We start from the raw sequence: 71,066 nt of genomic DNA, 5'->3' as shown, positions 1-71,066 counted from the left end.
GAGGGCGTTACATTGCTCCCCTCAAGTTAGGGGTGTTTGCGGTGCGGTTTGGTTCGGTTTTGAGGCTAAAAGTCATCCGAACCGCAAGGTAAAAAAGCATGTGGTTTGGTTTTGTTCGATTGACTTTTAAAATAAAATCCAAACCAATGCGGTTTGGTTTAGATCGGTTGGTGCGGTTTTTAGGCTAAAAGTCATCCGAACCGCAAGGTAAAAAAGCATGTGGTTTGGTTTTGTTTGGTTGACTTTTAAAATAAAATCCAAACCAATGTGGTTTGGTTTAGATCGGTTGGTGCGGTTTTTTTCGAGACAATACAATTTTTTGTTTCCAACATTAAAATCAAGTTAAAAAGGTAAAAAACGACATATTTTCAGCAATGTTTTCGACAATGTTTTTAATTCATTCCACATTACAATTTCATTTCCACCAAACAACATAAACCAAATTAAAAACGTGGACAAAACGTAATTCTATTATGTAAGAAATGTAAAAGATTAAAATTTTATTATTCTCTAAAAGTTCAAGTAGCACATAAATACCATTTTGAAATAAAAAGCAAAGAAGAAACTTAACAAGAGAAAAAATATGTCATTTATAAAAGTTTCCATTGAGTTTCTATGAGTATTTGTCTAGGTGACATAGATTTAATTAGTGTTTTTCTTATGTTGCGGTTTGGTTTGGTTGGTAAAAAGAAAACCGCAAACCAAACCAAACCATGCTGTTGAGGAAAAAAGTGATCCGAACACATCCAAATCAAATGCAGTTTTTTGCGGTTTTTCTATTGGATTGGTTCGGTTTTGAACACCCCTACCTCAAGTATCACATTTGTTAAACTTTTGCCGCAACCCAAAATTTTCGCTCTAAAAATGCTGATTTTTTATATCCAAAAGTGGTATTTTATCTTCATATTCAAAAGGGTTAATAGGTCTTTTCCCCCTGTAATATAAGTCACTTTTGATTTTGCCCCTGTAAATATAAAAAAAAATTGGATTCGGTCCTTGTAATTTTTTTTTGTTTTGGCAAACCCCCTAGACCAGCTGACTGTGCATTTTTGCTGATTTGGCAGCGTCACTTTTTTCGGACGACGTGGCGCGCTGATTCTATAATTTTTTTATTTTTTAATGCGGTACACGTGGCATTTATGATTTTTTTTTAAAAAATAAAATAAATTTTGGAAAAATGAAAATATAACGGAAAAATTAATAAAAATGATTAAAAAAACAAACTTTTTAATTTTGAAAGAAAAATCTAAACTTTAATTTTTAATTCTATTCTTATTATATTCATAAATTTTGAAATATTTTAAGTTCCTGAATTTTTCATTTTTTTATAAAATAAAACTTCTTACTTTCGAAAAAAAAAATGAATTTTTTTCATCTTTTCAGATTTTTTTAATTTTTTCGCTATTGAAAATAATATGGTAATATGAATTTTTTGAAATATATTAATTTTTTCATTTTTTCCAGATTTTTTTTTACTAAATTTTTTCAAATTTACAGATTTTTATTAATTTTTCCATAATTATTTCCCTTTTTTAATCATTTTTATTTTTCCAGAATTTATTTCATTTTTTATAATATTTTAAGAATTTTTTTAAAAAAAATCATAAATTCCACGTGTATCCCATTAAAAAATAAAAATAATTATACAGTCTGTGCGACACGTCATCCGAAAAAAGTGACACAGCATGCCACATCTACAAAAATGCACAGTCAGCTGACCTAGGGGGGTTTTCCAAAACCAAAAAAATTTACAAGAACCAAATCCAATTTTAATTTTTTTTTTTAACAGAGGGCAAAACCAAAAGTGACATATATTATAGGGGGTAAATGTAGGGATGGCAATGGGTACCCAATGGGTAGGGTACTACAGTGCCCGTCCCCATACCCACATTTATAAAAAATACCCGTACCCGTGTCCGTACCTCAAGGGCAACAACTTTAGTCCCCTTCCCCATACCCTATGGGTACCTAAGTGCCCATACCCGCACCCATTACCCGCACTTTAAATATAAAAAAACAAAAAAACACATCACAAATGATATAAAACTACGATCTCAATTTTTTAAAATTAACTCATAAAATAGTATGAATCGTGGTATTTAGTCAAGTAGAAAACATCCAAAATATCCCTAAAAAATTATACACCGGCATGATGGAGTTGTTATTGTATTAAGCAGTTGTTTGATTTAAGTTTAGGTTTAGGCTTAAATAGTTAAATTAATTAATTAATTATACATAAAAAATAAAAAAATAATTTATGATATTATATAAATATGTATATGCGGGGTTGCGGGTCTGGGCAGTATAGTACCATTACCCGTGCCCATACCCATTTAATTTTGTGGGTATTACCCGTACCCGTGCCCAGACCCATAAAAGCGGGATTTTACCCTACCCATTGTGAATATTTTTTGCGGGTACCCATTGGGTCTGGGTCCAATTGCCATCCCTAGGTAAATGCCTATTAACCCGATTCAAAATCAGGGGTAATAATTGAGATTTTGGGGCCAAAAAACACCAGGAAGCACAATTTTGAAGGCAAAAATACGAGATGGTAATAAAATTACAACAAAAGTGATGGACCGAAAAGTAGGAACCGTATACTGCTCGCAGGTGAAAAAACCCCAAATTAAAGAAATGAATAAACACATAAATGGAGAGGATCCTAACCCATATAAAGCATATGAATGAGGCACTATAAATTAGTGGGGGAAGGGGCTCCAGGCCATGGGGTGCCCCTCTGTGCATCGGACGCTAACTTTCATGCATCTCTTTCAAATTGTGAGATTTTACAAATATGTCAAGATTATATTCATCAAGTACATAAAACGTACATCTTAAATTTCTACTCATGCATTTATTTGAAAATTTGAATTGATTCCTCAAACACTTCCTCGGTAAAAAAAGACCTCGCTAACACAAACACACACGATATTTCCTTGGAAAACATCGATCAATAAGCTCTATAGTCTAGTTACTATCCTTAGTAGCTAATATAATGAGATTTATTGATTCAAAAGTAAAAAAGAACTTGTATATGACTCAACATCATTTTACTTGCAAACAATAGAATTATCGTTTAACAATGTATATATAAGAAGAAGAAAAATGTTTATTATTCACAATAAACACAAGAATCTTATATGATAACATACTATCCCATATATGAACATCCAAAGCCAAAATCTAGTTGATCAAATCTTCTATTTATATGAATTTTTCACTTTATTTTTACAAATGATTCCCACCAAATAAGATTGGTCTAAAAAGAATTGTTAATTGGTGGGTAGCAAAGGAAAAGGCAGGCAAGTAGGGGCAGGACCAAACTAGTATGTCCACTACAAAAACCACAATCATTCTTATTATTACATCATCCATGACCTCATTTTCCCGACAAATCCCCTTATAATCCAACCATTAAAACCCATACACGTGTCAACATCTCCATCCATATGGTTCCCTCATACCCCTTCACCAAATATATCACCAAAACCATCTTCTAAACGCACAAAAAAACTCTTCGCAAATTCTCACATATTTCTCTTTCATCTTTCACCAAAAAAAGAAAAAGAAAAACATTCTTCTGTGTAGCAAGAAAAGAGAAAATGACTAACGTTGGGGATGCAGAGAGAGACAAGTACAGCTTGATAAATTTTGAGGAGACCGAGTTACGACTCGGTCTTCCAGGTGCAGGTGATCACGGAGAATCACCTGTTAAAAATAGTTGTGGAAAGAGAGGTTTCTCAGAAACTGCTAATGTTGATTTGAAGCTTAATCTTTCTCCTATAAATGATTCTGCTTCATCTTCTTCAACTATAGCTTCTGTAGCTGAAAACAAAGGCAAAGACACAACAACTTCTGCTACTGTTTCTCCTCCTCCTCGTGCTAAGTAAGTTTTTCTTACTTTCATGCTTAACTTTTTTTTTGTTTTACAACCGTTCTTAATTAGTTTAATGATAGATGAATTAGTTTTGTTGTTTTAATTTGTGTTGATTAAGTGAATAGTTTAATTATATCTAGGTTTTGTTTGAGACTGAGCTAGGTATTAGAAAATTTTGTTCAATTTGTGTGCAACACTATTCAGGGAAATCTTATTAGAAAGAGGATGCAGTTTTATCACCCTGTTCATGGAGTATAGATAATTAAAGATGAAAATTACTAAAACGAAAAATCATAGATCCATTGAATTGAAAAGATTATATAAATGTTGTAACAAGTTTTAATTATTTATTTTGAATAAGTTTTAATTAGGTTGCTTATAAAAATGTTTTAATTAGGTTAGAAGGTTGTTTGTGATTAAAGATCACACGGTTACAATTAGGTTTCTTGTTCCATAATTTTTGGCTGAATTTGCTCTTACAACTTGATTTAGTTTTTTTTGAACTTGATTTAGTTTATTGTTCGAATTTGTTTGTGAAAAAACTATTAGCAATTTGAGTTTGATTGGAATAAAATTCAACTTGGAATTGTAAATTTGTTTGTATATCATATTCAGTGTGATTACTTTTGAACATCTTCTTAGTTTGTAATGATTTTTTAGTCTTAATTCTAATATGATATTATCGCAGCACAATATTGAATGAGAGTGTACATGTTCACATTTAAATGGCGTCAAATTAAAATTAAATTCTATTTTTAAACATGTTTTTGTTAAAAAATAATATTAAACTTGACTACAATTGCTTATAAGATTTCTTCCATAAACACTAACATTAAATTTTCTACTGCATTCCTTCAAAAAAAATAAAAATTTCTACTGCATGTTTAGTTCAACTTTTAAAAGATGCAAAATTGATTATAAAATTAGAATTGATTTTAAAATGTTAGATGTTTTTGAATAAAATTAAACTTGCTGTCAAATTTGATTCTAAATTAAAGATAGAATTTCGAATTGTTGTAATTTGAACCTCAAATTTATTGTTTAATCTATTTTGACATAAATTTCAATCTTAAATCACTTTTCATTCAACTAAACTAAATTCATATAAAAATTTTGTTCAAAATCAATTATATTGTTGCAAAATTAAACTGAATTTAATTATAAAAAGTGTACACTTGATTCTAAGATAAATTAACATCACATTTTTTTAAAAGAATAAACATGGACAACGTATAGTAATCAACCAGGGCATGGTATGGTGGAGGAGAAAAGAAATCCTGAAAATGTCATCCAGATTATGTGCAAGAAAAATAAAAAATTCAAATTAAAAATAAAGTATTGGATGGTGGCTGAAGGAATAGGTTGGCAAGCAATAATAATAGTATTATTTTAGTTGGATTTTTTCTGCGGATAGCATGGTTGGTTGGTTGTCGGGTAGACAAAAGAAAAAGACAAGACACTTGGAATCTTTACTTTTTCTATCCACTCATATAATATTGTTAATTCCCCCAAACAAAGTTGAAAACGATAGTCCACACGCCCTTGTCTTGTGTGCGTGTCACATATCACATTGTTACATAGTCTCACTCCAATAATTCATCCATAAATTGGATTCTTTGCCGTCGAATTCATGCAATCAGATCACTGATCGCATGAATGCGTGCGGTAAGTGATAGTTAATATTGATTTGGTGCTAATGGATTAATGAATATTGAATTTGTAGGGCACAAGTTGTGGGATGGCCACCAGTTAGATCCTTTAGAAAGAACATAGTAAATGTTCATCAAAAGAGCAATAGTGAAACAGAAGTAGATAAGAGCATAAGTGGTGGTGGTGGGAATGGAGCATTTGTTAAGGTGAGTATGGATGGTGCACCATATCTACGTAAGGTGGACCTTAAATTGTACAAGAGTTACCAAGAGCTGTCAGATGCGCTGGCTAAAATGTTTAGTTCCTTCACAATTGACAATTGTGGGTCCCAAGTTACCAAAGACTTCATGAATGAAAGCAAATTGATTGACCTTTTGAACGGTTCTGATTATGTACCAACATATGAAGACAAAGATGGTGATTGGATGCTTGTTGGTGATGTTCCTTGGGAGTGAGTACCCCTCTTTTTTCACCTCACATTTCATTGTTTAATTTTTTTTTTTTTTTTTTTTTAAATTTCATGCATTATCCATTGATCTGACCCGAACCAATCCGTTCGTCATCAGATTAAGTTGAAACCAATAAAAATTTATTACGTCGTGTAACAAATTTAGTCGAAACCAATTCAACCCAACTCATAACACTTTGATCGTAGTCATAGTCTTATTAATTTGATGCTCATCATCTACACAATTTTTGCAGAATGTTCGTTCAATCGTGCAAGCGTCTTCGCATAATGAAAGGTTCTGAGGCAATTGGGCTAGGTAAATGATCATATACTTAATTACTCGTATTATACTCAAATGCATTTAACAAATTAGGTTTAAAACATTATGGTACATTTTATCTTATCTTTAATATATTGTTAATTACAGCGCCAAGGGCAGTGGAAAAATGCAAGAACAGAAGCTGAAATCCTTGTTGTGTTCCGACAAAAATCCACTTCTGGTTGATAAATCTGCATCCCAAGGAAGCAAGTTGGCTCGAGTAAGGTCGAGGCTAATATAGGAATAAGAGTTCTCGATTATATTATTATTGCTATGTGTCTGCTATTTCTTTTGTATTTTTTTCTCTCTTAATATGTGTATTATATATGAATGAGAAATTAGGTGGAAATTCATTAGGGACAAGAAATAATATAGAAGATGTTTATATGACCCAGTTTTTGTTTTATAAGGGGAAAAAAAATATGACTCTGTCTATTGCCAGCGTGTGCTTGACTTATAATAATGCAAATGTTTCCAGTTATCATTGCTGGATTTGTCCCCCCATTATTTGTATTTTGTACAGTATGTGACAGAGTATGTGCATACATACCTACCTTATACGTATCATATTTATTGTGTAATGTATATAGTTTTGTGAATGATATGCAAGATCCTTTGTAATATTAGGTACACAACATGCACTTGTCTGTCAAGTTGTAAATGGAGCTGATTTGTTGAGGTGTGATTGCCTCTAGATCCGTGAACATGGTGGACCCATACCATGTGCTTGTTGTTACGGCCTTCAATGGAGGGATCCACTACTTTATTTCACATGTTCCCTCTTATTCTTATTTTGTGATTTATATTTATTGTTGATGGCTCACTTTCTAAGATGGAGTGGATGGCTATCCTAAAGAATTATTGGTGGTGGGAATATAAGATTTTTTTTTTTTTTGGTCCTGTTAACGAATATTTTTAAGCTTAAATATGTAAATCGTTTCTATAAGTTTGCGTGTTTTTTGTTTTTGTTCCTGTATTTTTTTTGTTTTTCTCTTCTAAAATAACTCCCGTAAGTTATAAACGTTTTGGTTTTGGTCATTGCCGTCACCATCTGTTACAAAAACGTCTATGTGGCAAACGGAGGCTGACGTGGCAACGTGTGACGTGGCAGACGACGTTGATGTGTCGTTCCATAAGCCGAGTCACAAAGTTGGAGGGACAAAAGACAAAAAAACAAAATTCGCAGAGGGACTAAACCCTAAAATTCATAGAAAACTTCATCTTCTTCCTTCCTTTCCTCTTCTTCATCATCTTCAACACATCTTCATCAAACTTCATAGAAAACCTAAAAAAACCATAAATTCATCAACAAACATTAACATTCGGTCGCTACATTAGTTTAATATATGTTTAATATCACTTAACTACTACACTAATTGCAACGAGAAATGATATTTGTTCAACCATTTTGTGACAACTTTTGTACAACTTTCTCTCTCATACAAACATGATATTCTTATCTTCTCTCTTCATTTTTCTCTCTCCATTGTTTTTTATCAATAAGAAGAGAAAAAAGCAAAGTTGTCATGAAATGGATGAACAAATATCATTGCTCAATTGCAACTAACATGAGTATTTTAAAAATAAAACTAATTTTACCACAAAATTCAAGTATGTGTTCACATGGGAAGGTATAAAGCTTTCCCACCATGGGAAAGCTTACTTTTAACCTCCAAATGTAGGTCAACAAGTTGCAAAAGTTTTTTTTGGTTTGATGGTTTTGACAAAAAAAAAAGTGTTTGGAATATTAAATTAAACTTTGAAATACACCTCCCATCTAAAACAACACTACAATCTACACCTACCATGCATGGTTTTTAAAATAATGATCTGTTGAGTTGATTTTTATGATAAAATTTAATAAAATATCTTTATTAATTAATTAGCGGAGTAGTTAATTGAAGTGGTATTCAATATATTCTATAATGTTGATATATTTAAAGAAATTAAAAATATATATATATTTTAAGACATTAAAGAAAATTGACAAAATGCATCAAAAAAATGACTATTAGAATGAGACGGAAGTAAGGAGTGGCTTATTTTATTAAGATAACAAATTATTCTAAACTGACATTATATTAAGGTAAAAAATATAAATTATTTTAGAACATCTATACAATAATTTTCTCGGTGTCAATTTTAATGAGCTAATTTTTCTTTTTTAATAAAAATAGTACTCATTAGTTACTAGTAGTTTAATAAAAAAAAAAAAAAACTATATACAAATACAAAAATTAACAAAATCAACCTTTTTTTCCCATTTAACTGTCAAATTTTGATATTTTATTTTCCATTTTATAAAACTGGGATTAAAAAAAAAAAAGCCGAAAAAATTGGAATTAAAATGTTATGTTTCAATTTGTTACAGAATTAAAAACAATGACGCTGGCCCATTACCACTACACTTAACAAATACAGATAAAGTGATGAACAGCTATTGTGGGGCCTGTTTTTTGTTTTTGTTTTAAGTGTATGAACAAAAAGTTAATATCAAGTAACCAGTCTATCATCAGAAACGTCAAATATATTTAATAATATATCAATGGTTTTAAAGCAACATGCACCATCATGAAAAGGTTTCTCCATTCCTATGTTAAACTCCACCCAAAATTCAACCCAACTAATAATTTCCTTGGAAATTATTCACACCCCTAAAACGACAACTAAAATTATACGGGGTGGTATGAGTACTTTAATATCCATTCTGTCGTGTATTAATCACTTCAGAATTACTTGGTTTTTTTTTTTAAGTAAACTCTAGTGTGCCCTTCATATTTTTTAGTTGTGTGGTTTTAGTCTACAACTCAAAAGATAATAAGTTGCATATATTTGATTTGTTGGGGTGTAGGTACAAACCTACAATTTCTCACTTCTCAACAATTAGTTTATGTGAATTTTACTCCTAAGTTCTCTAGAGAAATAAAAATGTGGGTTTTTTTTATTTTATTTTAATTTGATTGAGTTTTTTTTTCAAGATACATAATGAATCAATAAGTGTATGCTCCCACAAAAACATAATTTAACAGCCACTAAATGTCACTCATAGCTATGTAATATACATATAAGGCATATCAACGAATGAGATTTATATGTGAAAATGATAAGAATGATTTTCGATCATTTGATTAAAATAAGTGGTTGAGATTAAAACATTTTATTAAGTGATTCACATGCCTTCTCCAAAACCTAAACTTATTACTTTTCGGTTTTTCAAGGAGAAAGGGATCCTGATAATTCAAAATTTGGTTGTAAGATAAGTAAAGCTTGATGAAGAATTTCAAATTTCAATTGTTAATCTATAAAAAATTTCATCAAGTTTTGGCATCCAAAATATTTTCCGACATGACTTTTAATTTTTTTTTTTTTTGTGTCAACTCTCCGATACTCAGGAGAAAGAGGTCTTGATAATATGAAGTTTGGTCGTGAAGTAAGTAAAGTCTGATCAATAATTGTTTTTTTAAGAATCGAACTCATGTTCTCTTGAACAATTGGTCATTAGTGGAGTCCATTACTCACTTCCCTATTGCTTAATTTTTTTTTAAGTCAACTATAATGTACCCTTCGTATTTTTGAATAATTAATTTTTTATAGAGATGTCTATTTCTCACACCAAAATTTAATTTTTTTTTTTAACAAAACATGAATTAAATATGAACTTTTAAGCGTTAATAATTTAAAAAATCATATTTAATTCAATTCTTGTTATAAAAATTAAGCTTTCACAAAGAGATTTCTATAATGTACTAGACATGATTGTAAAAAATAATTTAAAATTTTGAACAATACAAATAAGTTTACTTAAAATATGAACTAAAAGTGATGATGTAAAATTTTTAGGGGATTAAAACTTGATAATTTTTTTAAAGGGACTAAAAAGTAAAATTTGAAAATTTATAGAGACTAAACACTAATTTAACTTAGTTTTTTTTTTTTTTTGGTACGTTCAAGTGTTCAAGTGTTTATAGCTAAACTTCACAAAAATCAAACAACCTAGTGTTGTGTTTGATTCCTTGAACAATGTTATTCAACATTCTGTTTTTCTATATTCTGGAGCATTGCTATTTGCTTGTTTGAAATTGATGATACTTTGCTCAGCTTGTCTGATAATGTTGTTTGCCTCTATCTTTGTCCTCATAATAAATTTGAAAGGTTTTTAGCCATCCATATTCCATATTCAATAACTGCAAAATATTGTAAATCTTCTTTGTTTATGATAATAATCATGTATATATCTCATCCAATCTACACAGTTTATGCCCAATTTAGAGCCAAACCAAACTTAAGAATCTTAAGAGAGAAGAGTTTAGAACATCAGTACTAAATATATCCCAATGGTTTTGGAAGAAAAGAGCACTTAACCTTTTAGTGCGAATGTTGTTGCCCTAACCTCCTCCACAGTGAACTCAGCTGCTAAATGTAGGGAGTAACTTTATCTTTGACCACACTAATAATGTTGTGCATATTATTAGGATTAGATGACATGAATATAATCAAGAAAGATATTATGGATTCTGTTGATATTATTCTCCAAACAACTTCTTGTGGGTCAATTATGTGTCTGATAGTGTTTTTTCTTTTTTCTTTGAAAAGCTTTAATGTGAAAAAACTTTGTATTTCAGTCACCATGCACCAGCCACTTAGCCTTTGCTCTCTAAGCCCAAATTTCCTCATTCTTGAGGATTTTCTCTAATTCATTTTCCTTGATTCTAATAGAGTCAATATTAATTAGAAATAGTAGGTGTTATATGCTTGAGTCTTTTCAGGTCTTCCTCATGAGCTTTAATTTGGTTAATAATGTTGCCAAACTTTTTCTAACCCCACTGGTGTAAGGTGTTATATCATAAAAGAAAACTCTAGCATAATAGTGTTATGATCAGAATTGGTGCTCCATCGCTTAATCTTCCATATTTATGTTTGCCATCATGTCCAAAAGATATATCCTTTCGAATAGGACTATGTAAATTTCTACTCATTGTTTTCCTATGATTACTGTTGAATCTTTTATCACTTTTGTCATTAATCCTTTTTCCAAATATATTGAACCTTAACTAAGGTCCCTCTAGATTGATTTCTTCATCTCCCATATGCATTTGAGGCTTCAGTTCACAATTTTCCTCAGAGTGACCCACTATACTACGATGAAAGCAAAACATAGGGATGTTTTCATAGCGAAAATCCAGCCAAGTGCTACCATATTCTTTGTTCCCTATATACATGTAAGCTAGAATAGGAGTATTAATGTTGTGTAGCATTTTGATTTAACAATTTTTGACTTCTCAGGATACTTACAAATGGCTGATTCCATCACAAAAATCAATTAGGAAACTGTGATGAACAAGAAGTAGGTAGGGTAAGATTTTTGAACTCAATCATTATGGCCTGCATAATTATTAAATGCTCTTTTGGTCCCTTAAAGTATTTAATTGGTATCGCTTTGGTTATAAAAAAGATTGTTTGAGTATTTTAAGTTTATTTTTTAATCTCGTTTTGGTCCTTTCTGTTAGGTTTCCGTTAGAGTTTAAAAAAAAGTTAACTCCTGGACACGTGTCACCTTGTCATTGGCTCTGAGTTTTTTTTTTTTTTACAATTTTTTTTTAATAATTTTTTTTAATATATGTATTTTATTTTTTTGTAAAAAATTTCCAGAACCAATAACAAGGTGACACGTGTTAACTCTGGGACACGTGTCACATTGTCATTGGCTTTGAGTTTTTTTTTTAAATATATATATATATATTTTTTAAAAAAATATATATTTTTTTGTAAAAAAAAAAACTCAGAGCCAATGACAAGGTGACACGTGTCCAGGAGTTAATTTTTTTTTTAAACCCTAACGGAAACTAACAGAAGGGACCAAAACGAGACTAAAAAAAAAAACTTAAAGTACTCAAACAATCTTTTTTTTAGTTAAGGGATCAAAGCAATATCAATTAAATACTTAAGGGACCAAAAGAGCATTTATATTTATTATTTATTTTTGAATCAAAAATGGGTTAGATTGCCATTTGAGATGACAGTTTAAAAAGATCATCCAGATTGCTTGTTAATTAATGAATATATTTTGAAGATATCAAGTTACACCCATGTATCACTTGAGTAATATCACGTAAATCACTCTATAAGACTTCCATAAATCTAACACTACTTGATTTGTCACTAAGACATATATAGATTAATGATTTTTAACAGATATGACTTAATAAGTTAATCCTTATATATCTCAATAACATCCTAAAATAAAAATTTCAAAAATGATGTTTTTGATATAATTTTTAATTTAGCACTTAACAAGTTAAAAATATATTTTGAGCTCAAATAGTATACTGGGGCAATTAAATCTGTGTTTGATCGAAATCTATTGATAAGCAATGTTTGTCTACTTCAATTGGGAAAAATATCACGTTTACAAGTTGTCAAATTGTCTTAGTATGTGTTTGTTTTCACGTCAATCTTACAAAAAAATGTGTCCACTTTAATGCTACATTTGTAGCTTCTTAATATTCACCGTCTAGTTGTTTACTCTTTTAAAAATTGTCATCAGTGCGTGCCGAATTAATCTTTGATTTGGGTTGTGGTCAAGTAAGACTTACTCTTTTTTTTTTGTTGAAAAACAAGGAAAGCAGAGATAAATGAATGAAATACTAATACTAATCAACTTGAGTTCAAATCAAATGACGGATATATCTGCTTTTTGTTTCATTAATGGTCGAACCAACATGTAAAAAATCCCATATACATGTCTTACTATTACAAGTCAGCATCTGCTAAGAAAAAGGTGAGAAAGAAAAACAGAAAAAAAAAAAAAAAAAAAACTATAATTTGAGTTTTTACAAGGGAAAGAGGAAAAAAGGGGAGGGTGGTTTGAGTTAAATAAATTTCTAGACATCCTTGTACAGTAATTGGTATTTTGGTATCCTTTCAGGCGGGAGAGGACAATTCACTATGAGCTTTCCATTCATTGCTCCTCTAAATATTGTCTATCGAAATGTAAAAACAGATTCATCAATATTCTTAACAAATACTTGGAAGAAAACATTTCCAGATATCTAACTTCTTAAATTAAATCTTAAAATAATATAACAGAAACAAAAGAAATCTACTAGAATACTAACTTGGTGATGCCAAAGAAAAATGCACTCAAAATTCATCAAGTATGGATTTGGGAATCAACACCAGGAGTGGACAAACTTAAATTTGATATATTCAAGTAAAATGACAGAGTAACACTCCCTTTGTCTATTTGTTGAGAGAACAAACCACTTTCTCCTATCCTATTCTAGTGGATTTTTTGGGTCGAAAACACAAAGAACTACTCTTTATTATTCATAATTGTTAGAAATGGTGTACAGTCCGTCATTCGCTAATTCTAGAGTCTTTTTATATGTATTTTGATCACAAATTGGAGTTCACAAGGCAACTTATGCAGCAAAAGAGTAGAAAACTGAAGAAAATATAAAGAAGAGAATCGTGTCACGATTTGGTAAAAACGTGACACGATTTTAGAAGATCAAAATCAAGCTTCGACATTGAAGAAATCGTGTCACGATGGCATAATCGTGGCACGATCTGAGGAAACCCTAATTCAGTGATTTGCGATTCAAAGAGAATCGTGTCACGATTTACTTAAATCGTGGCACGATTTTAGGCGAAATTCTGTGCCTATTTAAGCTGAAGTCTATTCCAAAGACAAGGGTTACGATTTGGAGAGAGCAAAGTGCAATTTTGAGACCTAAAGACAGCTAGGAGGGCGATTTCTTCAACCTTCTATCGGTTCGTGTATGTTTTGATTCCACTATTGATTATGCTATTTGTAAACTCAATTATGAGTAGCTAAATCTCTTAGAGATTAGGTCTGAGATGATTCTTTGTAACCCTAATTGAACCATGTTGCTGTGAAACTCTATTTATTGTGAATGACAATCTAGTTTTTATTCAATTCAATTGTTCTTAATGCTTTTTATATCCTGATCAAATATAAACATGATTTAGTGAGAATGAATGACTACTGACCATAGCTTTCTACTTAGACAGAATTGAATTGTTCTAATAAACAGGGTTAGTCTAGGAATGGATAATCGTTTGTTAGTGATATTAGGTTAACGTTTTTAAAACCTTCAAAGATTATTAGACCACCTAAGGAATTAGGGGCTGTAGTTTGAGAAGAGGGTCCTAACTCAAAGGATTGATTAGGACTATTTTGTTAACTATCGTGGAACTAGAAAATCATTTATAAGAATAGGTGCAGTATACCAATTAGGGGAACATAGATGATTCGAAAGACCTGATCTCATCTCTCTCTTATTCTTTCCAAACTATCTTTATATTTTGTTATTTAATTTTATGCAAACCAAAACTACTGCCTCAGGCATTAAAATAATTTACACATCCTAAATATTAACCTTATTGCTAAATTGAGATTAACACAGTCCTCGTGGGAACGATATTTTTACTACTTCGATAGTATTTAGTACACTTGCTAAAATATCTATCATGTACCAAAAAAAATTAATCATTAGAAATGAAGCACAAGGGCGACTCGGGTCCATCCTTGTTAAGCACTCCCATATAAAAGATTTAAGAATAGAACAGAAACTCGAAAAGGGGACATGTGGCTGCGCTAAATCAAGCCAATAAGCCAGCATTCTTCATTTTCCCCACCATTCAAATGGGAAGTGCTTTTTGTGTCCTCTCAGGAATTACAAATTACAACTAGCCATCAGAAAAAGACCCTCTTTCTCAGTAAAATACTTTACAAACACATGATGATTTTATTTATGAACTATGAAGTGGCTCTCACCATAGAATAGATTATGGAATCTCTTCGAAGGTAATTTGGACATATGTGGAGAAACTCCATAAAAACAGCGGTAAAGAGGGTTGACTAGATGAATGAAAGTCCAATACTTAGAGGTAGAAGAATCGGGAGCACCCTGGAGTTTTTGTTTTGCACCTCAGATGCAAGAGACCCAAACCACTCTAAATTCCTAAGATTCACATTACACTCTTCTCTCTAAACTTCTAAACTCACTCAAATTCTCTGATGGTGGAAGCCTTCCAAAGTGCCACCAGTGCATGACTGCCCTTCTCTTCTCCCATTGGTGCGTCACAAGACCCTCTCCGCAGTTCTCTCTCACGCAGTCACGCGAAACTGCAAACCCCTCTGGTACGACCCTCCTCAGGTCATGCCGCACAATCCAAGCCGCCAACCAACAGTTACCAACCCCAGCAACTGACACAAAATAACTCAACACTGTTTCACTTTGCTTATGATAAGCATTACATAATGTTCTTAAAGCAAACTATGTATCTGCAGTTATCAAACATACTCACTCTCTGTGATGTTCCAAATATTTGGCACATTCCTTTGCTGTAAGTAACTCTGATATTTCTAATATCTTTCTGCTTAGATAGTTGAATTGCGTTATTTTTCTGTTATGTTATGTGATTCATATATTAACCAGAAGTTTTTCTTTTGATATTGTCTGGTTGCGAAAAGGACCAGAAGGCACATGAGTCAATCCTGAAAACATTCAACCTTCAAGGGTTTGTTTGACAAAATCATTCTTGTTTTGGTGTAACCTTCACCCCTACCCCCCAGAAAGAATCCTTATCATGTTGTGTAATTGCATTAGCTTTATGAGAATTTATCGATAGTTGCGGAAGGTTACGTTTATATGGTTTTGAAGCTTGTATAGCAGTTGGTGCTAAAGAAGTAGCTATTTCTAGATCAACTTCTGAATCAAACATTAATTGTAGTGTTGAAGAGAGTCTTGCTCATTATAAAGAGTTGCTTGTGCTGCTAAAGAACTCTCTACTCTACTCCAAAAAAATAATAAAAGGAACTCTCTACTCTTTTAAGTTGTAGGGGGGTATGTCTTGTTTTTCTTTTGAACTATTCTTAAGATTCCGTCATATTACGATCTACTGCCTCCAGTCTCAAATATAAACAAAAATTTGTAAAAGAAAGTTGATGTATGCCAAATTTTTGACCAAATACATCAAATTTCTTTCACCAATTTTTGCTATAGTAAGATCTTATATGTTCTATTCTAGATTATCTATATTTCAGCAGTATGCGCATGCCTGTGAAGCACGGACTCAGAAACGGGGACATCGCTAATTAAAAAACATAGGTCACGGGCACTGCTACATATATTAATAAAATAAAGCAATTTATGAGCACAGTTTATAAAGAGTAAAATGAGAAGCAAAATTTATGTTTATTTAAACTCAGTACTTTCAATCAACCAAAAGAAGACATAAATCAAGCAAAACAAACTAAGTACTTTCATTTACGAAAAAATATTCTACAACAAAATGATCAAATCATATCCTAGTCACTCCACATTCAGAAAATCAGCCTGGCTCATCTGAAGACAAGTCAACGACTACAAGAAATCCACTATCAATCAAACTCATCTCCAACGGCATCCCACATTTCTTGATGATATTGAGGAGTGTTCCGTGATAGAAGTCGAAGGTTACTATGCACATATACTAAAGTTTCCGCTCTATGTGGTGTCATCTTGTTTCTCTTCAAAGAATGAATAAATGAATATGTGCTCCAATTGCTTTCACAACATGAAGATAAACAAGGTTGCGCAAGTAGCTTAAGTGCAACCTTTTCAACTAATGGAACTCGAGCACCATGAACCAACCACCATGCTTATGGATCCATCTTATCTCTATCATCAAGATTGTCAAATCCTTCTCTTCCATTTGAGAAGTTGGCAAACTCTATGTTCACTTTTTTTCCTTTCATTTACATCAGGAAACAACCTTTTAAAACATTTTTCTCTTTCCTCAGTAAGCTCAATGGCTTGATGTGGAGGGACTCTATTAGTATCTTCACTTATCCATTGAGCTCACTGAGGAAAGAGAAAAATGTTTCAGAAGATTGTTTCCTGTTGTAGATGAAAGAAGGAAAGTGAACAGAGTTTGCAAACTTCTCAGATGGAAGAGAAGGTTTTGACAATTTGATTCTCTAGTTGATAAAGATGATATGGATCCAAAAGTATGGTGATTGGTTCATGGTGCTCGAGGTCTATTACTTCAAAAGGATGCACCTAAGCTACTTGAACAACCTTGTCCATCTTCATGTTGTGAAAGAAATTGAAGTACATATTCATTTATCCATTTTTGAAGAGAAACAAGATGACACCACATAGAGCGGAAGCTTTAGTATATGTGCATAGTAACCTTCGACTTCTATCAAGGAGCACTCCCCAATATCATCAAGAGGAAAGTAAAATATGGGATGTCGCTAGAGATGAGTTTGGATGATAGTGGATTTCTTGAAGTTGCTGAGTTGACTTGTCCTCATCTGAGCTAGGCATAGAGGCTGATTTTCTCAATGTGGAATGACTAGGATATGATTTATCATTTTGTTTTAGAATATTTTTCGTAATTGAAAGTATTCGGTTTGTTTTGGAATGACTAGGATATGATTTATCGCTAATTTATTATCTATAAGACTCTCTTTTTTTAACAATATTATCTATAAGACTATTGCACATACTTTCACGCTTGGACTACATAATCTTGTAAATCTTCATATAATCATCATCTATTACTATTTTACCTATAAATTTAATATTAAAAGCTATCAGTAGTTTAAGCAATTGATAATCATGCCACTAAGATGAAAGATCCACACGAATAACATTATGGATCCAGCAAACAGGGATACGTACCTCAACCACATCAATGAAGTCTTGCTTTTTGTGAAAAGCACCAATCCATTTAGTATGATCTGCAGTCCTACATAAAATAAAGTAAAAGAAAAAAATAAAAAAGCAGACTCCCTAAATTCATTGATATAAGTCAGAACATAAGATAAACATAGAGATCTAAGCCAACATTTGCAGAACAGGGGATTACCAAATACAAAAAGTTAATAGTTTGCATTTACACCATCTAAAGCTTTTGAGTAAACATGGTTTAATTGCACTATAGAGATAATGAAAAGTTTCATAGACTCAGGCGTACATTACATTGCAACATTTATTAGACTTAATACTTGATTTGAATAAGCTTCACTTCAAAAACCAAACTTACCCAACATTTGAGTGATTGATTAGTTCAGATTGTATTTACCGGTGTAAAGGTAGCTATTTACTTTTAGAGCAAACTCATTTAGCTTAAAATAATAGGCCCGCTTAAGTGGTGTTTCTCCTTAGAATGTGGGTTGAGCCTAACTAAACCATTACAAAACTGGGTTGTAAGGTGAGGACTCCCCCAACTTTTAAATACATTTTCAGGCCTTGTCTCATCCAATGTTGGGATTTTTTAACATTTCACATAGTAGTTTTTATCATGATGTCCTCCATGCCTCAATTTTTTATATCACTCAAAAGATAACAAATTTAAAATATTACCTGCAAATTTTAACTCGACAAAAGTGACCAAAAGTAAAGGTCTAAAGGTTCTATATTTTAAAACATTAGGTGAATTAAGCACCCATAAATACATGTTTAGGAGGTACAACCGATAAAAAGCTAAAAAGAATGCAATAGTACAACACACATACACAATAAGAGGAAACTAGGTCCTAACTCCTAACTTTAAAACAAAAAGAGAAAACATAAATGGATAGCTTAGTCGAGAGAGTTCACAATATGAGCAAACTCTTCTCAACATAGATATATCCTCCCTAACTTATTTGAATGACATTTGATTCGTACAACTTTGTTTGGACTTTAGGACAATTTACTAAAGGAAGGTCATTCTTAACCAACAAACTCTCTTCTCCCCTCCTTCCCCACATGCCCACTCACGCCTCTAAACACACATGAATCGAAGTTTACAGATACATAATGATCAATGCTGTAAAATTGAAGAGGAAGGATCAATTCCAGTTTTCAGACCTTCTATAAGCCAACTTCAAATCCTCAACTTTTCACGAAATGATCTCAATTCTCAACTAAAAGAACATATAAGCATTGTAGAACAAATAGTTAATGAAACTAACCATCTATTCTGGTACTAATTCATGTATATAACAGAATAACATCAACATCCAAAGGGAAATTTTAAATAAAATAAATAAGAGACAGACTACAAATCTCATCAAGTTTCAAAATATGGAAGTACATTTTTTGTTTCCTGCAATACTTTTCAATAGGAATCATAACTATAAGCAAATCATCTAACACAATATCTACCAATTACACAAACATAACGGAACTAAAGAACCAACTAAAAATAATTGAACATAAAATCAGAACAGGAAGCAATAAACAAAAGCAAAAACACAAAGGAAGTAACAATATCATACCCAGAATCCATTTTCATGTGATGGGCATTGAAGAAAAACAGTGTAGATGGAATCAAAGTGATGTCAAAATATTTGACATAAACTTGAATGTCAGGAGAGTCAACATCAACAAGTGCCACAGTTGCGAATTTGGACACCTCTCTTGCTGCTTTAGAAAGCTGTATCAACAACACAAATGAAAAGTAAAGGGTTAGAATTGTGAATCATATAAAATTCAAAAAATAAAACAAGATAAATTAAAAAAGGAGACAAAAGGAAAACATACAATTTGATCGAGGTGGAGACAGTTAGGATCAGATTCACGACCAAAGCGCAGGACAAGAACCTTATCTATAGTGTCTCTGATGATAGAATCAACCTCTCTCTTTTGAGACAACGTTGTTAACATGTAACTCATTCTTCTTCACCACAGTTTTGAGTAAATTGATTCTGTAAAATAGATTACGGCTAAAAGTGAGTTGAAGGTAAAATGATTTATGTTTCTATACATTCATGTAAAAGTGAGTTGAATTTTAAATTTGTGTATAAAACTCATTTACAACCAAAAGCTACAAATTCAAACTTCAAGTAGAATCAAGCAAAATTAATTTTACTCGAAAGCAACCAAACATGTGAATTAATTCTAGAGCTCTAGAATCAATTTTGCCCCCTCAAAAAGTGGAACCAAGTATCACATAACAGATACATACATTTGATAAAAGCACAATTCTGTATGAAATTTCCATAACAAAAAATTGAAAACTAGATAGTGACACAAGCAAAAATCGATGTAGCATGATGAACGAAGCAAGAAAATTATTAATAGAAGTGAAATTGAATACTAACCGAAACAGAATTGGTTGCGAGATTGAAACGTTTGCTTGGGGAGGATTATATTTTTTTTTTTTTTGAGGGAGGATTATATAAAAAGCGCGCATAAGGAAAAGGGATTTGGGGTAGTAGATTCTCTTGGTTGGAAAAAAAAAAAAAATTGAGAAAATAATGTGGAGATTTTGATTGTTAATCTTCATATTATCTATCTTTTCAACTTAAACAATCTATTTCTAGGAGTTTTTTTTTTTTTTTTTCTGCTCTAATTTATACAAAAAAAATACAAAAATGTTCCACTTTTTCAAAAAATTGCGCAAATACCCTACTTTTTCAGAAGTCCATGGTACCACTCCACTTGGAGTTACGGGGTACCCTAAAAAGTCAGAAATTTTTTGTCCTTATTGTACCCCGCTACTTGGAGTTGCGGGGTACTTTCCTATTTTTTTTTTCAATTTTTTAACTACCCCGCAAGTTGGACTTGCGTTTTAGGTTTTGTTTTTTTTTAAAAAATTTTTAAATACCCCTCTACTTGGAGTAGAGTGGTATAATGAAGACAAAAAAAAAAATGAATGTGTAATAATTACTCTTTAATAATAAAAAACTAATTAAAATTATATAACCAATAAAATACCATAAAATCTACAATTATTTGTGGAAATGACCAGACATCCTACAAACGAAATAAAGACTAGATTTCTACTGGTGTCTAATATTAATGCAATCTTTGCGGGAATGACCAAGCATCCTACAAACGCCGCATCTTCTCTCAGTTTCCACATCGTCCATCTCGGTCCTAATGCAAGTAATTGGTGGACGACCTTTCTTTGCCCTACGCATGGACTTGTTGGGAACCACCTTCAGTCCTTCATAATTAGGCCAATATGTCTGGTGGTGAACCACGTCGAAGTGGATGTTGTATACGGCGTATACACACTCATTCGTGAATTTGTTATCGACAAAAGTCTTGTAGTCGTGACAAAAGCTAGAACATGCGGCATTGTAGATGGTATTTTATTGGTTATATAATTTTAATTAATTTTTTTATTATTAGAGAGTAATTATTACACGTTCATTTTTTTTTTTTGTCTTCATTATACCACTCTACTCCAAGTAGAGGGGTATTTAAAAAATTTAAAAAAAAAAACCAAAAGCTAAAACGCAAGTCCAACTTGCGGGGTAGTTAAAAAATTGAAGAAAAAAAAATAGGAAAGTACCCCGCAACTCCAAGTAGCGGGGTACAATAAGGACAAAAAATTTGTGATTTTTTAGGGTACCCTGCAACTCCAAGGGGAGTGGTACCAGGAACTTCTGAAAAAGTAGGGCATTTGCGCAATTTTTCGAAACAGTGGGACATTTTTGTATTTTTTTGTATAAACTAGGGCAGAAAAAAAAAATTCATTTCTAGGACTTGAGGTCGTTTTTGTAAGATTGTGACGTTTGCTTAGTTTTTTATTTTAAAATAAAAAAATTACATGTTGTTTGATTTAGTTAAGTGGATGGTTATGTATGTGTTGATTTTTGTAAAATGGACTGAAATGGGAGTGGGGCAAATGTGCTATTTTTAAAATTAGTGGTCAAAATCGCTAGTTTATAAACATTGAGGGGGCTAAAAGTACATTTAAATCTTTTTATAATTAAACTTTATTAAAAGCCAACTATCGCTCTTGTAAAAATAAAAATTATCACAAGTGTTTTGCGATCAAATAAGAGGAACACATACACCATCATTATTAGAGGAAATATGTTGCACTAAGTTAGACTTTTGCAAAACTTAAGTTTGTCCTGTCAAAATATTTAAGGTCTAACTATTTATTGTTGTCTATCATAAGCTTTTTTTCGGCTTAATTTTGGATTTTTGAAAATATATTAATTTGCACGTTTAAGCACATATTTTCTGGCTTTGTACTTTGAAATTTTGAGATCAGTTTGAGCCTAATATCAGCTTGTTAGCATGTTTCTAAATGGTGAGTCATAATTAATCTCTGATGTATTTCTTTGACTAATTTTTGAAATTATTTGCATATTGATCTATGGTCACTCTGTAGACCATAACTTGGGTTGTGATTATTGGATTGAAGTGTACGAGCATTCGTTGGAAATATAATAAGTAGAGCAACAACTTGCATGTTGAACCCAAAACCTAATTCAGATGTCTTGAAGGTCACAAATATGATATCTAAAGCAGTTGACTACGGTTTTGTGCCACTTGCTTTTTTCATGGGCTGGGATTTACTTGTTCAAACACGGATCCTTATTATGTAATACCTTAAGATTATAAATAAGGATGTTGCAGGCAGCCGAAAATTATCTTCACATTACGCACTTATCCTTTCAAACATTATGTGTGAACCTTCAATGTGAGGCTAAAAGTCCTAGGTTGATTCACTTATTACATATTATTTATTGAGATAATGAGGTTCAGTTTTTCAATGTTATTCATTTTCAATGTTGCTAGCACCAAAAACTCTATGAGCAATGGTAAACTTGGCAGGATCAGTATAGGAGGAAAATAAGATGCCAAAACACACTTATCAACAGTACATCTTCTCCTCAAAATCTTGCAAGCAGCACAAGAACTCATAACAACAACTTGAGGAGGACCTTGAGGTAATAGTGGTGGTGAATTAGATCAAGTAGGAGAATTATGAAAAAATGGAGCAATGAAAGTGTCACTAGTAGTTTGTATGTGCATTTGAAGTAATGGAATAAGGACTCATTGTGTTTTTTTTTTTCAACTTCTACTTTTATGACCATTTTTTTTTTTAAAAAAACTAACATATATCTAAATTACTACTTTAATTATTGATTATTACTACTTCCTTTTTGTTCCATATATCTAAATTTATTGGTATGAGATTTGCTTCTCAATTCACTACATCCTCTTTATTACAACTCCAATATTATCCAACAAAAGACATTGACTTTTGAGGAAAATGATGAACTCCGCAACTTATTAATAACCCTTTTAAGCATGTCTGCGAGTGCGATCTAGCCAATTAACCGTGCTGACAACTTGTCTTTGCAGTGTACGGTGGTTCACTGTACACTCACGCTCGACTCTCTCGAAATCCTAGCAGAGCCAAAGTTTCCATTTTTAGTAGGAAATGTTAATTCTTACTTTTGTGAAAAAAATTAAATAAATACTACTTTAAAAATATCGATAATTAAGTAATTGAAAAAAATATCAAGTTGACAAATATTTGTTTTATAGTGTCTAGCTATTTTCTTAAAGTTATTTTCTGCACTAAAAATAAATAAGTACATATTACTTTTTGAAGTAAAAAAAATGAAAGTTATTTTCTAAAAGTTTAGTTAAAAATAAAGGATATATATAGAATACTTTGTTTGTAAGACTTAGTTTAATTAATGTTGATCGTTAGATTGAACATTTTCATCCATATTTAAATTTGAAATCTCACATATGTGTAATGTATATGAATCTTGTGCATATTTGCCACAATTCATCTAAAGACAAAAACAAAAAGGAATATGCTACAACTTTAAGTATTGTTTTACTTTCTAGAAGTAAACATCTTCACAAGTCACAAAATGAAGAAGATGAAAATGCAAACTCCGGCTGCTGAGAGCTAGAGCTGGCTGCTTGTATTGTTTTACTTCTTGACAAAATGATAATGATACATCCATAAAATTGACGGAGGGATATAATAACAAATCAACTTGCCTAAAAGAAAGGCAATAAATAACGAAATCAACCAAAATAAACCAAATCTTGGAATTGATTGAGTGATTGGTTATTGAGAGAAATTATATTCGCTGTTAATATGTGAATGGACTTATTTAGCTGCTCCTATCACCTATTTAGCAAGATCCATCAAGAAATTATACGCAAATTGACTTTGTCGACCTTTTGTGAATTCATGGAAACGTGAAAAAATTGGTTTTGTGATTAGTTGCTATATATAGACTTTATTGTCTCTTTCTTTTATGAAATATATTAATTTTTAATGAAAACTATTAATGTATTTATCAACGAGGGTCTACATTACTCCTTGATGAATTGAGAGTAATTTACCTCATGACAACTTGAGTTCGATTTTTGAACGAAATAGATGGAGATCACATATTAAATAAAAGAAATGGAAAAGTTTGATGTTTTTGAGATAAAAATGGTAATTAATTGTAAGAATAAAAGTGACATTTTTCTTTGATATGGGTAGATAATTGGAAATTCATCAAGGGTAATGTAGAAAAAATATCTACGCATGATTTTTTTCTCTAAACATTTTTTTTTTGAAATATTATATTTTTATCAAAGAAACATGAAAAGGCTAGACAAATTAGTGTCCTCATTTCGCAATATTTTATTTGTTTTTGAGAGGGTTTCACAATATTTTATATTCTTTTTTAAAAGAATAATTTAGATGCATTGTCGGTATAAAGCTTTCACAACATAGTTTTTTTTTTTTTTTTACACTTTTTATGTATATGAATTAAATCCATATGTCTTCAATAAATTAACAAATTTAAGTATTTTGGTATATTTGTTTACTAAATCAATAAATTATTTATCATTTTTTTGAATGAATGAGAAATATTATTTCATAAGAAAAAAAAGCATCCCTTCATTGTTTTTAGTTATTATAATTTTTTAAATGACAAAAAATATTTCGAAAAAATTGTAGCTATTAAGTAAAGGGTTTTTGTTAATGACTGTCCCCGATACACTCTTTAAACATTTTTAATAAAGAAATTATTTTTAAAAAAAGTAAAAACTTCAATTTCTAATGCAATAAATGTGATTTTTTCTATATTACCCTCTCTTGTTTAGAGGGTATTTACCCTCTCATGATATCAACCAATCAAAATATAATATACATTGACAACATTAAATGCCATAAATGAGTCAATTTTTTCTAAAAAAAAAATCAATTATAATCATAAGGTAACTTTTAATACTTTTAATTTTATTTAATTATAGACATGATTACATTAGAGGTCATTTATCTTATTTATTTCTAAAACTTTGGTCATTTATCTTTATTTTTTTCGTTTAGGTCTTTTATCTCTTATAAAAGCACATATACATTCTTTTTCTCATATTTTTTATAAAAGAAATACATAATTTTATTTTTTAAAATATATTTTTATTAAAAATGAAAAAAATCCATAAATATGATGAAGATGTTCATCATCTTCATCTTCTTCCTTTGAATCAAAAAAATTTCTACACAAATATCATGAATTAATGTTATATTCACCTCAAATCTTCTTTTAAACACAAAAATCATAATCCTGTAGAGAAAGAGATTTAGTTTCCTCGCAAAAAAAAAAAAAAAAGGATTGTCACACCGTATATTATTATTATTATTTTATAACTCAATATTCAAACCCGACATAAAAATAACCCCAAGAGCAGCTTTGCACATCCATTTTGTTGTTTCCAGAACAATCTTAACTTTCGTAAAGCCTAACCCTTCCGTCAGTGACCAAGCCTCCACCATCCGCCTTGCAACATTTGTGAAATTAAGGTTTTGATTTTTGTGTTTAAAAGAAGATTTGAGGTGAAAATAACATTAATTCACGATATTTTGAGATATATTTTAGTAGAATTTTTTTTTTATTTAAAGAAGATGATGAAGATTCAAAGGAAGAAGATGAAGATGATGAACATCTTCATCATATTTCAGGATTTTTTTTCATTTTTAATAAAAAATGAGAAAAAAGATGTATATGTGCTTCTAAGAAAGATAAAGGACCTAAACGAGAAAAAAAATAAAGATAAAGGACCAAAGTGTTACATATAAATAAGATAAAGGACCCATAATGTAATAGCCTTAATCATATTTAGGTATTCAATCTTAGTTAATTTACACTACAGGATTGGCTTAGAACAATTAAAATTTCACATCAAATTTCTTTCTTCTGAATGTCCTTAAATTTATCAGTTATATTCATAAAATTTCTTCTTCCCATTTTGATTGTTCAATTTTGTCGTCCCCAACTGCCACATTTTTCAATTTTCGTGAGAATCATCGTCGTTCGTTTGATTCCAAATATCGTGAGAATTGTCGTTATTTCCAGTACCACGTCAGGTATGGTGACTTGATTTTTCTTTTTTATTTGATTTTTCTTGGTTGTGAGGTAGTTAATTATAACAATTGAGTAAGTCATCTGTTGTACTTTGAGGGCTGCTAGCAGGTGTTGCCGTTGTGATGTTGTGGGAGTCTGCTAGCATTTTTTTGGTTGCTGCTGAAATAGTTATGTGATGAGGCTTTTGTTCTTTTGTTTGGACTTAAAGGCTTTGGCTGATAGTGAGGCAGATCTATGCGTGTTTTCAGATTTTATTAGGTTGACTACTTAAATAAGAAAAAGTAAGTCACGATACCTGACGCAGTTCTAGAAACAATGACAATTCTCACTATAATTGGAAACTACGGCAGTTTGGAACGACAAAATTGAACAAATCAAAATGGGAAGAAGAATGAAAAAGAAACAAGAATTGATCAATAGGAAAGAATAAAGAAGAAGAAATTTGAATGAAGGAGATGTTTTTGTTCTCACGTTCGGGGTTCTAGAATGGAAGAAATTTTATGAATGTAAGTGATGAATTTAAGTACATCCAGATGACAGAAATTTGATGTAAAATTTTATTTGTTATAAGTCTTATGGTGTAAATTAATTAAGATTGAACACCTTAATATAAAAAAAAAAAAATCATTTACTGTTTCAATAAAAAATTAAATAAAAATTAAAAGTATTAAAAGTTACTTTATGATTAAGATTAACTCTCCTTAAAAAAATGATTAAGATTAACTCTTTATTTTTAGAAAAAATCTACTCATTTATTTGACATTTAATGTTACCTATCTATATTACATTTCGATTGGTTGATATCATGATAGGGTAATTACCCTCTAAACAAGAGAGGGTAACATAGGCCTCACAATGTATATTACATTTTGATTGGTTGATATCATGAGAGGGTAAATACTCTCTAAACAAAAGAGAGTAATTTAAAAAAAACCATATCGAAGGCACTCGTTAGCATTTTTCTTAAGTTAAAGATTAAATGCATTGTACATGTTAAGTTGCCACCATAGAAATTCTCCAAAATAAAGTTGTGATTCGACCACATTTTCTTCTAGTTTTTATATAATTACAATTGTATGCATGATCCTCCAAATATTTATCTTAATTTATATAGATTGATCGAGAAGACAAATCAAACAACAATTATATAAAGGATAATGTTCTTGAAAAATATGGAGAAACTAGACAAAGAAAAATTAAATACAAGCCAAAGAAAAATCAAATCAAAAGAAGAAAAAAAACAAGCATATGACTGATCAAACGGTTGAAATGCATTAATTGTTAGACTTGAGATTACGTACGTAGAAGAGTGTCGTGTGACTTCGTTTATCTCTCTCTCTCAAAGTCTATAAATTGTACCCCATATGCTTCTACAATGAAACACACAAAAAAGAGAAAATGGTGAGCACACAGAGAACTTTGAGCTTGTTGGTTTTGTGTTTCCTTGTGGGAACGATGTTAGTGAATGGTCAGAGTGCAAACAACGTTAGGGCAACATACCACCTTTACAACCCTCAGAATATTAACTGGAACTACAACACTGCCAGTGTTTACTGTGCTACATGGGATGCCAACCAGCCCTTGTCATGGCGTCAAAAGTATGGCTGGACTGCCTTTTGTGGACCCCAGGGCCCTCATGGCAGAGACTCTTGCGGCAAGTGCTTGAGGGTATGACCACTTTACTCATTTTAGAAAAAATTATCGAAATATACGAGTTTATTTCGTTAATTTATTTGAGTTTATTTGCTGACATAAGTACATATGAAATCGTTAAAGAGAGTTGACCTAGACACATTTATAATTAGTGCCATGAACCGTTTTCGACTTGTTTCTACCAACTCTACGCTACGATAGTTATGAAAATAATTTATATTTTAGGGAGTATATACGAAACAACTTATGACATGTTTGCGAGATGTTTTGTCCAAAACAAGATCTTTATATTCATCTCAGTTTTAGTTAAATTAAATAATTAAATTAGCAAGGAAGAGTTTCTTTATTGTGAAGATGTGGTAGCAAAAATATTAAAGCTATACAATTGAGTTTTCTAATATTATTGCACTGCCTTCTACTCCATATATTGGGCTGTCTTTACACTACAGTCTATGTGTATGATTTTGATGTAATGTTTTAATATAATGGATTGAATTACCTTTTACTCTTGAATAATAATATTTTTGCTTAAAAAATCTCTAGTGCGATACAAAAACAATGGAGTACTAGCCAACAAAGATTCAAACACTAAGTTTTTCTGTGTGGCTTTTTGTGGACTTGTAAATGGACTTAATTATGATCAATTAGTTAGTCAAGGATATTATTATTTTTACTCTTGATAGTTGAATTAATTTAGTGGTGATGACTAATGATGCAGGTGACAAATACTGCAACTGGAGCTCAGGCAACAGTAAGAATAGTGGACCAATGTGCCAATGGTGGGTTAGACTTGGATGTGAATGTCTTCAATCAAATTGATACCAATGGACAAGGTTACCAGCAGGGTCACCTTACGGTTAACTATGTCTTTGTTAACTGTTAAATAATGCGAATTAATCACTCTTTGTGATGATAATAAGTTAAACTACTGTCTAATAATACCATAAATAAAACAAGCGGTGCTACACGTAACTTGGATGAATATATATTCTCGTGTGTCTTGTTCTTATTCATTTACTATATAACTTGCTATTTTGGATTTTATCCTCTCTCACATATCGGAAAGAAGAAGATTCGAAGCTAGGCATATCATTTTTTTTTTCTTCAGAAGCTCGGTTAACTCGTATCATTAATAAGAAAAGGTTCAATACAAGTAGGAGAATATTTAAAAATTTGGTGACTAGCCCAAAAAAAAACAATTGTCCTAACTAAAGTATGAGTTGCCATGTTCGCTTATCGTCTAATAAATTTCACCGATAACTGGTTCTTAATAGCAGAAATTATTGCATAAAATTCAGAAGCTTCATGTCGTTGCGTTGAAAGGGCATTAACCAAATTACTAGAATCTTATTCAAAAATCACTATATCCCACCCCTTAGCATGGGCAAAACGGATAGCTATCGCCTCTCCCTCTAAAACCAACGTATGTGATTGTCGCGGCATCGTTTGCGCTGCTACAAACTGTCCTCCCGAATCACGAAGGCACAACTATAGAGAATAATTTCTCAAGCCGGATAGAACTTCTATAGATGACAAAATTCCCACTCTATGGGTAGTAATTCGCTAACGACATTCAATTGACATGTGCATGCATGTTTTTTTATAACAAATTAAAATTTGCTTTTTTATATAATTATTTTCATTTTTCTTTAGTCCACATGAACTTAACTCAGTTAGTAGGAACATTGCATAATATATGCAGAGGCTGAGGTTCGAACCCCGAATATCAAAACTGATTCACATTAAGATGTGAATTTCTTGCTATTATGCTACTTGACAAAAAAAAAATTAAAAAAATTAAATTAAATTAATTAATTAATGGCCAACAATTATTTTGTGTACAAATTATATTTGCCAAAATGTTTTTTTAATGAAAACAATAAAGTGATATAAAAAAGAAGACGAAATTGACAAGCAACCCCGGCACGATCGTCCGGGCTCGATCGATAATTTTTGTACATTAGGTCGAACCCAATAGCCCATTAACACACTAACAAAAAATATCATTGGGGAAACATCCCAGGAAAAGAAACGCACGCTTAGATTCCAGAAAAAGAAAACACAAGTTTCCGCTTTTTGCACTTGCGAATTTTAAAAAGACTTAAGAAAGATACTGAAGAGGGAATTTCTGGTTGAATGAAAAATTCAAGGAGAAAAATGAGTTAATCTAAAACGGGATACATGAAGAGTGGAGTGTGATGTGCGTTGATGATAATTAATGAATACTTTTTGTTGGAACTGATGAAGACCAAAATAATGTATTTATTACTAAAAATATTAATTACGATTTATGGATAAGTGAAACAAACAAGTATATTGTTTTGGGAAAAGTTTTTTTTTTTTGTTTTGACAAATTGAAGGGCACTAATGGTATGTTTGTTTCAAGGGAAAGAAAGTGATGAGGAAAGAAAGGTTAGGGAAAGAAAATCTTTCTGTTGTTTGGAACTCCCTAAAAAGGTAAGGAAAGAAAGAATTTTTGTGGAACCCACGTTGAAAACTTTTCCACCCACAATTGAACGGAATGCTTGAAGAATACTGGTGTTTTGTTCAAAATATCAAGAATGCCCCTATTTTTATTCTTTACTCATTTTATTATGGGTTAAATATATTTTTGGTCCCTATAAATATACCAACTTTTCGATTTAGTCTCTCTAAAATTTTCCTTCAACTTTTAGTCCTATAAAATTTTGAATCACTACTTTTGGTCCCTATTTTAAAGTAAATTTTAGTATTTTTTAATGAAATTGTACAGAAATGTGTAGAATATTGTAAAAACATTTCCCAAAAAAAATTAGAATTTTTTAAGTAAACATAAATTATATATGAATTTTTAACCATAAATAATATAAAAATTCATATTAAATTTATGTTTTTTTTAAAAATTCTAATATTTTTTGGGAGAGATTATTATAATATTATGAATTTTTATTAAAAATTTGATTCAAAAATATGAATTCTACATATGAGTTTACTTTAAAAGAGGGACCAAAAGTGAAGATGGAAAATTTTTTAGGGACTAAAAGTCGAAGGAAAATTTTAGAGGGACTAAAACAAAAAGTTGGTATATTTATAGGGACCAAAAACATATTTAACTCTTTGATTATTTCAGTTGTTGTCTTTTTTATTTGTTTTTGGTCAAGTCTTTTTTCATTTTTTATTTCAATTCAACGCTAGCTTCTTTTTTTTTTTTGGAAATAATTTACTGCCTAACGTTTTGTCAGTACATGTGGTTGTTTTATGCCGCATTTATTTTTCCACAAAAACTATAAACAATTAGTTTATAAATACTAACATTATTTTTGTTTAAAGGTATTAATGTCAATTACTAAATTTTGGTCTTTCTTTTCTCCAACTTTCTATTCCACATTCTCTTGTACCAAACAACCAAAACAATCCCTTACTTTCTACGATCTTTCTTTCCTTAGACAATTTTTTCTTTCTCATTCTTTCCTTTCACTTTCTTTGTGCATCCAAACAAACCTAAAGTTTTGGGAAAAGTTATTAACAATACATTTGCATTATTTGCTTCATAAAATAAATGTGATGATTCTAATATTTTTTTAAATTTTATATAGTTATTACTTTGGATGAAATTTCTTAAGATTTACTAATAGCTTACATTAGGGATGGCAATGGGTATTCAATGGGTAGGGAATTATAGTACCCATCCCTATACCTGCGTTTGTAAAAAATATTCGTACCCTCGTGGACAACAACTTTAGTGTCATTCCCCATACCCTGTGGGCACCTAAGTGCCCATACCCGCACCCATTACCCGCAGTTTAACTCTGAAAAGACAATAAAAAAGCACCACAACTGAAATACAACTATGATCCAGAAAATTTCAAATCAACTCATAAAATAGTATGAATGGTAGTATTTAACCAAATAAAAAAAAGTATGAATGGTAGTATTTTGCGGGTACCCATTAGGCCTGTGTCCAATTGACTTCCCTTTATAAATATGAGATTCGAGAAATAGTTACCTGGAAGCATAAGAGATGGATAACAAAAGGCAACGAAAGGCAGGCAGGCGGCAGAGATTCAACGCAACAAGAGACTAGGTTTAGGTTACTGTAATAAGCAATTTTTAGGTTTAGGTTTAAGCTTAAATAGTTAGGTAAATTAATTATTATATTATATAAAAACATAATGCGAGTTGCAGGGCTGGGTAGTATAGTGCCCATACCCATGCCCGTACCCTTTTAAGTTTGCGGGTAGTTACCCGGACCCATGCCCATATCCATGAAAGCGGGGTTTTACCCTATCTATTGCGGGTGCCCATCGGACCTGGGTAAAATGACTTGATGATATGTTACACCGAGCGGGAGATATTCAAGTCACTTGATGATGTTGATGTTATTCGAACATTCACCGAAAAGAGGTCTCGGAAAGGACATTTACCTCCTAATTTTATTTTGCACGCTATAGATAGATTATATTTCATCTCTCGTATTTCAAACTGTACTATTATAGAAAAATGACGATCCTCTTTTATTTTGATTTATGACTATTATTATATATTATGTCACATGTGAATTTACGATAAATTTTTCGCCTATGCTCTATAAATTTTTTGGTTCCGCCACTGTTTGTAAGCTTAGTTCAATTGATAAAATATTTCATAATATATACAAGGGTCGGAGATCGAACCCTAGACAACTCTCTTATTCACCTTAAAAATTGAATTTATAAGCATTAAACTACTTAAAATAAAAATAAAAATGAACACATGTCAAGTCAAGAAAAGAAATTAGAGGGGGAAATGATGTTTTTGTCATTGTGCTATTCCTTTATTTTCTCGCTAGCCCTTTATTTTCTCAAGTCTATAGTAGATAGATGTATCTATACATGTCGAATTAACACTGTAATAATTCTTTCCTCAAAAAAAAAAAAAAAAAACACTGTAATAATTCTCAAAAATAGTTGTTATTTAAACACATCTTCTTTTTTTTTTTGGTACAAAACACATCTTCTTCTAGTCTTTATTTACAATTGTATGCATGGATTCTCTGAACATTTATCTCGATTTATATAGATTGATTGTGAAAATAAATCAAACAACGACTATATAAAATGTTCTTGAAAAATATGGAAAAACTAGACAAAGATAAATTAAATACAGGCATATGACTCAGTCAAGAAAAGAAACACATTATTACTTGATAGACTTTAAGTTTACGTACGTAGAATAACGTCGTACGTGTGACGTCACTTATCTTTCTCAAAGTCTATAAATTTGAACACCAAGCTTCTACTATGAAACACGCACAAAAGAGAAAATGGAGAGCACACAGAGAAAGTTGAGCTTGTTGGTATTTTGTTTCCTTGTGGGAATGATGTTAGTGAGTGGTCAGAGTGCAAACGGTGTAAGGTCAACGTACCACCTTTACAACCCTCAGAATATTAATTGGGATTACAACAGAGCCAGTGTATACTGTGCTACCTGGGATGCAAACCAGCCCTTGGAATGGCGTAAAAAGTATGGTTGGACTGCCTTTTGTGGACCCCAGGGCCCTCGTGGTAGAGACTCTTGCGGCAAGTGTTTGAGGGTATGTGTCGTACTTACTCATTTCAGAAATATTTATCAAAATATACGAGCTTATTTCATAGATTTATTTAAGTTTATGTGCAGACAGACATAAGTATATGTAAGATCGTTAAAAAAGAGTTGACTTAAACACATTTCATAGAGTTCTTAAACGCATTTTTATGAGATGTTTTATCTGGGGACAAGATCTTTATATTCAACTCATTTTTAATTAAATTAAATATTTTTTCCGTTCTATAATAAGTGAGTCATTTAAAAAAAAAAAATTAAAAAAATGATAAATTTCACTTCTTAATACAATATTAATTAATTTCTCGATAGACCTTTGCTCCATTACGGACCATTTCGATCATTATACTATATTGATAGGGGGTGCGAAAGCGAGACGGTCTCTTTTGAACTTAATTTAGTTTTCCTGTGTGAGTTATCTGACAAGAGTGAAATGACAGGTTTTTTAATTATAAGGAAAAATCGACGTCTCAGTTGTTTGATATGGTTAAATATTTGTCTTTGTGGTGGCTGAAGCATAAGACTTTAAATGTTTCAGTTGAGTTTGCCAATTGGTGGCAGCCCCCTTTTGATCATTTGGGTGTTGGTTAATTGTAATGTTTTGTTTCTTTTTTATAGTACCCTATTCTTTAATGGATGTTGGTTAATTGTTGTGTATTTGAACTTTCTGCTTCTTTTCGACACACTTTGTGCTGAGGAGGTGGCTTTTCGTGGTGTTTAATATATCACATTTTGACTTGTTCAAAAAAAATAAAAATTTCATCATTCTCAATTCAATATACTTTATATTGCATTTATGATAATAAGAAATGCACTTATTAATATTTGATAAGACACTCAAAATTATTTTTCTCGTTCTTTCACTTATACATTTTTTTTAATATTTATAAAATGAACAAAAGACTCGCTTATAATGGAACGAAGGGAGTAGTTAAATTACCAATGAAGAGTTGATTTATTGCGACCATGTGTAGTAGCAAATATATTAAAGATACATAATTGAGTTTTCTAATATTAGTGTGCTCTAGCCTGTAATCCATATTGGGCTGTCTTTACTCTTTAATCTATGTGGATGATTTTGATTTAATGTTTTAATATAATGGATTGAAATATCTTATACTCTTGAATAAGTAATTTTTTTGCTTAAAAAAAATCTCTAGTGCGATTCAAAATCAAACTAGCCAACAAAGATTCAAAGTTTTCTGGGTGACTTTTTGTTGACTTCTAAATGGACTTAATTCAAGGAGATTTTTTTGTTTACTTTTGATAGTTGAATTAATAATATTAGTGGTGATGATGCAGGTGAAAAATACTGCAACTGGAGCTCAGGAAACAGTGAGAATAGTGGATCAGTGCGCCAATGGTGGACTTGACTTAGATGTGAATGTCTTCAAACGAATTGATACCAATGGACAGGGTTACCAGAAGGGTCACCTTATAGTTGATTATGTCTTTGTTAATTGTTAATTAACGCGAATGAATCCCTCTTTGGGATGATAATAAATTATATTACTGCCTCCTTCAAGAAAAAGTTATACACTGCCTAATAATACTATAAATAAAACAAGCAGTGCTACATGTATACTTGGATGAATCTATATTCTTGGGTCTTAGTACTTATTTATCATTTACTATATATAACTTGCTATTTTGGATTTTATTCTCTCACACACATATTTCAGGGGACATTGGAAAGAAGTAAATTTCAAAGTTAGGCATTTCATTTATCATTTAATTATGAACAAATAACTTCTTAATTTTAAGCCTTTTGTGAGTTTTTCAACAAAAAAAACTCCTTAATTTTAAGCCTATATATATAATTCGATTAGATGAAATAGATAACCGATTAAGATATTAAATATTGACTTAGCCCTCTTTGTAATAACCCTCTCAAAAATAGAATACATCAGAGGCTGGGCATTATCCCTCTTTTTTTTTTGATCTTAGATGAAGTGGTAATCCACTGAAAATAAATTCACACACAACTGTGAGGTTCCGGGTTCGAACCCAGGTCACAACGTCCAGCCTTACAATTTCGGCATTTACCAGTTGAGCTAGGACTTCTAGAAGAGCATTATCTCTCTTTATAATAAAAAAAGAGCGTTGTTATTTCCAATGAAAATAGATTTCAAGGTTATGACTTGATAAAATCTAAGTAGAAGGCCATGAAAGTTTTGTGGGCGACATTGGTAGGATATAAATATCTTAAGTTAATATGATGCACTATTAGAATATTTTTGTTGAATACTTAATCACTTCAAGATCCAATTCATGAGATTGAAGGTGACTTCTCTACCCGTATCAATCTGGAGTTAGCTAAAATCATATCGTGAAGTAGCTGATGATAATCGTGCATATAACATTGGCATGCCTTGATGATATATGAACCTTTTGCAAAAATTTCGGAGATTAAGAAAGTTGGTTGTAGTATTAAATTTGTATGTAATTATTATTGTTTTTATAATTTTATCCTTAAGAAAGAAAATTAATTTATGTTTTCAACATAATATTTATTGTTGATTGAAGAAAAAGATGCAAAATAAATAAAGATATGTTGGTAAAGAAATAATTAATGTACTTGGAAATATCAAATGATCTTATAAGGGACAATTTTTTTCTCAAAAGAATCTTATTATTAGGGACGGAAGTACACAGTATGTGATTATGTGTTTATAGTATTTCGAATGTTGACATTCATTTGTTTCCCTTGTGGTTCTACATATCATTTATGTGGTAAATAAACGAGTTAAGCTCACCAAAACAGATAAGTTTTTAATCTCCTCTATAAACATATCAATTTTTATTTTTTTTTAAATTCTTTAAACAATGGTCTTTTAAATATTTTCAACCAACATTTTATGTCTCTGTTTTTAAGTTAGCTCATTTGTATCATTTATATTTTTGAATGAGTTTTTACAACCATGTTTAAAATATTATAACCATTCTCCCAAATAAATTTATAATTTTTTAAGAAAAGATAACTTAAATATGAATTTTTAAGTGCAAAACAAAACATAAAAATGCATATTAATTCACCCATTGTCAAAAAATTATAAACTTTTGCAAGAGAAAATTTTATAATGCATTAAGCATGAGTGAAAAAATATAAAAGATACACATCAGTTTATTTAAAAACATAAATAAAAAAATGTTGACTGAAAATATTTGAAGGATCATTATTTGGAGAAATTTATAAGGACAAAATGCTTATTTAAGTGACTTCTTAAACACATAATCACATAACATATTATCATCAAGGCATATGATTCAAGTGACTTATAGTATTTAGAGTTTATGTGATTTTAATTAAAAAAAATTGTCAAGTAGTTTAATAGTTGGAAATTCATTCTATAAGATAAATAAATGAAGAATTCGAAGTTTAAACTTCGAGTATTGCACATTACATGCAATATTTTTATCAATTGAGTTATTCCTACATGAACGACTTCTTAATCTATTCTAAAAGTTATTATTTGGACCAAATTGTCTCGTAATTTTGTCTTTTTTAAGTTAGTTACTTTTAGGGTAAATTGTGTCACACTAAGCCATAAGTCTCTATCTGTTGGTCAGAAGAACTATTCTCTCCCCTGAGTGCAAGCAATTTGAGGTTGGGCTAAGGTGAGGATAATTGACTAGTGCACCACGTCCAAGTGGGTCACTAGGAAGTACTCCCTCCGATCTCAAATATAAGAAAATATTCTTTTTTTAGGATCATTGAATAATTAATGTATCTGCTTTACAATGTAGATCAGATACATTAATTATTCAACGAACCTAAAAAATGAATCTTTTATTATATTTGAAACCGGAAGGAGTATCTTTTCAACAGGCTGAATATGATATTTATCTCAGATTCTGACGTTTTCATGGGAAGTCCGAAGTAAAGATGAAAGCTTAATTTTGGGGGGAGAGGAGAGGACAAGAGATGAAAATCTTTATTTTAATTTTTAGAAGAGCTATGCTATTCGTAGCGAACAAATGCATCACGAAGGTACTGCGAATTAATGGCAACCGTTGGATCTTTTGGACAAAATGGTATACATGGGTAGATGAAAATGGAGAGATGTTATACGCTACACTGTTACATTTGTCGTGTGTTCATCTGAATTATATTTTTGGGAAAAGTAGCATTTTCTTTTTTAGAATATTATTATGAAAACATAAAAGGATTTAATGAATTTATTTAAGTCCTCCAAAATCTTCTTCCACGATAATTTTTTAAATTCTCAAATAAAGAGAGAGATTTAATTATAGCAGGAAATAAACCTTCAATTTAAATTGGAGATTATCATTTTTTATTGACTTATTTGATTTAATGGTCTCTTAAATAATTTCAAATTTTTATTTTGGTCCCACAATTAATAAAACGTACATTTTGGTCCTCACTTTTTCCTTCGTTTGCCAAATAAATCCCCTGGCTGTTAAGTTTAACCCTAAATGTCTATGGTGGACCAACCTTAAGAGTGATCCACCATAGACCTTATTAAATTTTTTATTTTAAAACCGTTTGATCTTTTTTTGAAAGGATGACCATTGAATTACGCAGGTCTATTTTATCTTACGATGAACCATTAACATCTAATTAATTATCTCTTTCTTCGTCTTCTTCCTCACTCTTATTCATTGTCTTCAACATAATTTTCATCAACACCATCATCATTTGCCCAAAAACATCAACCACTATCAACAGCAACAACATTATTGCCATCGATCTCTATTGATTCCTCACATCACTATCATAAATTATTTTCAAACCTTAATTTTTTCCAGCAGCATATGATTCTAGATCTGAAAGAACAAAAAAAATTCCAACAACATATGATTAAAATCATTTTTTGTTAAACAGCTTAATATTATGGATAGAACATAAACAAAGCCAGAAAATTACACCACCACACAATAAATAAAAATGATAATCATATGGAAACCGCGACCTTTGTGTTTTTTGTGAACGGGGGTAATGGCTGATTTGAGATTGGGATGTGGAGGAAAAGCTTGGCATGTTGCTATTTTGCATTTTCAGAATCTGAGACCTTTAAAATCCGAATTAGAATTCTCAAAATCCAATTATACAAATTGTGTTTCGATTCAGATCTGAAAGAACGTGAATCATTGTTTGTATTTTGGGATTAAACCCAAGTATTCACTACAAACTCACTACAAAGCTCTCGTTTTTTCTCATATGGGTAATCTTATCATCCATCACCTATCTAACGTGATAAATTAACCATGGGCAACGTGTTCCTTGATTTTTGGATTAAACCCACTCAGTTATTGGAGAAGCAAAGAAAAGGGGAAGAGGAAGAGAATGGGGATCATGAAATTGATGGTATTGAAAAAGAGATTGGTGAACGTTTGTTGAAGCTGAAGAATAAAATTAATAGTGTTTTGTTTGATGATTTTTTTTCCTGGTTTTTTTTCTTTCTTTTTTTCATGAGTCCTATGAAGATGATGAAGAACACAAGGGAAGAAGCCTATTTTCTGGGTTTTTTGCCACATGGGCTCTTACTAACAAAAGTTTTAATTATTTAAACAGAGGAAAAAGTGAGGGACTAAGACGTGTGTTTTGTTAATTACAGGACCAAAATAAAAATTTGAAATTATTTAGAGGACCAATGAATCAAATAAACCTTTTTTTTTTATTTTACCTTTTCTCTTCAATTTTTCTCTCTCTTCAAAATACCTCAATCAACTCTCTTCATGAACTTCCAAACATAGTCTCAATTGTCAACTATCAATTTGTTAATTGAAGTGATTCATATAGAGTAGTTGAATGAATCAATGCAGCCTAGTAATAGATTGAACAAGTGGTGCTTAATGGATAGACCTCCGTCCTAATTTATAAGCAAAAAACACTAATTCACACTTATTAAGAAAACTAACACTTAATTATTTGAGGTATAATTTTTTGTGCTCTCCTTGAAATAAGTTTTATGGAAAGATGTAATAATAATTTTCATTGATTAAAAATTATGGAGAAAATAAAAAAGAGAACAAATTGAATGCAATTTGTATTTAATTTTACATTGAAAAAGATGATTTGTTTGAAAAAACATAATAATAGCATAAAAGTTGATTTTTTTTGCTTATATTTTGAGACAAAGAATATGAGATTTTTTTTCTTATAATAGGGTGCGAGTAGTACTCAAGTAGTGGTGTATTAATTTGCAACTTAAAATTCATAGTTCTCTCTCATAACTGTAGTATTATTAAATCGGGACTAAGCATATAATTTTTTGAATTAAATATGTTTTTGACATTTATTTATATAAAATAAAATCATATTTTTTAGTCATTGTAAAATTTTTTGTCAACATTTTTAGCCCTTATAAAATTATTCATTAGTATTTTTAGTCCCTGTAGTATTTTTTGTCGGCAATTTTGGTCCTTCAAATTGTTAAAGAAAAACGTCACATAAATTAAAAAATGTGATTTTATTTTATAGGGACTAAAACAAAATTCAAAATATCTATAAGGACGACTAGCATATTTAACCCTAATTTGTTTCCTCTAAACTTAAGCATATCATTAATTGAGTAAATACCACTCTCTCTCCGGTCTTATATATATATATATATATAATTTCACAACCTTAAAAAAAATTGTCTGGTCTAACGTCAGCCATAAAAACCATAAGATTTGTATAATATGTATAATATTGCACATATTAAAGGAACTAAAAGTATACTTGTTCAAAAAAAAGAACTAAAAGTATTAACTTTTTATTAAAAACAACATTTATTTATTAAAAAGTTATATAAAATAATTAAATAATAATTTTATTATTTTTTAATATAACTTTTATGAATTGATTGGATTGTCATCTATTAAAAATTGTTAATGGATTGATTGGATTTTTTGTTTGATTAGGATGGACATAATTTTATTGTTCGGGTTTTAGCGGATTTAAATAGATTAAAGAATTGTTTTGGTGTGTATACTCTAATTCAAATCAAACTTGTCCAATCCATCTATTTTGTCATCCCTAATTTATTGCAGGTGAGACACTTCAAAATCGATTCCTTCACCAATGGGAAAGCCTATACCACTTGTTGATTGCATCATAGAGTTAAGACCATCAACATCTAATAAAAATATAAACGAATAAAGATAACCCCCTATAATAAATCTTCTCGGTAAAGAGAATAATTCAGTAAGACTCCCATTAACTTTATAATGATTTCTTACTTACGTACTTTCTTTCTCTTGTACTTTCTTTCTCTTGTTAACTTTCTAGGCAACCTAATTAACAATAATTTCTATGAGAGAACTCACGATTTCTTTGATTCATATTGCCATTATTAGGACTTTCCTAATTAATCCGCATTTTAGATATTTTTTTAATGACAAATGTTAATAGTTAATTTATTAAATTAATATTTACTCCTTAATTTAAATTTGAATTTAGGACCATCAACTCATTTTTCTTTAATTCAAACCGGTTGAACCACCCAATTTAGATATTTTCTACATTGTTCTATATTTGATGTACTCCTATCAATATTACTAAAAAGATATGGATGATCAAGAAGACAAATCAAACTAGGACTATATAAAATGTTCTGGATTAATATTACGGGGAAACTAGACAAAGAAAAATCAACAAAATGAAACACACGCGCTAAATAAAATTCAAAGCAAAATAAAGTCAAGCATGGTAACGGTCCAAATCCATTGTTGGACTTGAGATTAATTAAGTGCAAAACATTAATCTCGTGTCGTGTGTGGTATATCTTTCTCCAAGTCTATATATTTGCACACAAACCTCTACAATGAAACACAAAAATTGAGAAAATGGAAAACACACAGAGAAAGTTAAGCTTGTTGGTATTGTGTTTCCTTGTGGGAACGATGTTAGTGAGTGGTCAGAGTGCAAACAACGTAAGGGCAACATACAATAATTACAACCCTCAGAATATTAACTGGGACTACAACACTGCCAGTGTATACTGTGCTACCTGGGATGCCAACCAGCCCTTGTCATGGCGTAGCAAATATGGTTGGACTGCCTTTTGTGGACCAGCTGGGCCAACAGGCAGAGATTCTTGCGGCAAATGCTTGACTGTATGTCCACTTTTCTCATTTTAGAAAAAAATATTTTAAAATACAAACCATTTTATACTCATTTATAAATTTATAAGGTTAATTAAGTTGTTACCACTAAACTCACATAATTATTTTGTGGTAAAAATTAAGTTATTTTCTTGGTTGCAGTAATTCAGTTTTATCATGTGTAAATTTGCACATGATAATAGAAAACCCTAATAATAATATTGTGGTGATGACTAATGATGCAGGTGACAAATACTGCAACTGGAGCTCAGGTAACAGTGAGAATAGTGGACCAATGCTCCAACGGTGGACTTGACTTAGATGTGAATGTCTTCAATCAAATTGATACCAATGGACAGGGCGTTCAGAATGGTCACCTTACAGTTAACTATAGCTTTGTTAATTGCGGTGATTAATTGATTCATTCAGCAGTGTGAATGAATCACTCTTTGTAATAAAAATTATATAAGTAGTACTGCTGCTTTCTTATAACACCATAAATAAAACTAATGAGTGGTGCTACGTGTATACTTTAATTGGATGAAATTTATGATGAATCTATACTTGTTCTTCTCTTGTTGTTTACTGTATATAACTTGCTATTGGGATTTCTTTTCTTGTCTAGTATCTCACACTCACACACATAACATGATTGCACTTGTGGCCGGAATGTCATGTCATGTGAAAGAGAGAGAAAAAAACATCTTCTTAATTTCAAAGTTAGCACTTAGCATACGATGAATTAATAATTTCTCTATTATAAGTCTATCACTTGCGCAGCTAACTATGAAAATAGTTTAGTGTCTTAGAAAAATCTGCTTCTATGTGAGAATTGTCTTTTACTTATGAACTCGTGTTCAGACTTCATACTATATTTCTTTTAATGTGAAACTCTTGACGGAATGCCGCTCAAATGATAATGCTAAAGAAAATTGATAATATGGCTTAGTTTATAATCCACAAGTAATATAATGTATCTACCATAGGTTTAGCCTGTAAATGTAATTATCCATTTTTTCTGGGAAAGCCACCTTACATAACCATGCACGTAAATAATGTCGCATTTTCATTTGGATTTCATTTTCCTTTTTACTCAATCTTTTTTTGGTGGTGTATCTTTTTTACTCAAATTATATTACGTGTGTACTTTAGTAAATACCTCATTTATTTATTTTGAAAATACCTCATTTATAATTTTGACCATCGCTAAAGAGACCAGGGCTGTTTCTGAGATTTTGGTGGCCTAGGAAGAACCTACAATTTGGATCCTAACCTAACTAATATATATATATATATATATAAATATCAAGAGAATTGTTCTTCTTCCATTTAAAATTGTCCATTCCCATAAAAAAAAATAAATAAATAAATAAACTGAATTTAAGTTAACTCACATAAGTGTATTTTCAACGTGAGTTAGACATTTTTCAGGGTGAGTTAACTTATGTAGCACGAGAATGAGCAAAAACAAATGGGAGAAGAGCAATTATCAAGCATCAAACTTGATAAAAAAAAAAAAAACTAAACAACTTTTTTAGAGCCTAATAGACCCCTAAAAAAAATTGAGCGCCCAAATTTCGTAATTATTTTTTGGGCTTAGGCCAGTCACCCTCTTTGCCCTACCTCAGATACGGCCCGCTCTAAAAGAGACTATGACCTAACTTTCATTAGATTTGGTCCATGCTAGTCTTGAGATATGAACCATGTTGACCGAATTATAAGTTAATGTAAGACTTTTCTAAATATCTAGTCAAATTTCTAGTCTAAACTTTTTATAAGACTTGAAAATAATTATAAAGAGTGAGCAATACTCAACATAATCCATTTTTTCTCACAAGAATTTAACTCTTTTAAGGTTAATTATGTTTTTAATCTCTATAAATATTCACAGTTTTATTTTTAGTCCTTGCAAAATAAAATGATAAATTTTTAGTCCATATGACATTTTCCTTAAGCATTTTAGGGACCAAAACTGTTGATGAAATTTTTTGACAGTGACTAAAAGTGCTGATGGAAAAATTTATAGGGACTTAAAATGCTGATGGAAAATTTTATAGGAACTAAAAAATATGATTTTATTTTGTAGGGATTAAAAACAAAACTGTGAATATTTATAGGGACTAAAAACTTAATTAACCCTATTTTTTATCTCCCAAATCAAATATTTTATTATTCACTTTTAAAATATTTAAGTAGAAACAACAACCTAATCCATTTTGGTGGTTTAGAGGTTTTGTTTTCGCGTGAGAGAGAATGGTAGGGTGAATCAACAACATAATTCAGGACATAATTTAAAAGATTAATATTAAGGACATAAACTAAACACAACCAATATCATGAATCAGCTAAGTTAGTAGCATTCTTTCTTCATTGGTCCCTTGGAACTATATTGAGTAAATATAATGAACATAGTTTTTATATCGTCGTTTTGAAGTTTCATTTTGATGAATCGGACACATCAATATGATTTGATTAATGAACGACGATATTAAACACTAATCATCCTTCTCGTATCATTGTAGTTGAGTAGGCATGTCAATGGGGCGGGTGTGGACAAGTTTTACATTCCCCGTCCCTATACCCGATTCTCATATACTTACCTGTTACCCCACTCATACCCAACGACGATGACAAATTGAACCCCATCCCCATCCCCGACGGGTTCGGGTATCCCCGACCCGTATCCGTCCCCGCATTAAATAATTTTTTTAAATAAATAAGAGAAGTTTTTTTGCAACCCATAGAAAAATGTTGTAATGCATTATCGAGCAATATGCTCACTTTAACATTTGTTAGACCAATTGATTTAGTTGCTCCTTTAAATATCAATGGTAGTTTTTGTAACACGGAAATTATCAAACAAAATAACATGACATATCAACATAAAGTAATTTTCTACATTCATGACGGGTTTGGGGTGGGTACCTATATACCCGTTATCCGTCCCATACTCGTGATTTGAAATCGGGGAAAACCCAAACTCATACCCAAACCAAGTCAAAATGAGAAAAACCCGTCAGATTGAATTTGGTTCGGACAGGTAACTACGGGTATGGATTTTGTTATTGTCATGCCTATAGTTGAGAATACCATTCAATTGGCTCTTTAAATCATATGGTGTGATAATATCATTGATCATAAACAAATTTGTTTTGTTGTTGTTGTACTAAACTCCAATTAGGTTATAATTTATTTTGATTAGATAAGGTGGTTTGTGTTGTGAATCAAAATGAGCCAAACACGCCATGTTAAACAAGTTTTTGTGGTAGACCGTAAAGACTCCCAAATGCAATGTAGAAGACCACACAAACTACCGTGCATTTTTTAAGGAAAATCAATTTGTAATAGAATAACCAGCGGATAAATTTTCGATTTTTTTTCCTTGGATCATTACGAATTACACATGAATCAGTGATTCAATTGTGACTTCGAAGTGTGAAATCTGAAAGCTGGAATTTGGAAACTGGAATCACGATCACAACAAAGCAAGCAGCAAAGCATCTAGCAAGTCCATACGAACAGTGCTCCTCCAAAACTCGGTGCTAGCCAAGGTATCAGAAGTTTCAGAGAGCAAGGGTTTCTCAAAAATGTGCAACATCAAACTTCAGCACTATGGTTCTATTTATAGAACTCCTTGTGTGCTTTGCAAGTCAGAAGTCACTATTGGACTTCACTAAGCCCAATAACGAGTTTAGTAATTCTGCTAACTAATTAGCATTATTTACTAAACGCACCCCCTATATAAGTCATACTTATATATTTCTCTTTTGATTGTTCTTTGTGTGTGATCCTATAGGTTCTAGTCACGTTGGCAATAATATTAAATCTAATATTTAATAATATAAACAATGAACGGTATCTAGCAACACATCATTGTTACCCAAGTGACAAGTGTAACGCCCTACTTCTATTAAAACAATTAAACATGCGAATAATACATTTATTCAAGAAATAGAGGCTACACCACATTCAAAATTCAAAAAAAACAATAAACAGGTATATAAACCTCAACAGTCGCAGCGGAATATAAACCAGAGTGATATGTACATGCCATAAACGAATAAATCATAACCCAAAGATGAATCTCAAAAACCCAAACATACGGGCAATCATCAACAAAGCAATAATCCAAAGGAAATATAAACAACCTAATCTAGACCGACACAACAAGCCTAGATCAGAGCCGACACGACACCGATATCGGAGAAAGCTCCCGATATCCCAAGCAAAGACTCACCGAGCACTACTCCTGCACAACGTCTACTCACCCATACAGGCAAGTAGGCGGTTAAAACCACTGGGGGTAAGTATTACATTATCATAATCCAGATAACAATCAAATCAATAATATCATGTTTCTGAATAATATTAGTCATGCATAGATACTTACATTGCAACTTGATAACTCATATCAACATATATCAATCACATGAAAAATTATCCAATCATAAATATTCATTCACAAACATCAATTATTGAACAATTATCCACTCATAGTTATTCATTCACAAGCATCGATCACAACATCATCAATAATCATTCATCTCATTTCATCACCAATCACGAATTTGACATAAGACTCATGTTATGATATGCACTTATTGACACATAAATGCATGTGGTACCAAATCTCCAAAAGGTCGTCACCTCCGATGGACAAGTCAACATCGCATGTAAGGGGTCACTCCTTACATAATCTCCGAAGTAAAAGAACCGGACTCTTTTACAACAACTAGACTATGATGCATGGATATGTATAAGAACTCGATAATGCGACAACAATCACAATTTCAACTCAATATATATGACAACACCCAATTATATTGATTATCTCCACAACATTGCATTATCAAGGAAACATGCCCACACACAAATAAATCATAGTATTCATCATCACATATCAACATGATTATCAATAATCATCAATGTCATTCAACATCAACTATCACATTTAGTTTCACCACTTCAAACATTCCTTACACTCTAGTAAGATAGCATACACATCTCATGATAAACATCATATCCAATACAATCATTCATTCATACAACTTCACTTAGTCATACAAGAATGGTCACAATAACTCACAAGACAATTGGCTCAAGAAACATTTCCGACAAAAATCCAAATCATGTGGCAAACGGCCAACATTGATAATTTTCAAAGCTAGTCAACTTATTCAAGTTTGAAATCCTACAATTCAATCTTAATCAATCGTATAAGTATGAGCATAGGCCACTTACGAACTATCGATCATTAGTTCAAAGGTTAGCCTAAGTTCGTATGAGAAAATCCCAAGTTTATACATTCCACATTCCCACCCGAAAATCAAGTTTGACATGATTAAGACATTGTACTAACCTTACAAGGATTGCCTAAGCCCATAAGAATTGTAGGCTAAGCTTGCAACTCCTTTTGTTCACAAAGACCAAGTTTCAACAATTTCCGAAAAACCGAAACGACACAAACTCAAGTTTCAAACCATTTAGAAAATTAAAGTTTCGACAAAGCCAAAAGTGTTCCAGGAGAAAAGTAGGTGAAAACAGCAAAAGAACACTTCAAAACGATCGCCTAGGACCCCTGCACGACCACCCCCAAGCACCCGGACACGGAACAACGTTCCCGTTGTCCTGTCCTGGGCGCCTGGCGCTAGAGGTGCAGCGCCTAGCGCTAGCTCACTGACATGGGGGCGCCTAGCGCCCTTGCTCAGGCGCAGCGCTCCGTAACGCACGTTTTCGAGTGTTTCGGCCGCGGGTTTTCGCCAATTTCGCTCCAAAATCGAATGTGTAAAACCCCTAATCGAAAGTGATCCGAGGCATAACCCGAGACTCTAACACGTCGAACTCGCTCGTTTCGTGGCATTTGTACAAGTTATGAAATTGTTAAAATAATTTTCTCAAAACAATAAGTCTTCAACAACAACAACAATTCATTTCTTTCAATTCAACACAATTCAAATTCTCATCATCAATCCATGAATATGCAAACTCAAGCAATTATTCATCAATCATAATATCAAATAACACTCATAACATCAATTGAACATGAATCACATCTCAAATCAACAACAACTTTAGGAGAAATTCACCAATTGAGCATAATATTCATAACTTATCATTTTTGCATATATGAACATGTAATTTCACCAACAATCATACAACTAACATCAATTCATGCATACAAACATAACATCACAACAAGAGCACGAATTTAGCATGAATTGTTCATCAACTCATTTTCATACAACATGAGAATATGCAAAATTACACATGATTATGATAATCACTAACCCCCTTACCTTTGAAGTTGATTATCTCTAACCCTTGCTTCAATTCAGCTCCTAGGTCACCCACTTGATTCCTAAAGCTTCCCTTCAACCCTCTTGCTCTTCTCTTCACCTCTTCTCTCTCTACCTCTCCTTCTCTCTATGAAAATTGTTTTGTGAAATGAATAACCATTCTAAGACAACCCTGGTGTTATCCCCCTTAATGGGCTTAACTCAAAATTCTAATGGGCCTAACCCATCCTAACACAATTCAAAAGTTTCTATACACTCCACGGTAATTACTAACAACGGTAAAATATAACCAACGGTCACTAATAGTAAAAACTAATCACTACACTAGTAACTTAGTAAAATAAGGGTTCTCACTAATTATTAAAATAATTCTCACCAAAATTACCATTTTACCCTTACCCGCCAAATGACCAAAATACCCTTCTAATACGGTAAACCACGTAAATGCACCCGATGACAATAAAATACATACAATTACAATTAATCACACACAAACACACAATAAAGGTAATTAAAATAAATCTAGCTAAAAATCGGGCTGTTACAACTCTCCCCCCCTAAAAAGAATTTTCGCCCTCGAAAATTTACCTGAAGGAAACAACTTCGGATACGAAACCCTCATCCTACTCTCCGGTTCCCAAGTGGCACTCTCTCCAGTTGGTCCAACCCAAATCACCTTGACCAAAACAATCTCTTTGCCACACAAACGCTTCAACTCGCGATCCTCAATCCTAACCGGCAAAGTCTTAACCGTCAAATTATCTCTTACTTCCAACTCATCCACTTGAATCACATGAGACGCATCATGCACATACTTCCTCAACTGAGACACATGAAACACATTATGAAGATTCGACAAAGACGGTGGCAACGTAATCCGGTACGCTACAACCCCAACCTTCTCAATGACCGCAAACGGTCCAACAAAACGAGGAGTCAACTTCCTACACTTCAAAGCACGACCAACACCGGTCACAGGGTTCACCCTCAAAAACACATGATCACCAACTTGAAACTCAATATCCTTTCTCCTCTTATCATGATAACTCTTCTGTCTACTCTGAGACGCCTTCATCTTCTCCTGAATCATCTTAACCTTTTCCGTAGTTTCTTGCACAACTTCCGGTCCTAACAAAGCATTCTCTCCGGACTCAAACCAATACAACGGTGTCCTACACCTCCGACCATACAAAGCCTCAAACGGTGCCATTCCGATACTAGCATGAAAACTGTTGTTGTAAGTAAACTCAATCAACGGTAAACATTCGTCCCAATTGACACCTTGCTCCAAAACACAAGCTCTTAACAAATCTTCCAAGCTCTGAATAGTCCTCTCTGTCTGCCCATCGGTCTAAGGATGGTAAGCAGAACTCAATCTCAACTTAGTTCCCAAAGCAGCTTGCAAACTCTCCCAAAACTTAGAAGTAAACCTCGAATCTCGATCCGACACAATACTAGAAGGAATACCATGCAATCTAACAATCTGCTCAATGTAGATCTCAGCCAACTTCGCTACCGACATACCAGTCTTGATAGGAACAAAATGCGCTGACTTCGTCAACCGATCAACAATCACCTAAATCGAATCGAAACCGTTACTAGTCTTAGGCAATGCACCAACGAAATCCATAGAAATGCTATCCCACTTCCACTCTGGCACAAACAATGGTTGCATCAAACCCGACGGTCTCTGATGTTCAATCTTCGATTTCTGACAAACCAAACAAGCATAAACAAACTCAGCAATCTCCTTCTTCATTCCAGGCCACCAAAACAACCTTTTCAAATCCTGATACATCTTAGTTGCTCCTGGATGAATACTCAAACTACTTCTATGACCTTCGTCCAAAATTTGCCTCTTAAGCTCAAACACATTCGGCACACAAACCCGATCACGAAACATCAAAAACGCCATTCTCATCCAATCTAAAGTCTCCACCTTTACCTTGATTAACCAACGTCACTCGGTCCACGAGTTCCAAATCTTCCTTCTGACCATTCTTGATCTCTTCCAAAATATTGCTTGTCAACTTCATCATACCCAACCTCACACCATCCGGTGTCAACTCACTAACCAAACTCAAGTCTCGAAATTGCTCAATCAATTCCAACTCTTTCACCATCAAAGCAGACATATGCAAAGTCTTTCTACTCAAAGCATCCGCAACAACATTAGCCTTTCCGGGATGATAACTCAACTGAAAATCAAAATCCTTAAGATATTCCAACCATCTCCTCTGCCTCATATTCAACTCTTTCTGATCAAACAGATACTTCAAACTCTTGTGGTCACTGAACACCTCAAACTTAGAACCATACAGATAATGTCTCCAAATCTTCAATGTATACACAACGGCTGCCAATTCCAAATCATGAGTCGGATAATTCTTCTCGTGCACTTTCAACTGCCTCGAAACATAAGCTACAACCTGACGATTCTGCATAAGCACACCACCAATACCCATCTTAAAAGCATCACAATACACCACAAACGATTCCTTCGGATTCGGCAAAATCAACACTGGAGCTGAAGTCAACCTCTTCTTCAACTCTTGGAAACTCTTCTCACACTTGACATCCTAAACATAAGCTTGTCCTTTCCGAGTCAACTGCGTCAATGGCAGCGCTAACTTAGAGAATCCCTCAATGAACCTCCGATAATAACCCGTCAATCCAAGAAAACTTTTAATCTCAAAAATAGACTTAGGAGACTCCCATTGCAACACTGCATCAACCTTGGAAGGATCCACAGAAATACCACCCTTAGAAATCACATGATCAAGGAAACTCACTTCCTTCAACCAAAACTCACACTTAGACAACTTGGCACATAACTGGTTCTCTTTCAAGACTTGCAACACAATCCTCAAATGCTCCGCATGCTCTTCCTCAGACTTCGAATACACCAAAATATCATCTATGAACACCACCACAAAACGGTCCAGATAAGGATGAAATATTCTATTCATGTATTCCATAAAGACACCTGGCGCATTAGATACTCCAAATGGCATCACAGAATATTCATAGTGTCCATACCTCGTTCGGAACGTGGTTTTGGATATATCTTCCGCCTTCACTCTAATCTGATGATATCCTGATCTCAAATCAATCTTACTAAACACCTCAGCACCAACTAGCTGATCCATCAAATCATCAATCCTTGGAAGTGGATACCGATTCTTAATCGTCACCTTGTTCAACTGCCGATAATCCACACACAACCTCATGCTTCCATCTTTCTTCTTAACCAACAACACTGGAGCACCCCACGGCGAAACATCGGTCTAATAAACTGCTATGTAGTATTCTCACGGTAGGTCAATCCAATATAAATATTACTCCTAATATTTATACTTATGTATAGACTTAATATCTCATATCTATGACCCATGAGATGCGGTCATCAGTCTACATACATAATAGTCTCGACGCTTTATTATTATCCTTTATTCATATTAAAGTTTTGACTACGGATACATTTAAGAATAGCGTTCTTTATGATAATGTAATCTCATGATTAAGTCGCACTTAATATATTATTACACAAACTATCTATTCTAAGGACTTTATTAACATTATCTAAATATAATAAAGAGTGTCATATATTATTCAATAATAAAAGTCATTATACATAAGATAAGTTTAACATAAACTATTGGCCTCTAGGGCTTACACCAACAATTTTATACGATATAATAGTGATTAATGTGTTTTACACGTTCAAAGTTAGAATTTGGATGTTTAATTTACATAATTTTCAACGTCCAGATTCTGGAATCCAAACGTGTAAAACATATATCATTTATAAAGATTGTTTCACTTGGACATTGCAATTTTATATGCTTTTGGATTATAGAACCCGAGTGTGTAAAAGTACCTCAATTAAACGTCTGGATTTTCTAATTTATGTGTAAAACACATCGTTCATAAGGTTTGTTTTACATATTTCGACACAATTTTATTAAAAAATATAAAATTGACTTAAGAATATGGACCAAAAGTAACAATCAAAAACTTTATAGGGATTGAAAGTTAAAAATAAAATAGAGAAACTAAAATAAAAAATTGATATATTTATGAAGACAAAAACATATTTAACCATTCATTTTTTACTCAAAACAAGAGCCTACATGCAATTTGCCACTACCATCACTTTTTGCACTGTTTTGCACTGTACAATTCAGACATCAACTTGGCTCAACAAGAGCCTATCTACCGTTGGTTTATATTTTAAAAGTATTTAAAACTTTCTGACGAGGAGCATAACTGGGATTTAATTTAACAATGATGACAAAGCTTACACTAACACTATGCATGTTGTCCTTTGTCCTAGCCCCATGTGCGATTGTGAAATTTAAGTGTCAAATATATACAGAGCATTGACAATGACAACATACATGCATTGTGTGCAACCTTTGAATTAATAATAGTGTGGCCAGAATGATCAATTTAACCGCATAAAGATTTCACATAATTCCTTCTAAATATAGGGTGTCCGGCACAAAGATGCGTTAAGGACTATGTAATACTTGCAAGTAAAAATAATAAAAATCTATGTTATAAGCTAAGATTTTACTGGCATCAATTAAAGCCGGCTGCAATGAAGCCTATAAATTCAAGCACAAGTAGAAATCAATCACTACAATTTGCTAGACAAAAGCTTAATTAATTAATAAAGATGACAAAGCTTGCCCTATGCATGTTGTCATTGTTCTGTATTCTTGTTTTGGCAACTGCTCAAAGTGCCACTGTGCAGTCCACATTTAATTTATACAACCCTGAGCAGCATAACTGGGACTTACGTGCTGTTAGTGCATTTTGCGCAACATGGGATGCAGACCAGCCCTTGTCATGGCGTAGCAAATATGGTTGGACTGCCTTCTGTGGACCTGTTGGTCCTCAAGGCCAAGCTTCTTGTGGCCGTTGCTTGAGGGTATGCTTGGACATTCTTGAACTGTTTGTTTTCACATTATTTATTAAGTATTTTCCATCTAAAAGTATTTAAGTCATCTATTTTAAAATTTATATATTGGACGGTTCTTTTTCGATAAAATAAAGTTTACACGAGTCGGTAAAAGCTTACATTTAAGCTTACAAAGTACTGACATAACTACTTCCATATTTATCAATCAATGAGATCCTCACATGATCATAATTTGAACTCTAGTCCTTTGTGGGATTTGAGTTGAAACCTTACCATATTATTGGATGATTGTGTAAAATATTTTACACTAATAACGAACCGAAAATAAGCAAGTAAAACTCTACTACATATACATATAGTGCGCATACATGCTTTATGTGTTCTATTTTTCCTTCATTTTATTTCTATACTCGTGATTCTTCTTGATCCAAAGTATAAATGATTAGCTTTCATGTTTGTTGATGATAGGTGACAAACACTAAAACTGGAGATCAGCAAATAGCAAGAATTATTGATCAATGCCATAATGGGGGCTTAGACTTGGACGTTGGTGTGTTCCAAAGGCTCGACTCAGATAGAAGTGGGAATGCTCAGGGACATCTTATTGTCAACTATGCTTTTGTCGATTGTGGTGACTAAATATATATATATATATATATATATATATATATATATATATATATATATATATTGTAACTGCCCTCTTCACATAATGTGATCATGTGGCTATATAGCATGCATGATATAGTGCTCTACTTTTTCGTAATAAAGTTGGACAAGTTTCTTTACTCACTTCATGATTCTAAGAGATAGATAGAATAAAAGAGTTGGATTAAAATTAAATAACACATCAAGATAGGATAAGCTCTTATCATATCTTGCGTATGATGTTCATCTCATATCAAAAACTGTATGACATTGTATTTCCCAATATCATCCACTGATATTACCTTCTGTGTTTTTGAAAATGTTTATAAAAGAAATGTATCTAGTCAAATATCATCCATAAAAGAAAATATTCTTTAGGGTGTGTTTGGATTGAGGGCTTAGAAGGGGAAGGGGAGGGATGATTTACTTTTCTTTTTTAAATTACAGATTTTATAAAATAATTTTAGAAAATTGAATTAACAACATGATAAATGATCATATAATACTTCAAAAATACTTAATTTATTTTAGAAAAATATTTACATTGTTCATAATTTAAAAAATAAATGTGAGCCCTCCCCTCCATTCCCCTCCTAAAACCTCAATCCAAACACACCCTTAATTTTGTATGAGAACTTTTTTTATTGGCAAATGCTAACATGTACCCCAAGGACATATACTAAGGAATTTAAAATTGAGCATTCAACTTTATTCAATTTTTTAAAATTAAAATTTTGTTTTTCTATCAAAAAAAAATTCTAAATTTGGAATCATTAACTTGCGTCCCAAGGAAACAAGTTAGCAAGAACCTTTTTTATTAAATGGGATTATCATGTCATATGTCTGATGCCTTGATCCAGTAAACTAAAATGAAAGTCCACGACAACTCTGATCCCAAGATCAAAGTCACAATCCTTAATCCAAAATACACTCAACAACAACTCTTTCAAAACTTAATGTTTAGAGATTCTTTTTTCAACCACCGTGATTTTTAAAAGCCGTTCCCAGGAGGAGAGCGGTTTTTAAAAAATAAGTGGGGTAAAATTAGCTTTCTTGAACTTTGTCCAAAACTAAACCAACTCAAATTGTAAGCCCAGGCCCATCATACTCTTCCTCATCTTCGTCATATCAACACTCGTTGATTCTCAAGTTCTGGTCAAGCTTGAAGTGGTACTGTCTTCTGTATTGTAAAAACCATACACCGAATTTGAATCAACAAGATGCAACAGGTAACATAAAACCCTAAATTGAATTTTTCAGATTGCATTGTTTGATTTTGATTGAGACTCGTTTGTTTGTAATGCGTAAAGGGAGGAGGATCCGAAACTGAAGTTACATGGGAGGACCAGCAGAATATCAACAAATTCGGAAGGTTGAATAATCGCTTACACGAGCTACATGATGAGATCAAAATCGCTAAGGTAATCAATTTTTAATTTCAAATTCTGAGTTTTGCGTTAATGAAATTTAGGGAAATCATGTTCCAATCGTATTCAAAGGTTGTCGAATAGTAATGGGTCCAAAATCAAAGAGAATCCCTATATACTTAATTTATATCCTTTGCTACATGCTTTTTGTACTATAGTGACTTAAGATCCTACAGGTCTGTTTGGCAAGCTACATATTTGAGCTTATAGAATATGTCTTATAAGCTCATTTCACTACCTTGAGCTATAAGCTACTTTCTCACGAGCTTATAGCTTATTTTTACTAGCTTGTAGTGTTTTTTGATAAGCTGATTCAAGTAGCTTATAGCTTACAGCTTAAAGCTTATGGCTTATCATTTGTTATCTCAATTTTACCATTGTAACCTTAATTGAAAAAAGTTATTAACTAAACATATCTTATTTGTCATTTCATACTTATAAGCTAGTTCAACCACTAATTTTACCAAACACTGTACAAATTCAATCAGCTAGCCTAATTTTACCAAACATAGCCGTACACTTCCTTCCACAAACAATTCTTATTCCCACACAAACATATATGCATCACCTCTGTTGGAAATTCCGCCTTAATTGCGGTCCGCCCCTAGTCGCCTAAATTGCGACCTTTGGTTAGCCTTCATTGCAACCTCCAACACCTTCATTGTGTTGGCTTTGAGGGTTTGATTTAGTCCCACATCAGATAGATAGGAGGCACTCCTCACCTTACAAGCTGGTTTTGTAAGGATGAGTTAGGCCCCAAATTTCAACAACCTCGTATGAACAAAGACAAACCGTTTCATTTATTTTAAATGAAAACAAAAATGGTTGGATCAAATTTCATAGATGAAGTTAAACCACCACAACCAGAACCACCCCAATAGGAAATAGGAACCAGAATCATACAATATGAAACAGAGAAGGTTTCCTATTTGAATGGAAAATACAAAATCTGGAGATTTAAGAACCCAACTTACATTTTTATTTTGGAGTTCTCCTCTTATTTTGAACTCCTAGCACTATAGAACTGATCAACTTTTGATGTGCTAGTCTTCCTGCAAAAGAACATGCTTGGCTGATTGTTATTAGAGAAAGCGCTCATTGAAAAAAAATAAAAAATAGCGCTAAGAAATACCGCTAAATCGTTCTTATAATTTTTTAGGAACCAGATAATTATCATTATTTGAGCTTAGCTACTGGCATAAGCGCTTGAGAGACTGTCTGGGAGGAACTTATGAAAACAGCTTATGACATGTTCATAAGCTGTTTTCAACTTATTTCCATAAACTCTCCATGATAGCTTATGGAAACAAACAACTTATAGTTTATATGAAAATAGATCGACTTCATTTATCTTAAGCGCCTTTTATATGATAAGTGAGTGCCTATGACATAAGCTGCAAATTAAGTTGTTTATCCAAACAAAGATTTCCTTGAGTCTAGCAGAAAATAAATTATATATGAATTGTGTGATCTTGTCTGAAATAAGTTGAACCTGTTGCCTACCTTGAGTTCTTTGCTATGTTTGAGGAAAAGAATGAGAGAGGACTGAAAAGTACAAGACAATTAAATGATTATATCCCCCAAAATCAATTATGTGGTTAACTACTTGACCCTTTTCTTATGTGTGTCGCGTGTGTCTGTGAGAGGTTACTTATACATACAAATTTAAGAATTCATTTCTTCATATGTGATGTCTTTCTACTTCTCTGTTTGGTTAAATAGTATTTAGTTGTTTGAGGAAGCATCTGTTTTTTCAAGTCTCGTTACAGTTTTAATTTCCCCTCCTAAGCATTTTGCAATGGCAAATCCATTATTTTATATTTTGATGTTAATGCATGGAGATTCTGTTTGTCACAGGAATCAAATGATAATTTGGAGGATGCGAGCAATGAGTTAATTCTCACAGATGAAGAGGTCGTTCGGTTTCAAATAGGGGAGGTTTTTGCTCATGTGCCTAAGGATGAAGTAGAGAGTAGGATAGAACAGATGCAAGAAGCGACAAGCCAGAAATTGGAAAAGCTTGAAGAAGAGAAACAATCTGTGGTTGCTCAGATGTCTGAACTGAAGAAAATTTTGTATGGGAAGTTTGGAGAATCTATCAATCTTGAGGAGGATTAGTAACTTGTTTATAGATTTCTAGGTTATTTTGTGTGATTCATATGCCTCATAGAACTTTGGCTGATTTGAGTCAGATTGTGTCTCTTGATTGTAGAACGTGTGTTCCTTGAACTTCATTTCATGTTTGACAGTGTTTCTAACTTTCCGGCTTGTTCATTCTGTGAGAATTTTACTATTGTATTCTATCCCAAAGATGGGAGAGTCTTTATTGTCTATCAGGATTCATATTACAGTGCACAATGGAGTAACAAAAATATGGTCGATCCAACCTAGTAATAACTGGTCAACAGTACACAGCTTAACATATTTGAGCATGTTGGTTGAATACGTTTTTTTAATAACATTTGATACTTCTGCTTTGGAAACTTCATTTAAACATTATAATGCGACATTTTTTTTCTAGTTAGATATATCATGGATTCCTTAAAACTGCAATACATCCACATGCCACGGTTACTAAATCAGAAGAATGAATTCAGGTAAAGGTTTATGAGAGATTCTTAGCGAAGTGAAGTTTGCTGGTCTGATTCACATCTAGTCAAAATTAACTAATGGTAAAGAGAACACATGGGAATTGGTGAAAACCGATTTGTGTAAAAACTGATGATTGGATCATATTATGTATTGTTTCTTTTCCTTTCCAGTTTAATCCTTTATGTTTATGGTGCCGTTTACGGTAAAGTTTATATATTCATACAACTCAGACAACTTCCTTCAAAAAAAATAAAAAACTCAGACAACTTATATCTTCTTCAATAAAATTTATATATTCATACTAATCCTAGAAACCCAATTTTTTATCCAAAAAAAACTTAGATTTCATTCTGCGGGTAATAACAGAACCCCAAAACTGTAAGATGGGAGGCATATAACCTCTCAATTTGTCCCAAAATCTACACGCTCGTTATTTCAATTGCTCGGTGGTGACGGAGATGAGGAAGATGATCAGATATGGATTTAATGGTAGACATGATAGAAACATGAGAGCAACTTGGTTACAAAAGTAACGGGCTACCTCTCGCCAAGTTCAATTAGAGGAGTAAAAAGCTACAAATTAAGGTTGAGATGTTGAAAATATAGAAACAAAGATTCAATTGGAAGAGATTTAGTAAGAAACTCAAATCATATAAAAAACCTGATATTTCAGATCTGTTTTTGTGTTTTGAATAGAGAAAGATTTATGTTTTAAGATTTAATTTTGGAAGCTCTTTTGATTGATGAATGAAGATGATGGTGAGGATCTCAACTTTTCATTTAAAGATTTATTGTCATTGTAGGCTTAGTTGATGAAAATTTGAGTTGAGATCGGAAACTGTTGGAATCAATAGTTAAGGTGCAAACCTTTTGCCAATATGTTCTTTGATTTGGATTATAAATTCCATGGGTTTTGGACTAAATCAACTAAAATAACAATATCACTCTCCCATCTCTAATAAACTAATTAAACAAAATTTACCAACATTAACTACTAATTATTCAAAAAAAATATACTAAAATTGGAAGGGGCCGCGCGAACGCAGGCCCCCACAGCAACAAATTATGATGTAGGCTCCACCACTTGGGTAGACCTTAGGCAAGCACCCCTCCTAAGTGCAATGGAGGTCACTTGCCTAGGCCATGGGCCTTCATGATCACCCATTGACCCCATCCAGGTAAGTAAGTAATTCAATGCCATACCATTTTATTTTATAGTCTCCTTCCCTCACAGTTTCAGCAATTCTCTCCGATGTGGGACTTCTTCTAGTATGAAACTTATGTACTACATGCACAAAGTCTGCACAAACCATGTGCTCAGAGAGGCACATGGAAGAACAAGTGAAATTATTTGCAACAATTTAAACCCCTGAATCGCATAACCAACACCATTAAACATGTTAACCTTCAAATTTCCAACAAAAATCCTATGAGCACGTTGTGAGTGCCCAACATCACCATCATAAGGATGGAAAGGCTCTAACCTGAGTCCCCCCCATATCAACAATTTCACCCCTTCCCCCTGTCATGCATGTACTTTTCTCAGCTTTTCACGCCTTGTGGCTTGAAAATTTGATGTTAGAAATGAAGATAAGAAGAGAAGAGTCTATGACGCACTATTGCTCATGACATGGCAGGAGAATTCATATTTAGACAAGATTTCATTTTCTCATAGTATGAATAAGCCTTAAACAGAAGTTTTTGGACTTTATTTATACTCGTTTAAGTTTAGTTAGTTATTTAGTGGTTAAATGTTAGTTAGTTATTGGGTGGTTAACTAACTACTGTATTGTTTACTAAAAAAGTGAACCAATATTATATGTACTAAACTAAGGTTGTTAAAACTGTGATTTAAATTGTGGAAAGAACCACGCACGAGTCTAAGTATCACTTTCGAGTAAACTGAAAGTGAAATAGAGTTTACTCGACTAAGCTTGTAGTGAACTTGGTAAAGCATGGTAAGCTCGTTTAAACTCTGATAAATTTGCGAGGAATTTTTTAACGAATTTTTTTAACTTTTCTTACCTCAAATTTGGTTTATTTTCTTATCTGTTAGCTTAATTTTCTTCATGCTAGTTTGTTACTTTATAATTAAGTTGAAATTTTGAATTATTTATACATTTGTATTATATGAGTATATGTGTCGCATATATCTTATTTTAGTGAGATAAACTTGTGCAGTATACGAGTCGAATTCACGAGTTGATCTCACACAGGCGAAACAAATTTGTTTAAGCTCACAAATTTAACAACCTTGTACAAACAAGTGTAATAAGATTTTCAAATTCAATACCCATATTTCTTGCTTTATCCCTCCTTATTTTTTTCTTAGTGATCTAAATGCTTCTCAGTGTGTGCATTTCTAACACAACAAGATAATACGTATGGATTGAGGCAACAGTTAACATTTTATGTTTTTGCTACTACGCCTAAATCCTTGTAGGGTATTTCAAAAATAATTTTAACAGTTGATAGTTTATTTCAAAAAGCGCAACTTTTCATACATATTTTATCGTCTCAATAATTTTTCAAAATATCTAACCATTGTAGTAGGGTATTAATTGGTTTGCCCTGTGGGCATCACCAACAATTGCCAGAGGTTCACTTATGGTTTTCCTCTAGACATGAGTAACCCCAGATTGCTCTTGTGTGGTAGAGGCCAACTTTTCAACCCTTACAATCACAAATACACATCAATCTACCAAAAAAAAAATTACACACCCGAGTACGTATTTATGTACAAAAACACTAATTTTTTTTTTTTAAGAATCAGTTATGAAGGTAAAGTTTGGTGAACACGTCTTCAATGACCCAAAAAACAGACGAAGAAAAACCATGTCCATGTCAGTCAATTTCTTCATTTTCATTTCATGTCATACTTGATGAAAAATAAAGTCACTACATGAATTAATTGTGCATTAGATACTTTGGTGAGTACAAAGTTTTAGTTCCTGCAGTTTCACAAGATACCATTCTAAACGGTGCTGGTGTTTATATGTGAAGATATCCTTTTGTACAAGTGAAGAGTATAACTTCCAGTAAAAGCATGGTTTTAACATAAATATGCATTCAAGTTGTGAATCTTTCAAAATGCATATTTATTGTATCAACAGCCAAGTTGCTAGCTTCAACGACTTCATGAGAAAACCACTGTATTCGAGGACAATAATCAGTCAGATGGATAATATATCTTACTCTAAAGACAACAAGGACATCTAACAAGAGCATAACCGGAGGACACAGAGAGTGTTCATTGTGACAGGCAAGTTTGGACATAAAAACTGACAAGCCAGTGTCTACCATAAGAAAACGCATGCACATTAGAGCTGCAATTTGACTTAGCCCCATCCAAAACAACCAAAAATCAAGTGCAATATTCAAAGTAGAATAAAATCGTTATATCATATCTGAAAATCACAAACAAACAAAAAATGAAGACATAAATGATATTCGCATACCACCATAACCATTCATAATTACATTGATCCTCTCTCAAATAAAATAACATATGAAGAAACCAGAGTAAACAAAGCAACATTTCCAATTCTAAGGAGACATGTTGTATTCATCATTGCATCTACAAGCACAAATCCGCTTAATCATTGCTACCCATATTTTGAATAGCATCTAAATAAGCTTCATTATAATATTCTGAGAGGCTGTGTTCCCGAAATTCTCTTTTTCAGGTTCGGTCTTTAATCTTTACCAGCAAAACAACATCCAACAATGATGAATCTAGAGAAATACCCCCAATAAAGTTGCTAGAGAAAAATAATAATTAAATAGCTATGTGATAAAAAAAAAAAGGGCAAACCAATTTAAGTTACATACTTTCAAGGTCCCCCTGTACCAGATTTGATGAAATTAACAGGTAGTATAAGACTACATAGTTAGAAAATTGAAATTCTAAAATACCAGTACAAACAGTACGGCTAACTATTTCAAGGTAGGACAAATGATCAAAAAATACTATGACCATTGACCAGAACAGGGAAAACAACAAACTAACAAAAGTAGAAACATTCACAATTGTGATTTATTAACTAAGATTAATAGTAAGTAAAATGAGGTTGTGAAGCAAAATCAGAGAACTCGTCAAATCATATGTAAAAATGGTACCAGTAACAGAAAATGTTGAACAAGTAAAACAGACCCACCATCTATTACTACTACATTAACAGATTCTCTTCCTCTAAAAATTCTCAAATCTATCCAACATTGACAAAAACACACCTAATTCCGATTCGATGCGATCAAGTCATTGCTACCTGAACATTGTTACATTCTCATGACATCAGCAGCTTCAACTTTTGAAGACACGAGTCACTGAATACCCAAAAGAAAAAACAACACGCTTGGCCAATTCACCGCTGCTGTGACCAACTCAGCTTTGAAGTCTACTTTCCCTTCTTAACCAAATCATCAATTTGACAATGCAAAGCAAAAAAAACTGAAAACACTTTCTTCGTCAAATTCGAGTGTATACGTGCAAGGGACCCTGTACCAGATTTGAGGAAATGAACAGGAATAAGACTGCACAGTTGTAAAATACAATCAGTATTACATAATCATTTCAAGGAAGAGTAATTGATCAAAAATACTATGACGAGCATAGGGTTAAAACAAATTAACAAGACCGAAGACCCATTTTGGTTCTTCACAATTTTCTAGCGGCCCAATTCAGTCCTGGCAAAAAATAACACCAAATTAGTTCATGACATTACATTTTCATACAAGGGATAAATTAGTCCCTCCGTTACAATGAGTTAGGGACTGAATTGGGCCGCAAGGAAATTGTGAAGGAGCAAAATGGGTCTTAACTCAATTTACAAAAACAGAAGCATTCACAATTGCAATTAGAAGTGTACAAAATGAGGTTGTGGAACAAAGTCTGGGAACTGCTTTTACAAACAAACAAAAAAGTCCGCAAACACATCAAATCAAAAGCAAAAATGGAACTTGGAACAGATAATGTTGAACAATTGAACAAGAAAATCAGACCCACAATGTCACCATCTATTACTACCTATGAAGCACAGATACGGACACTGACACACGGACACCAACACTCCGACACATCTAATAATTTGAAGAAAAAAAATCACATAATTCAGTGTAATTATAAGTGTCCGTGTCGTGTCGGACACGCGGGACACGCCTAATCGGAGGACTGTCCGTGCTTCATAGAATTTACTACATTAACAAATCCTCTTCTTTACAAAATTCTCAAATTTATCCAACAGAGATTGACAAAAACAGAACTAATTCCAATTCAATGCGATCAATTAATTTCTTACATGAACACTGTTACAAGTTAATCCGAACAGGATAAACAAAGTGACATTGTTCAATACAAAAGTAAGAGCCACTGAACCCAAAGAACTAACAAATAGGTCAATTCATCTTTGCAATGACCAACTCAGCTTTGAATTCCATTTTCCCTTCTAAACTAAATCAATCACTATCACTTGACGATGCAATACTTCAAAACTTTCAAAGCAGAAAAAACGATACTAACCGTGAAACCGACAAAAAAACACCTTTTTTTTCATCCAATTCGAGTATAATTTGTTCTGGTAGGAGCAGCTTGGGTTCCTCCAACAACAGAAAGCAGCCCACTTTCCTGATCAACATACAAATCCTCAATAACCCTAAAAGAACCATGCAAACCCACAACAACAACACCAACAATCAAAGCTACCAAAACATTAACCCCAACATGAGTAGCCACAAGCCCAACAACACTAACAACTCCCAAACCACATATCACAATTCGATCATCCAATGTTCGATTAAAAACAACAAGAGGACCATTCCGCGAAAAGTAAAGAAAGAACCACGCGACGAGAAGGATCAAGAAAACAATCATGGAAACCGGGTGCCAAAGAAGGCTGAGGAAGACGATGAGGAGGATTGTGGTGGTGTAGTTGAATTGAAAGTAGGTTAGGTTATGACGGAGACGGAGCATTGCGTCGTCGTAGGAGTAGGGACGGGAGAGGGAGGAGAGGGAGAAGAATTCGCGCCATGAACGGGGTGTGGGGATGGGAGTGGAGGTTGGTGGTTGCCAAGTGGCGGTGGAAGGGGAGGGGGATGGGATGGAGCCGTAGGTGGCGGTGGTTGTGGTGGTCGGCATTTGGGAGAGGTGGTGGATCTGAAATCAGTGAAATGTGTGCATGTTTGACAAATTTAGGGTTTTGTTTGAGATGCGAATCGAATTAGATTTGGGAATTTGAGAGAGAAAGGGGATGCATGTGTTTTTTTTTTGCTTTTATTCTGTCTCTCTCTCTCTCTGGTGTTTTTGGTTTGGCTTGCCCACATTTTCCCGGGCAAAATATGTATACTCTCTCGATTTCTATTTTATTTTTTTTATTTATTTATTTGATACTCTGGTGGCTAGATTTATAGACATTATGTGAAAAAATTGGAAATTTGGGGTTCGAACCTCGACCTCTGCACATAATATTTCTGGTAAATATCAAATGAGCTATATTTACACACTTCAGTCAATTGAGAGAAGAGATTTATTACTAAACTTGTAATCAATTGTTAATCATTTAGTTTAAAGTTCGATTCTATCTGTATGGAAAAATATTTGTTAAAATATATTGGCATCTTAAATGGATCTATGTTATCTAAGATTCATTTTCGTTGTTATTTATGGATAATACTGATTTAAAAATATACATAATTGTTGTTTATTTTTGTAGTTTTGGACTTAGACCTTGAAATTTTGTCAAGTGTTTGTTTGCAGATGACACTTTCATCAACCGTAACATAATAACTTGACGAAGGGAACTATATGACAAGTGTTATACAATTTGAGGGAGCACTTTGATATTTCGTAATTTCACACACACTTTCAATATCCAAATCTAAAATGATAGTTTACTCGTTACTAATTTATGTGTATTATGATATTTTTGGAAAGGTGTCGTGCATAATGTTAAAATACCTAGTTACAACATTGAAGATGGGTTTGCTCAAAAAAGAAAAAACATATGGTTCCTCCAAAATAAAATGAAGATGGTTTAAGAGGGAGATAATGGGTGTGGTTAGTGATATTTTAACGTTTCCGGTTTGTGCATTCATGACTTTAGTAAATAGGCTCATTTATATTCAATAAAATAACGGAACAATTTTCATCCTTCTTTTACAGACCTTATAATTTCTCATCTTAAACTTGAAACAAACCCCCTGAATCATCTGCATGATTAGGTTTTTATTTGCTAAGTGCGTGATTAGTTAGTAACTGACATCCCAATCAACTTTGTGATTTCTCACCGTGAATGCCATATGATTGCAGCAGTATCAGAAGAACTGTTAATTTGCCTTTTTTTTTTTCTTTTTTTTTACCTTGTTTTTTAAAACAATATTGTTGAGGACAAAAAGGGAAAAATGAATTAAAAAAAACATTGGATTGAGGAAAGATGGAAACAGGATGGAACAATCAGCAATTACATATTTGCAAATATTACTCTTGTCTGTATCATTTATAACCAAGTCAAAGGGTATGTTCTAAGCTAAAGAAAAGGCCAAACTTATCTACTCACATATCAGTATTACATTAACTTCAAATTTAATCTTCCACATGGTAAGGAAATTAGGCCATAATACATTCTAACAATATTTCACAGCTCAAAAATTTCTATATGAAGAGAAAAGGTAAATAAAATGAGGGGGTTATTTTGGTTAGACCATTATCCTCTAACCTAAGTTGGAGCCAAAAAAAATCCCCAATAATCTGAGAGTTAGTGAATTTTAAACCGAGCCCCTCTTTCTTCTTCTTCTTCTTCTTCTTTCTTCTTCTTCCTTGTTCGTTCTTCTTGTTTTTCTCATCCCTCTTTCTTTGTATGTGCATCTTTCGAAACAACATCAATCCCTTTGTGGGAAACAGCTCAACTTCCACTTCCAGAAGACTGCATCACGGAACATGCAACAGCTTGAGCCCAATGTCTTAATTTGGTCTTCACCAATTCAGGATCATCCCCTACATTGCACAAAGATGCAAACCCGCAACCTCGTCAGCAAAACTATACATGCATTTAATATATTAATTTGTATAATTTTTTGCCAATAATGTATAAGACAAACACATTGAGATGTTAAAAAATAGGTATATATATTATCGGTAAGAACTCCTGACCGAATTCTGAATTATCGCAGTCTTATTCCCGTGAGAACCAAAGGATTAAGGCAAAAAAATGATTGTTAAGAAAAATGCAAAGAAAGTTAACCTGGGCTACAAATCTTCCATGAGTCAGCATCACTTCTAGGGCTTCCAAAGGAAGAAGAACGAGCCCCAAGGGATGAAGCACGACTTTGAGGTGTAGAAACAGGGCTTGGTGACAAACCTCTATTAACAGCAAAATAAAGATCAAGGGCAGGCAATGTATTACACAATCTCTGACCATCTTCTTCATTGAATCCAAACCCAAGTTCAATGCATCCTTTAAGTTCATGCAAATCATCATCAGTTATATCATCACAAACACAATCTTGAACAATACTCCTCCTTATTTCTTGTCTCCTCCTTCTCTCCCAAGCCATATCTCTCGGCTTCTCGCACATCGATAGCTGCTTCGATAGCCTCCTCCTATTGTTCCACGCCACCGGCGCCAATGGCATGTGCTGCAACTCCTCCTCCGATTCGCTTGGTAGCGGAGAAGAAGATGAAGATAATGACATTTTGTCACACTTTTGCTCTTCTTTGTTCATAGCTACAAATAATTATTGTATATCTTTAACAACAGATTGAAAGTGTTAATTTTAATTTGATGAAAATGATGATGGCTGAGGCAGCAAGCAAGCGGGGGCCGTCTTGCGTTGCCTCGCCGCGCCGTTGAAGTGGTGGTAAGTGGAATAGGAAAAAATGGAAGGAAGAAAAATGATAGGAATAAGAAAAAAGGAGTATTTGATGTGTTCTATTAATGGAGGGTTTTATGGTTGGTGTTGTATATTCTACCATACGTTTGTAACCGTCAGCACCAAAATTTTAGGAGCAATATTTAGTAGTGCTATCTATGTATGTACTATGTTGTGTTGTGCTTGATTGATGGGTGCAACTACATTCGGGTAAAATCTTTTCTTTGTGTAATAAAAAAAGATAAAATAACAACAATAGGGTTTTGTAGCTGATTTAGTTGCTTCTTATGTGTCATTATTACCTGATATTGTTTTAACAAAGTGTAAAATTTAGATTTGTCACTATGTTGCATGCTTTCGAAGTACCAATCTGTCACTAACTGATATAACTGCTTTTTTTTGACAAAACTGATATAACTGCTATTTGTTTGAAAACGAGAAAGAAAGAAAGAAAAAAAACCAATGAACCGTCCATATTTAGTAGGAGTACTTACGCCTATTGAGCGCTCATATGGAAATGGAATCAAGCGTGTTAGTTAGGATTTAAAACAGAATAGGATCTTAGTAATTTCAAATTTTATGATTTTTTTTGGGGTTCAATTTTTATTTTATTGTAAGGGTATAATACATTTTTGTTTTTAATTTAAAATATATATTTTGTCTTTATAAATAAAAAAATATTCAATTTTGCATCTTAATGACGTGGCTTACAGAAATCCGGTGCTTACCACAACTCACGTGGATCATTTTCATGACATGGCATCCACGTTTTTGGTTCGATCAAATTTTCATTAATTAATATTAACAATAATGGTGATGATGATAATAATGATATTTTTTTAAGGGAATCATAATAATAATAATTATAATATTTTGAAGTCTCGTTTCCAATTTTGAAACCTCACTTGTAAACCTACAAAGTGTTTTAGTCCTTTTCTAGTCAAAAGATGTCCAAACCCTAAATATTTCTTGCAAAAATACTTTATATTAGCGTCTCAAAAAATTGAAGTTGTGGCATGGCGCATCACCACATGATTAAAATACCTGGTCCTAGATTTCCTTTGCCTCAAAATAGAGTACTTTCTAACCTCAAACTAGAGGAAATACAAGATTACAATTGAATACTTTGAATGTATACATAAACTCAGATAGTAGTAAATTTATTGAGCATTGTACAATTCAATTGTATCTTTCTATTTTCTTTTGTTGTTTCTCGACAAGGCTTCATTTGATCTTCGGCTGAATTTGTTCCTACTTATATGAGAACTTGAATATCGTCAAGTGTTGGAAGATCCTTGTCTTACAATGTTCGATTGTTTTTTTGTAGTCTTTGCTTGATTACAATTGACAAATCATTGCATTTAACTTGGCATTTGAATGCACTTCAATGTCTTTCTTTATGTACGCAAGTCAATGCCTGCTTTCCTTATTTGTAGAAAGAGTTGTCACATTATTGAAGTATCGGAGAAACCCTTTGGTGGAGAAGATCACTGATCCAGATGATTGACCAAAGTGTGTTGACTTCTTTTCTGATTATAGAATTTTGAACCCACAAAGCTTTGTCTTTATATCTTACCACAAATTATGATTTGAGTCCACATAGCTTTGACTAATGTTGACCTCATAGCTTTGTGTTGAACTCATAGTGTTTTCTTTCAAAGTTGACTTCTAGTCTAGAGCATTGACCACAAATGATCAACTGCATGTATTTTCTTGCACACTTAAACAAACATCAACATATCCAATTATTCTCAAATACTTTATTATCGTCAAAATTTAAAGGTTGTTGTTCTTTAACCCATTTTAGTCTAACGTCTTTAACCTGACAGATTGAACAAATGAAGATTACTTTTAAACCTCGGTCCTTTAATGTAGATATAAAGGATTTGCTCTTCAATGTTTAACCATTCTTATTCAAGATTTGTTCATTTGTGTGTTCGTTCATTCTTGCGTATGCAACATCTCCTAAGTATGGTTGTATCGAAGAGGGAGTTACTTCCAGTAGAGTATGCTAAAAAATTTGTAAGTGGCCTTCCGCCTACGTGTCTCTACAATAAACTCTACATAAGGTAACCCCTTTTTCTAAGGTTCCATGTCTAGCCTATAGTTGTCAGTTTTAGTAATCTTTTATTATTTTCCTAGATGCTTGATTACTCATAGTAACCTTGTTATCTTAATTTTAGTTGTTATATATAATACACATCAAGATACAAGTATTCCTTATTAATCACCCCTTGCTAACATTCATATAACTATCAATTACACTTATCATTCCTATCACTAATTATATGTAATACTAGGATGCACATTACTCACTTAACACACATGCTACCAACATGAATCATACTTCTATTTTCTATACATAATACATCTTAGCACATTCATCATATATATACAAATTTCGCATTAGTTTATTCACAGAATACACTAGTCATTAATTGTACTAGTATTCCTATCTTAACCAATACTAATCACTGGAATCTTAGAAATTCCTAATGGTTATTTATTGATAGGCAAATTCTATGGTACACCCAACATTTTGAGTGTACCGGTACATCGAACATTAAATTAATAATTAAATTGATTGTTTTTTGAAGAAAAAATAATTATTTTCTATCATTGACAATTATAATAATTAAATCTTATTTACCAAAAGCGTCCATGAAATAAAATTTATTTTTTTTTGAATTTTTATTGCTCATAATGAAGAATATTGATTATTTTTTATGAGAAATGTTAAAAATTTAATATAATTCATATAAACAATGAAATAGTGTTTTTTTCCTCATGAGATGGTGTTTTCTAAAATATAAATAATGACAAATAACAATTATTTCATAAAATGATCATTAATTTATAAATTTATGAAGCGGAGTATCGATACACATTAATTTGTGAGGTGTACCGTAGAAGCTCCCTTATTGATATCCCTACAAGTCTATAAAGTACTAAGGTTGCGGTTATATGAATTGAGAATGGTTTGAGACAATGAGGATCATGGTTAAACTCTGAAACACCTTAAAATATTAAATACAGGAAAATTTGGGCAAAACATGCTCTGGCATCGAAGTCGTGAACCTGTGAATCGCAACTCGCTAAACAAGCATGACAAAATGAAAGTAAGCCTAAAAACAGAGTTCTAGAAGATTGAAGACAAATTCGATTCGCTAAGCACAAAACAGTTACTACCTCTCCACGAAGGAAAAGTAAAGGCGGTTCGCTTAGCATGAAAGTAGTGTTTAACGAGCAAGGTCAGTTTCTGGCAAAATATCTGAAGAACAGTCGGATTTTCTCTCCCTTAAAGTGACCTTGGCTAAGCGTGGCTTATTACACTTGGCTAATCTGCAACATCAAAAACTCTATAAATAGAGTGCAAGTCATTTGTAAAACCCAATCAATGGTAAACCCAATATAGAATATATATATATAGAGAGAGAGAGCAGACGGTGGCAGGAGCCTCTCAAGGACCAAGGAAGCTTGGAACTCCAAGATTCAACAACTATTTGTTGTTCATCTGAAAAATGGGTAACTAAAACTCTCTTTTATGTTGGGATTATATGTATATAGTTATTTAATACTCTTTGTCTTACTAATTATATATAAGGCTAAAATATGCTTTTGGTCCCTGCAAATATAGCGAATTTGGATTTTGGTCCTTGGTAAAAAAAAAATTTGAAAAACGTCCCTGCAAAAATTTTTATTTTTTAAAATGGTCCCTGGTCCCACTTTTTCGATGATTTGTCACATTTATGCATACTTGGCAGATGCTGACGGTGCAAACATGTACATGTGGCATCCAGGTGGCAATTATTTTATTTTAACTAATTAAAAAACATTTTAAAATATAAAAAAAAATTATGAAAATTAAAAATCATTTATTTTAAGGATTGAATAAATTATTTTGGAAAACACACTGCACTTCTTCTTCACAGATCTTGTTTTCCACTTCTTCTTCTTCTTCACATATCCTTTTCTTCTCTTCTTCGTTTCACTTCTTCTTCACACATCCTCTTCTTCGTTCCTCTTCTTCTTCGCCGTTCCATTCAATCCTTCATAAACTCATCTGTTTCAAATCGAAATTCCAGAGAACGGCGTGTCAAAATCCATACCGAAATTCATCCAAATCTAAATCGAAGTTCATCCAAACCTTCATCCAAATCCAAATCGAAATTCATCTTGCTTGCAATGATTAAAATGAACTCAGATCTGTCGTGGGTCAATACATGCCGTTGTTCTATCCCCCTCTCTCGGCGCCGTCGACATCTTTTGTATCGCCGTTGTTCATATTCGTTCATATTGTGTTTCTGTTCGATCTATTTCTTGTTTCCTCTTCAATATATGATTTGGTTTTCTGTTCAATCTGGTTAGTGTAGCTTGTTGTTTAATGCAATCTGGATTTTCCGTTCTTGCTGTGTTGTTGCGCGACACTGTTTGCGACAACATTGTTTGTTTGGAGTTTGCGACAATATTGTTTGTTTTGGAAATAGTTTGAGGTTGCAGAAAGATGGAGAAAAGGAAGGAAATGATAATGAAGATTGATGATGATGATGATGAATGTGATGAAGATTTGAAGAAGATTGTTTATTTTCTTAGATTTTCTCCCTTTTCTATTT

At 32.4% G+C, this 71,066-nt stretch overlaps 9 protein-coding genes and 1 non-coding gene across 12 annotated transcripts; 6 read left to right on the top strand and 4 right to left on the bottom strand.

The window, feature by feature from the left end:
- Window positions 1-3,479: 3,479 nt before the first annotated feature.
- Window positions 3,480-6,899, top strand: LOC25484639 (auxin-responsive protein IAA16). The gene is made up of 4 exons (XM_013613526.2): window positions 3,480-3,889; window positions 5,604-5,981; window positions 6,233-6,294; window positions 6,406-6,899. The coding sequence occupies exons 1-4, from the start codon at window positions 3,606-3,608 to the stop codon at window positions 6,441-6,443; spliced, it is 762 nt and encodes a 253-aa protein (XP_013468980.1). The 5' UTR covers window positions 3,480-3,605; the 3' UTR covers window positions 6,444-6,899.
- A 6,057-nt stretch (window positions 6,900-12,956) lies between these two features.
- Window positions 12,957-20,557, bottom strand: LOC25484638 (thioredoxin-like protein 4B). Its single transcript, XM_024782087.2, has 5 exons — window positions 20,402-20,557; window positions 19,842-20,005; window positions 19,577-19,734; window positions 17,994-18,060; window positions 12,957-13,277 (listed from the first exon to the last, which is right to left on the bottom strand). Exons 2-5 carry the CDS (start codon window positions 19,971-19,973, stop codon window positions 13,179-13,181), a joined length of 456 nt encoding a protein of 151 aa, XP_024637855.1. The 5' UTR covers window positions 19,974-20,005; window positions 20,402-20,557; the 3' UTR covers window positions 12,957-13,178.
- A 7,246-nt stretch (window positions 20,558-27,803) lies between these two features.
- LOC25484636 (pathogenesis-related protein PR-4) lies at window positions 27,804-29,107 on the top strand. The gene is made up of 2 exons (XM_013613522.3): window positions 27,804-28,105; window positions 28,809-29,107. The coding sequence occupies exons 1-2, from the start codon at window positions 27,836-27,838 to the stop codon at window positions 28,971-28,973; spliced, it is 435 nt and encodes a 144-aa protein (XP_013468976.1). The 5' UTR covers window positions 27,804-27,835; the 3' UTR covers window positions 28,974-29,107.
- Window positions 29,108-33,343: 4,236 nt separating this feature from the next.
- Window positions 33,344-35,304, top strand: LOC25484635 (pathogenesis-related protein PR-4). The gene is made up of 2 exons (XM_013613521.3): window positions 33,344-33,641; window positions 34,952-35,304. The coding sequence occupies exons 1-2, from the start codon at window positions 33,372-33,374 to the stop codon at window positions 35,114-35,116; spliced, it is 435 nt and encodes a 144-aa protein (XP_013468975.1). The 5' UTR covers window positions 33,344-33,371; the 3' UTR covers window positions 35,117-35,304.
- A 6,103-nt stretch (window positions 35,305-41,407) lies between these two features.
- LOC25484634 (pathogenesis-related protein PR-4) lies at window positions 41,408-42,289 on the top strand. Its single transcript, XM_013613520.3, has 2 exons — window positions 41,408-41,713; window positions 41,947-42,289. Exons 1-2 carry the CDS (start codon window positions 41,444-41,446, stop codon window positions 42,115-42,117), a joined length of 441 nt encoding a protein of 146 aa, XP_013468974.1. The 5' UTR covers window positions 41,408-41,443; the 3' UTR covers window positions 42,118-42,289.
- A 10,346-nt stretch (window positions 42,290-52,635) lies between these two features.
- LOC25484633 (pathogenesis-related protein PR-4) lies at window positions 52,636-53,568 on the top strand. The gene is made up of 2 exons (XM_013613519.3): window positions 52,636-52,933; window positions 53,393-53,568. Exons 1-2 carry the CDS (start codon window positions 52,679-52,681, stop codon window positions 53,561-53,563), a joined length of 426 nt encoding a protein of 141 aa, XP_013468973.1. The 5' UTR covers window positions 52,636-52,678; the 3' UTR covers window positions 53,564-53,568.
- A 1,073-nt stretch (window positions 53,569-54,641) lies between these two features.
- Window positions 54,642-57,419, top strand: LOC25484632 (probable prefoldin subunit 4). The gene is made up of 3 exons (XM_013613518.3): window positions 54,642-54,801; window positions 54,883-54,993; window positions 56,857-57,419. The coding sequence occupies exons 1-3, from the start codon at window positions 54,793-54,795 to the stop codon at window positions 57,115-57,117; spliced, it is 381 nt and encodes a 126-aa protein (XP_013468972.1). The 5' UTR covers window positions 54,642-54,792; the 3' UTR covers window positions 57,118-57,419.
- A 1,197-nt stretch (window positions 57,420-58,616) lies between these two features.
- On the bottom strand, window positions 58,617-58,777 carry LOC112418761 (U1 spliceosomal RNA). Its single transcript, XR_003008851.1, has one exon. It is a non-coding gene; the product is annotated as a U1 spliceosomal RNA (small nuclear RNA).
- A 2,884-nt stretch (window positions 58,778-61,661) lies between these two features.
- Window positions 61,662-63,906, bottom strand: LOC25484631 (PRA1 family protein E). Of its 3 annotated transcripts, none has more exons than XM_039829194.1 (2): window positions 63,110-63,905; window positions 61,662-62,124 (listed from the first exon to the last, which is right to left on the bottom strand). In XM_039829194.1, exon 1 carries the CDS (start codon window positions 63,722-63,724, stop codon window positions 63,140-63,142), a length of 585 nt encoding a protein of 194 aa, XP_039685128.1. In that variant the 5' UTR covers window positions 63,725-63,905; the 3' UTR covers window positions 61,662-62,124; window positions 63,110-63,139. The 3 variants fall into 3 exon arrangements, with proteins under 3 accessions (XP_039685128.1, XP_039685129.1, XP_024637838.1); XM_039829195.1 differs by having other exon boundaries at window positions 61,662-62,089; XM_024782070.2 differs by lacking the exon at window positions 61,662-62,124 and adding an exon at window positions 62,260-62,277 and having other exon boundaries at window positions 63,110-63,906.
- Window positions 63,907-65,486: 1,580 nt separating this feature from the next.
- LOC25484630 (uncharacterized) lies at window positions 65,487-66,276 on the bottom strand. Its single transcript, XM_013613516.1, has 2 exons — window positions 65,826-66,276; window positions 65,487-65,578 (listed from the first exon to the last, which is right to left on the bottom strand). The coding sequence occupies exons 1-2, from the start codon at window positions 66,274-66,276 to the stop codon at window positions 65,487-65,489; spliced, it is 543 nt and encodes a 180-aa protein (XP_013468970.1).
- Between the last annotated feature and the right edge of the window lie 4,790 nt (window positions 66,277-71,066).

This window comes from Medicago truncatula, chromosome 1, assembly GCF_003473485.1.
Source record: "Medicago truncatula cultivar Jemalong A17 chromosome 1, MtrunA17r5.0-ANR, whole genome shotgun sequence".
Classification (NCBI taxonomy): domain Eukaryota; kingdom Viridiplantae; phylum Streptophyta; class Magnoliopsida; order Fabales; family Fabaceae; genus Medicago; species Medicago truncatula.
Note: the sequence above shows the minus strand (reverse complement) of the source record. Positions and strands in the feature narration are given on the sequence as shown.

What these genes read in the sequence shown, in the direction of transcription:
- LOC25484639 (XM_013613526.2), top strand. Translation starts at nt 3,606, where the DNA reads ATGACTAACGTTGGGGATGCAGAGAGAGACAAGTACAGCTTGATAAAT. An exon ending in TCTCCTCCTCCTCGTGCTAA is followed by an intron (nt 3,890 to 5,603) that starts GTAAGTTTTTCT and finishes TTGAATTTGTAG; the next exon opens with GGCACAAGTTGTGGGATGGC. An exon ending in GTTGGTGATGTTCCTTGGGA is followed by an intron (nt 5,982 to 6,232) that starts GTGAGTACCCCT and finishes CAATTTTTGCAG; the next exon opens with AATGTTCGTTCAATCGTGCA.
- LOC25484638 (XM_024782087.2), bottom strand. Translation starts at nt 19,973, where the DNA reads ATGAGTTACATGTTAACAACGTTGTCTCAAAAGAGAGAGGTTGATTCT. An exon ending in GTCTCCACCTCGATCAAATT is followed by an intron (nt 19,735 to 19,841) that starts GTATGTTTTCCT and finishes TTGTTGATACAG; the next exon opens with CTTTCTAAAGCAGCAAGAGA. An exon ending in ACTTCATTGATGTGGTTGAG is followed by an intron (nt 13,278 to 17,993) that starts GTACGTATCCCT and finishes ACATTTCGATAG; the next exon opens with ACAATATTTAGAGGAGCAAT.
- LOC25484636 (XM_013613522.3), top strand. Translation starts at nt 27,836, where the DNA reads ATGGTGAGCACACAGAGAACTTTGAGCTTGTTGGTTTTGTGTTTCCTT. An exon ending in CTTGCGGCAAGTGCTTGAGG is followed by an intron (nt 28,106 to 28,808) that starts GTATGACCACTT and finishes CTAATGATGCAG; the next exon opens with GTGACAAATACTGCAACTGG.
- LOC25484635 (XM_013613521.3), top strand. Translation starts at nt 33,372, where the DNA reads ATGGAGAGCACACAGAGAAAGTTGAGCTTGTTGGTATTTTGTTTCCTT. An exon ending in CTTGCGGCAAGTGTTTGAGG is followed by an intron (nt 33,642 to 34,951) that starts GTATGTGTCGTA and finishes GTGATGATGCAG; the next exon opens with GTGAAAAATACTGCAACTGG.
- LOC25484634 (XM_013613520.3), top strand. Translation starts at nt 41,444, where the DNA reads ATGGAAAACACACAGAGAAAGTTAAGCTTGTTGGTATTGTGTTTCCTT. An exon ending in CTTGCGGCAAATGCTTGACT is followed by an intron (nt 41,714 to 41,946) that starts GTATGTCCACTT and finishes CTAATGATGCAG; the next exon opens with GTGACAAATACTGCAACTGG.
- LOC25484633 (XM_013613519.3), top strand. Translation starts at nt 52,679, where the DNA reads ATGACAAAGCTTGCCCTATGCATGTTGTCATTGTTCTGTATTCTTGTT. An exon ending in CTTGTGGCCGTTGCTTGAGG is followed by an intron (nt 52,934 to 53,392) that starts GTATGCTTGGAC and finishes TGTTGATGATAG; the next exon opens with GTGACAAACACTAAAACTGG.
- LOC25484632 (XM_013613518.3), top strand. An exon ending in ATGAGATCAAAATCGCTAAG is followed by an intron (nt 54,994 to 56,856) that starts GTAATCAATTTT and finishes TGTTTGTCACAG; the next exon opens with GAATCAAATGATAATTTGGA.
- LOC25484631 (XM_024782070.2), bottom strand. Translation starts at nt 63,724, where the DNA reads ATGCCGACCACCACAACCACCGCCACCTACGGCTCCATCCCATCCCCC.
- LOC25484630 (XM_013613516.1), bottom strand. Translation starts at nt 66,276, where the DNA reads ATGTCATTATCTTCATCTTCTTCTCCGCTACCAAGCGAATCGGAGGAG. An exon ending in ATGGAAGATTTGTAGCCCAG is followed by an intron (nt 65,579 to 65,825) that starts GTTAACTTTCTT and finishes TGTGCAATGTAG; the next exon opens with GGGATGATCCTGAATTGGTG.